The 71,292-nt window shown below is 43.9% G+C and overlaps 6 long non-coding RNA genes across 29 annotated transcripts; 3 read left to right on the forward strand and 3 right to left on the reverse strand.

The window, feature by feature from the left end:
- Nucleotides 1-1,134: 1,134 nt before the first annotated feature.
- On the reverse strand, nt 1,135-30,344 carry LOC139041618 (uncharacterized). 8 transcript variants are annotated; one of them, XR_011497144.1, is made up of 5 exons: nt 30,071-30,344; nt 9,206-9,397; nt 8,468-8,596; nt 3,737-4,035; nt 1,135-2,822 (listed from the first exon to the last, which is right to left on the reverse strand). It is a non-coding gene; the product is annotated as an uncharacterized lncRNA (long non-coding RNA). The 8 variants fall into 8 exon arrangements; XR_011497124.1 differs by lacking the exon at nt 8,468-8,596 and having other exon boundaries at nt 1,137-2,822; nt 3,737-4,031; nt 30,071-30,341; XR_011497095.1 differs by lacking the exons at nt 3,737-4,035; nt 8,468-8,596 and adding an exon at nt 28,601-28,739 and having other exon boundaries at nt 1,142-2,822; nt 30,071-30,339.
- Nucleotides 9,354-19,784, forward strand: LOC139039786 (uncharacterized). Of its 6 annotated transcripts, XR_011497250.1 has the most exons (4): nt 9,354-9,490; nt 9,675-9,865; nt 13,098-13,150; nt 14,154-19,784. It is a non-coding gene; the product is annotated as an uncharacterized lncRNA (long non-coding RNA). The 6 variants fall into 6 exon arrangements; XR_011497256.1 differs by having other exon boundaries at nt 9,675-17,733; nt 19,524-19,784; XR_011497241.1 differs by having other exon boundaries at nt 9,675-14,309; nt 17,654-19,784.
- On the reverse strand, nt 23,321-28,594 carry LOC139041675 (uncharacterized). Its single transcript, XR_011497289.1, has 2 exons — nt 24,801-28,594; nt 23,321-23,991 (listed from the first exon to the last, which is right to left on the reverse strand). It is a non-coding gene; the product is annotated as an uncharacterized lncRNA (long non-coding RNA).
- LOC139041653 (uncharacterized) lies at nt 28,738-57,276 on the forward strand. Of its 6 annotated transcripts, none has more exons than XR_011497187.1 (3): nt 28,738-29,910; nt 49,015-49,206; nt 55,587-57,271. It is a non-coding gene; the product is annotated as an uncharacterized lncRNA (long non-coding RNA). The 6 variants fall into 6 exon arrangements; XR_011497202.1 differs by lacking the exon at nt 28,738-29,910 and adding an exon at nt 30,431-30,523; XR_011497223.1 differs by lacking the exon at nt 28,738-29,910 and adding an exon at nt 54,378-54,672 and having other exon boundaries at nt 48,962-49,206; nt 55,587-57,276.
- LOC139041668 (uncharacterized) lies at nt 33,500-35,091 on the forward strand. The gene is made up of 2 exons (XR_011497274.1): nt 33,500-33,611; nt 34,421-35,091. It is a non-coding gene; the product is annotated as an uncharacterized lncRNA (long non-coding RNA).
- On the reverse strand, nt 35,240-49,058 carry LOC139041637 (uncharacterized). 7 transcript variants are annotated; one of them, XR_011497174.1, is made up of 4 exons: nt 48,922-49,058; nt 48,547-48,737; nt 45,262-45,314; nt 38,628-44,258 (listed from the first exon to the last, which is right to left on the reverse strand). It is a non-coding gene; the product is annotated as an uncharacterized lncRNA (long non-coding RNA). The 7 variants fall into 7 exon arrangements; XR_011497178.1 differs by adding an exon at nt 35,240-36,904 and having other exon boundaries at nt 40,679-48,737; XR_011497157.1 differs by having other exon boundaries at nt 38,628-45,314.
- Nucleotides 57,277-71,292: the final 14,016 nt, after the last annotated feature.

Genomic DNA, 71,292 nt, shown 5'->3' on the forward strand with positions numbered 1-71,292 from the left:
GTGACAAGCATCTGGAACACGGTCAATGTTGTGTAACAATGAAGATTTCCATCTGATTTATCAGTCAGATGACCTGGGGAAGGGTATATTAGCTAAGGTGTAGGTTAAGCTGTTCTAACAAAGAGACCCCAAAATACAGTGACCTAGATAAAACCACACTAACATTTTGGGAAAAAACACTGGGAACTTCTGGTCCTGTTGCCTGTGTTAACTAGGCCAAGAGGCCCATGGTGGGTAAGGAGGTCCTGTGGACCCACTGAGTGGGGCCTCAGAGAAGGGGCTTAGGGGGTCACTTACTGGGCTTCTGCGTTTCCTGTCTATAGTGCAGGAATTAGAGCTGCCCACTGTGATGTTTCCTCCTTTTAATACTATGGCTGGGGCTGTTCTTCTATGAGGCATGACCAAAGTGTAGACCCCTCAGCCAGGAGTTCTCCACTGTGAGGGTTCCAGCAGCCCGACCAGATGGAGGGGATGGAGGGAAAGGTGGCTTTGAAAATGCAAGTTCCACCTACCCGGGTCCCAGTATTTCCATTTTAGCCACTGAGCTTTTATCAGCCAGGGAGCTTTTGCTGGGTTTCAAGCTGCCTCAGGAGCCCTCAGGAGCCGGCCTCAGGCGCCATTAATTAAACCCGCTTTAGCCCGGCAGCATGGCTGCAGGGTCAGAGTGTGGAGGATGCCGGGAGGAAGGGGAGGGTCGTGAAGAAGGAAGGGGAGGGCCGTGAAGGAGCACAGAGCGTGGTGGGCGTGGGGAGGGGTGTGGGAAGGGGTGTGAGGGGAGGGGCTTGAAGGAGCGCAGAGCGTGATATGCGTGGTGACGGGCATGATGGAGGAAAGGGTGGATACATCGGTGCTTTCCTAAGAGCTGTAAGCAGCAGTGACTGTGACTCCTTTCAGCCCTCAGGCCATGGAGCAGTGGGCCTTTTGCTGCAATTTGCGCTTGCCCTGAATCTTTGGGGTGGGGCCTTCAGCCTGGGTGAGGCGTGAAGGGGGCGTTCCTGACGCCACAGGCGTCCAAGTCTTATGGCAGGCACCACTGTCACGCTCAGACTTCTCAGACTTGGTCTCAGGCTCACCTGCTGTCTCTATGGGGCGGCTGTGGACTCTTCAGGTGGGTCGGACTCACTTTGGGGGGCTCAGAGCTGGGGTGGGGTGAGCACAGCTCAGCAGGCAGGGGATGAGGGGCAGGGTGGGGGATGGGGTGGAGGGTTCTGTGGCCATTTGGGGTCTCCTGGAGTGACCATATACAATTGAGAGGCTGCTGTTACCTGTTATCAGATGCATAGGACTAAACTAAATGATAGCGGATGCTTGGAGGTCCCAGAGAAAATTCACAATGGAAGCCTCACTGCAGGTGGGGCAGGCTAGGGCCATCCTTCTGTATAGAAGTATCAGGGAACCTTGGGTTGTGTTTCTGGACCATCTGTCCTTCTACCTTGTAGTGAACACAGGGAATGTGTACAGATAAGAGACAGAGGCTGTACCTGCCGATCCGGGTTCTCTAAGTCTGTTCCATTCTGCAGAATGGTCAGCATGGCTTCATTCAAATAACATACTTATTACTTATATGTATTGAGTGTTTGATGCAAAAGAAGTGCTTTGCAAATTAGCTCATTGGGTTGGTCAACATTTGTAAGAGGTTGTTAAACCATTTCACAAAGGAGAAAGGTAAGGTTCCTATAGGGGAAATGTTTACACATAATCACAGTTATATGTCACAGGCAATTGATATTGCCTGCTGTGTGATGAGTCTGTGATTCACTTTAAATTGGTGAGGAGAATCTAGTTATGTATTCTTAAGTTGACAACCAATAAACTGTATTAAGCGTGCCAGTCTGTAAATGAGATTTACCATATTATTGCACATCATGTGATATTCCTTAATAATGAAGCTAGTATGTATTAAGGCTGTGTACAGACTGTATATACGTTTGCGGTTATGCAAGAATAACACATGCCAGATCAGCACAGGGAAGCGTTTGGCTAGAACCCCAAAGAGGACTTCAGCTTTATATACCTACAGCCTCATTTCCCCAACTCTATCATGTCAACTTTCTGCCCCTGGACTCTGGTAGAGATGTCCCTGTCTGAACCAGAATGTCCACAATGTTTTAGGAATCAGCGACCTTCATGGATGTGGTTCTGGGCTTCACCCAGGAAGAATAGGCCTTGGTGGGCGCATCCTGGCAAAAGCTACACAGAGATGTGATGCTGGAGAACATCATTCATCTTCTCTCTGTTGTTGAGTCTGTCAATAAGGATTTATTTACTCAACAAGTATCCAGAGAAGTTTCCACATATCATGCTCCCCTCAGCTCTCATTTTTATTCTTTCATAACACAACTACGAGAAGGTAACTCTGTTTATTGATTTAATGACATGTAGTTTGCCCCTTCACTAGAATATAGTCTTCTTGACCACAATTTTATGTCTTTGTTGCTGCTCTATTGCCAGCACCCAGAACAGTGCTGAAAACTCAATGGATTTTTTTTAATAACTAAAAAATAAGATTAAACAGTTCCTAAGTAATTATTCTGTTCTAAGCAGTAAGCCCAAAGTTTGAGGCCACAGTAGAAAAAACCACCAGGCAACATAAATTTAGGTTATTCTGGATTAACTAGAAACATTTAATTCCTCATTTGTTGAAAACACTGGGAATCTTTACTCTGTGAGCTTGCTCATGCACATCCACGAGTTCCTCAATGCTTTTGGCTTGGTGTCATGGTGTTCCTCCTGCTCTGCTCAAGGACTTACAAGGTTTTCTTCAATGCTCACTTAGTCGTTCATTGAGATCCTGTCCTTTACTTGAGGAATATGTATGGTTCCTAAAAGACAATTCAAAATTCAAGTGGCTTTTCCCCATGAACAGGGTGGCAGGTCTGCAAATAAGACAGAATTTCCCATTGGAGCAAGGAGAGGAGTTGTGGAGGGAAGAAAGGGGATTCCCACAAGGCCTGAGGCTGGGTAAGCTCCAGGCATGTGTGTTCACTATGAGGAAAAGCCTAGTCAGTGAGGGATCAGGACCTTGGTAATGCCAACTGCAGATTTCCTTAAGTCCATGGTCTTTTCAGGAAAGTATGGGAATCCAGTGGGGAAAAATTCTCAATGTTGTCATTATTCCTAGCATTTATCAATGTCTTTTATTCATAGTTTATGTCCTCTTTGGATTGAAAGTTTCATATTGTGAACTTTGCCCTCATCCCTTCCCCTTGATGATTTCTTCTCTCATAACCTTACCAAAATCCGTCTTAGTTTTCTCTTCAATCTTGAGAACATTTTGTAATTGACAGTGCCCTAAAACATGTTTCTAGACACTAGTGCATTGCTCCATTTCACATTCTTGCCCTGTGTAAGGGTCAATATTTGCCTTGCATGCTGTACAACACTTTGGTTCCCTAATGCCTCTTGAGAAATTTATTTTTTAATTGACTTTAGGCAGGAGAAGTAACCTTTAAAACCAAGAAATGGTACCTATACCAGATATCTGCAGGAAGGATCCATCTAACTGCACAGTGATGGTAAGTTTCTTGGGTTGAACCCTGGTCCCCTACGTTAGAGGCCTGGGAATGGGATGATTACTAGTAAAGCACAATAACGGGACTATAATTTGAGTTGGGAGTAAGTGCCATCCCAGCAGAAAGTTTTGCATAATTTTAATTTAGGAAAGATATTGACCTGAGCTCAGAGCTACAACCTGAGTTCTTATAAAAGGAAAATTGTATAAACACGGCTCAAATACCTAGTCTATGAAACACAATGATGTTACAAAATTAACCAACTGTACAGTTGAGGTGTTATAAAGAGGAAATCTCTGGGCTGGTCCAGTGGCACAACAGTTGAGTTCACACGTTCCACTTCAGTGGCCCAGGCTTCACGAGTTTGGATCCCCAGTGCAGACATGGGACCACTTGGCAGGCCATTCTATGGCAGACGTCCCACATATAAAGTAGAGGAAGATGGACACAGATGTTAGCTCAAGGCCAGTCTTCCTTAGCAAAAAGAGGATTGGCAGCAGATGTTAGCTCAGGGCTAATCTTCCTCAAAAAAAACAAAACAAAACAAAAGAAGAAGAAATCTCAATGCATGCAAGAGAGTAACACACCGTGCATATGTAACTTACATAGGGAAGGTTTTTAACCAGGAACTATGACTGACTGATTAGCCTAGAATTCATACATAGAGAAAAGAACAAATGAACGTCTGTGGGCAGTCTTTTAAGTGCCTCTTATCTCCTCCAATAAGCAGAAATCTCACGTTGGGGAAGAACCCATTGAACAGAACTAGTGTGAGATGTTTTCACTCACAGGTTCACAGTGACTTAACATATGTGAAGTCACGTGGGCCCAGGAGGCCCACCTCTGTAAGCTGTTGGACCAACTGAGGCAGCAAAGCCATGAGGAAACACTGAAGTTTCACCTGGAAAATACCCAAGATATTCTCCAGAACATGAAATACTGGTAGGCAGACCAGATTCAAAAAGACAGAAGGGGATGGCCTGAAATCCATAATTAACGTCAGATGAAGCCTGCTTAGGAGCCCAGGGGTGTGCCCAGGAAGTTCAAGATGAAAATCTTGCCTCTAACTTTGGAGAATGTTGTGGACTTTGCTGCTCTGTTCTCAGCCAACTCAGGAGGTTCCAGGGAGAATTTTGATCTGAATAACTTATGGAGGGAGGTTTCAAGGTCATGTAATTTAAACAAGTGCAGTCAAAGAGATGGCTGTAAGTGAGGAAAGCAGGGCTCCTGGAGTGGTGAGAGTCACTAGGCCAGATGGGAGAGATGGGGGGCTGGGGAGGGTGTGGGTACACCAACGATGCACTCCTCGGGTCCCCAAGATGCCAGATGTCTGGGAAGCAGCTGCCACCATGGCCTTTACTGCTGCAGCCACCGCCAGTGCCATTTTCCCAACCACCAAGAACACCACCACAGTAGGCTGGACAGGGAAGTAAGAAGTAGGTTCCAAATTCACCACTGTGGTCTCAAATCTGGACGTGGGAATGTTGGGATTGGGTCTGATAGGAGTCGTTGGGCAAGAGGAATTATCCTGAGGCAGGGGCATGAAGATCCCTGAGCTCCTCTCCAAGTGTCATTTGTTGTATTTGCCTCTGTTGAGCTGAGGTGGATCCCTGCCCCAGAGGTGACCAGAGTCAGCCCACTCCACATGCCACACCACAGGGGGCGCCACCCCACCCAATGCATCCCAGGAGGCTGTGGGACACCACCCCCGCTGCTGGTGCCCTTGCACCGGCTGCTGCCAAGTTCATCATCCTCCCTCAGGAGCCCGGCCTGGGCTGGAAGGAGCCAGAATGTGGAGGGGCTGAGACACAGTTTGGGCACACTAGCTGCCTGGCAGCCTCCTGCTCCAACCAGGCTGATGACAACTGCCAGGGTACTTTCAGGTCTCAGGGCCCTTTTCCCCATCGTAGACCCCAGACAGAGACTCATCCCAGGAAGCTGGAATGGCTGGCCTCCTTAAGACAAAGCAGGCTCCTCCAGAGGATACACCTCTCCCCGTGCCCTGCCACAGTGCACCCAGGGAGATGGCCAGGGGAAGGCCTGCCTTGGCCCTTAGTCATGGATTTCTCTCAAGAGTAGAGCTCTGGGCAGCAGGAGGGCATGGCTTTAGTGACTCCAGAGTGAAGGGAGGTGCCTGCCCCTGGAAGGGCAGGCCTGCCAATTTCCCCACTATTTCCGCAGGGGGCGTGGCATGCCTAGTGTGGCCAAACTCCTTTGGCTAGCATTGTGAGCCCTGTTGACTTGTCAAACATTTACTGCTCCCTGTGTTGAAAAGTTCCTTCCTGATGGGAGGCCTTGTTCTGTCAAACAATAAAGGAGGCCCCGGATGATCAGCATGCAGGAGGGATAGCCTTGCCCTGCCCCCTGGCTCCTGATGGGCAAAGAGGGGCAGAAAGCTATTTTCAAAGGATGGGAGTGGGACCTGAGCAGAAGGGGAGAAGGGGATGTGAGACACAGTTGTAGAAGTTGGGAATCCCAGTTCACCAGCAGCTGCACCCAGCCACCACCAGTGGGCTCCCCCACACTTTCAGTGCCACAAGGACCTGTCCCTCAGCAAGCCCAAGGGCCTTTCTGAGGCCAGTCACCTTTGCTGTGCATGCGTAGATAGAAAGGAGGGTTTTCCCTCCATGGAGTGGCGCTTCCAGAGTGCTAACAGTCAATAAGACCCATGGGATTTGTCAGTCAGTTGGGGAGGGGCGGGTGCACCCACCATCCTCTCTTCATTTTCCTGAGATCCTAGATCTGGTGAGAGTCACTTGAGGTTTCCATGAAATTAGTGGAGTTCTCACTGTGTTGTAGGGGATCTTGTTGAGGTAATGGCTGGCCTCTGTGATATCAGGTCTTGGTGAGGTCAGAGGGGGGGTCTCTATAATGTCACTAGAGGTTTCTTGGAGGTCATGGGAGTTCTTTGTGTGTTCAGGGAGTTCTCTGTGAAATCAGGAGACCTCACTTTGAGGGAAGAGGGGTTCACTATGAGGTCAGTGGAGGTCTCTGGGTGGTCAGACAAGTCTCTGTGTGGGCATGGGATGTCTCTGTGTGGTCAAGGGGAGTGTCTAAAGTGTCAGGGGATGACTCTGTTAGGTCAGCTGAGATCTCTGTCTGTCAGTGAGGGCAGAAGGGGTCTCTATGAGGTCAGAGGTGGTCTCTGTGAGGTCACGGTGTTACCAAAATCAAAGTGGGTTGAATCCTTGCGAGTTAAGTTGGCATGAGCACACTAAAGCTATTTGGGGACATAAACCTTCCCTCGTTTGTTTGTCTTCCAGCCCTTGACTATTGGGGGCAACTGAGAATGCTGTGTAGTAGCTTCCCTCACTTCATCTGTAGTAAGTTCACAGAAGGTGTCAGTTCACACAAGGGCAGTGTGGAAATTAATGGTAACTAGAGAAGCTCTCCTGATGGAGCGGCCATTTTTGCAGCTGCAGCTGCCACGTTATGTCCTTTGAAGGGCTTTACCATGGATCCCAGCTACTTTCTGGGGGACCTGTACCACTTCTAACAGTTTAAGCATCTCTGGCCCATGTTTAACGTCCATGATTCACTCTGGAGACCTCTGTGGCTGGAGGTCACTTCTGGGCAAGCATGGCTTAAAGACCCATTGGAATCAAGGAAAAGGGCAGCAGAGTTTAAGATATGACAGGATATTAAAGAAATCTGAAGGGTCTCTGGCATCATATCTTGATACTGAAGTATTCTATTTTGGGATAGCCAGAGGCCTCATCAGTCACTGGTAGACTAGAGAATTGATGTAGGAGTCCAAACCCTCATAGGTAGGTCCATAGCCAATTTTTTTGCTTTCTTGATTAACAGGCAGATGGCAGCTACTGCTCTGAAGCTTGGGGGCTACACTTTAACCACGGTGTCCAGCTTGCCCCACTCAAAAGCGTCCGTTTATGGTCGCCGTAGTTTATCAGAGAAGCTGATAGCCCTGCATCCAATGTAAAGAATCCAAGGAAGAAAAAACAGAGCCATCCCTTTAGACACATCATATCCCTTACAGGTCAAGAAGCTGAACATACTTAGCTCACATCTGACTCTATCCTCCTGGGGATAGAATCACACCCTGCAGGATTACCCTTCTCCCCGCCCCCATTTTCGATGCCAATTGCAAGTTCGGGTCGTGACCTGTGCTCCTGACAAAGCGGCCGCGAGACCGCAGGTTCCCACCACCCCCTCCCTGGGTTTGAGGGCTCTGATAGAGCGGCTCACACAACTCGGGAGAACCTCTCCCTTCTGAACAGCCACAGGGAAGAGGTGCATAGAGCAAAACATGTGTGGCAGGGAGGAGGAGCTCCCGGGGCCTCTCTGGGTGTGCCACTCTCCCCGAACCTCCACGTGTTCGCCAACGCGGCAGCTGTCTGAGCACCGTCCTTTCGCAGTCTGACGGAGACTCCATCGCCTGGGCATAGTCGATTACGGTCATTGGCCGTTGGCTACTCAGCGTGACCTTCAGCCCCTCTTGCCCCCGCCCCCACCCCAGGGCTGGGGGTGGGGATGGGGACGGGGACAGGCCTGAAACTTCCAAGGCCCGAATCGAATCGCACAGTTGGTTTCCCCGGCACCCAGCCCCCACCCTTAGGGCTTCTCCAACACTCACCTCGTTAACACCAGTTCAGGTGGCGTTGAAAGGGGCTTGTTAGGAATAACACCAGACAAACCACTTCGCCTTTCTGGCTCTGGACTCGTTTCAGGAACTGAGCCCTAAAGTAATTCTCCTAACCAAAGATGCGCCATGTGGCTCTCGTGTGGGCAATCACAGGACTTTTAGGCACTCGGTGCCAGAAACCAAGGGAAGACATTTACTGTTATAGCCCCAGGAGCGCACAGCATTGAGAGCACTAAGGTCACGGGCAAAGCTAGATTCCCCTGTTCTGAAAACTTACTGATTCCGGGAAAGCTTCCTCTTTATGGCTTCTGGCTTCAAGGGGCATATGTTTTACCCGGGGCCAGCCACCTACCTGCTTCCGTTTTACCTTTCCTGGCGTGGCACCAGCTGCTCACTCCACCTGTCCTTGGGCCCATAGTTCCGAGTTAGCCCTGCTTGAATCATGTAGGGGAATCTCTCGCTTCTCAGGGGCTGCTGTATCCTGCAAGAGGGCCATCAGCTCACCTCCCCCACTTTTTGGCGCTTGGAGCTCGGTTTTCTCCTGTTCCCGGCCTGTGGAGGCCCCTAACTCACAGCGCATGTCCCTCCCTAGAAGGGGGTGGGGAACGGGGCATTCTGGTACACACAGTGAGGAATCCTTCAGCAGTCTGGACCCTGTTTCACAGGTCCAGGGCTCCAGACGTCTCCCGGTCTCTCCCTTTCCTGAGACCTCCTTCAGTTCACACTTTCCTTCAGAAAGGTTTCCCTTGTGGGCATTCCACACCAAGAACACGGCTCCACTAGGGAGCAAAGATTCAGCCTGCTCTCCTCCTTCCTGCCGAGGTCACCGGGGCCTCCCGGAGCCAACCGGGGGAGGGGGCTGTCCCTCAGCCCCATCACGTCTCATCTGTGGTCAAGGGAAACTGCCACGGCTCGGTCTTCTTCGATCCCTTCCCTCCCTGGGGACGGTTCGGACAATCCTGCCACCAACGCCCTTCCTCTTGGCAGTCCGCACACCGATTAGCCCCCGACATTGTGGGTGGCCTCCTGGCCCCTCGGTGGGGGCCGGGGTTACTCACCCATGGCATATGCCCCCTCTCCCTCAGGATACCTTGAGGAGACTGGCGGGCCACAGCGAGCAGGGCGGCCTGCCTTTTCATCATCTTGTCTTCCTTTGCATCCTCAGCTTCAAGTCGGTTATGGAGCACCCTCCGTGCAGCCACTCGTAGCTGTGCGGGACTGGTAGCAGGACGGATCGCCAACTTTTGGAGTTTCCCACGGGTGTCTGGAGCACTTCTGAGATCTGAAACACGGATTCGGGATCACTGTACTGCCCCGGGCCTCCAGGTCCCAGTTTGTGTATCGCCTGAGGCAGTCCTGCGGCCTCTGGAACAAAGTGTGTGGGTGTGGTGGGGTGGGGGTGGGGGGGGTGGGCGCGGGGCGGGGAGGGGCGGCTCGGCTTTCCCCAGGGCCCTATTGGACCTGTCTGAATTTAGGCCATTTAATGGGTGGCCGGCTTACTCTTTTCATGGCTTTCAGAAGCAGACCCCGACAATATCCTCCCTTTCCTCCATCCCCAGGATCATTGGGATTCCACCCTGCCTCGCTCTCTGGCACAGCCTGTCCACCAGGCCTGCGGATGTCCGATCCTGGGTCATCTGCCTTACCCGCTTGTTCCCTGGCTTCGAACGGAACGGATGACTTTGCCTCAGGCATGCTAACCTTCTCCTCCAGAAGCCCACAATTCGTATGGGGTGAGAATTCATATGGAGTAAGTATAATAATATTGCTCATAATGTTATTTTTATTATTAATAGCTAACAATTATATAGTGCTTCCTATATTCCAAGCAATATTCTAAGTGCTTTCTCAATGTTAACTCTTTGAATCCTTGCAATTCCCCCATGAGGTAGGTATTATTTCTTTCAAATGAGGAAACTGAGGCACCAGAGAGAGGCTAAAACCAATATGTAACTGATAAATGAAGTCCTCGATAAGGCTGAGTAAATGCAGGCTCTTTGTGTTCGGAGTCTTGGCTCTTGATACTCTATACCTGTTCTCCTGCAAGTCCTATGAAACTCAGAAGCTTGTACCGTGGTGGTGAGGCACAGGGGCTTTAAGCACACTGCTGAGTTCCAGAGCTGACTCCACCCTTGGCTTGGTAGTGAAAACAGTCCTGGATTTGAGAAGCTCAGTATCTACTGCCCTCTCCTCTAGGACCCAGTAGAGGTGGGGGATACAGATGCAAATGTTGGGAGACTTTTAAGTTCTAGGGGCAGGTTGTATCCAAAGAAGCTGAGGGCCTGCAGGTAACTTCTCCTCGCCAGTTTAGCACCTCCCCTACCCCTTCAGCCCCCATCCATGCAGAAAGGCAGCATGAGCCTGGAATCACTCAGGCCTAGATGGAAATCCTGGCTCTGAAATGCACTGGCTTTGGGTAACAACTTAGGCTTCATGATCAAGAAGGTAAAATCAGAGGAAGATGGTGCTGTTGAGTGAGCATCCCAGCAGCTGAGTTAAACGGTAACCAAAATGACTGCCTGACTCAGGGGCATAAGGCTTTAATGCACACACACTTCACATGTCCCAGGCACAGGCTAGACATTCTACACGGCTCCTCCCTTTTCATACTCCCAATAGCCCCAGGAGTTGTGTTGTTCTATACCCACTTCACAGATGAATAAGCTGAGGTTCAGAGACCTTAAGTAAGTTGTACCAAAAGTTGGGCTTCTTTGAATCCTTGTTACCATTATGGGCTTAACTGTATCCTCCCAAAATTCATATGTTGAAGACCTAACACTTAGCACCTCGGAAGGTGATTGTATTTGGAGACAAGGACTTTAAAGTGGTGATTAAGTTACATGAGGCCATTAAGGTGGAGCCCTAATCCTGTCTGACTGGGGTTCTTGTAAGAGGAGGAAATTTGGAATCACAGGGAGACATCAGGAATGCGCTCACACAGAGGGAAGAACATGTTAGCACAGTGAGAAAGTGGCCATCCACAGGTCCCCTACTATCAGCACATAATCAGGAAGGGCAAAGAGGTTTTCTGGTGCCATTTTGTCCCGAGGCTTTATCTCATATTTCGTAACTCCTAGCAGCTCTGAAAAATAAATGTTATGAATGTGGAAATATCAATGGATCTGGGACTTTGTTCTTGCATTATTGTCATTTCTCAGAGGATCAGAAGATGTCATAGGCATAAGCCTGTCTCTCCTAAGAAGGCCTGGAAAGAAATTACAGAAAGTGTAGAAGGCAGGAGCTACTTCTACTATAGCTCATTTCCAGATTCGGGCTAATATCAGATCTTCATTGGATTATTAATGTTTCTTGAGAGTGCAGCTTCATCAAATTTCTCTTCCCTGCCTGGGCCTTCAGCAGCTGATACGGTCATCAGCTGTCTAGCTTGTGGCCCTGCATACCTATGCCTTACCTATTCATATGTCCAAAGTGACATGAAGCTCAGGACGCCATATTTTCTGATTTATGGTATCATTTTTGGAAAAGTTTTATGAGGTATAAACAAAGCAAACTAGTTAAAAATCGAACAATCCTTTTTATTTGAAGAGAATAAGATTATATGCCATTAGAACTCCTCTGCAAAACCCAGGACATATATCTCACAACTTGCTTGACATTTTTTTTTAAAGATTTAATTTTTTCCTTTTTCTCCCCAAAGCCCCCCGGTACATAGTTGTATATTCTTAGTTGTGGGTCCTTCCAGTTGTGGCATGTGGGATGCTGACTCAATGTGGCTGGATAAGCGGCGCCATGTCCGCACCCAGGATCCAAACTGATGAAACACTGGGCCACTTGCAGCAGAGCACGCTAACCTAACCACTCAGCCACGGGGCTGGCCCCCTTGCTTGACTTTTGATAGGTAAGAAGGAGATAGAAATTCTTACCAGTGGCTATCTGGTTGCTAGAAACAGAAACTGCCTTTTGTTAACATAAGCAAAAGAAATATCTTTAAAGGCTATGGAATGACATATAAAATTGAGGGAAAATAGAACTTCAGGAAGAACCAGAACCAAAAAATAATGAGAGATACAGAGACAGAGATAGAGAGTGGGGGGGAAGGGAAGAAGGGAGGGAAGGATGGGTGGAGAAAGTGATAGAGTTAATTGAACAAGGTGGCCACAGCATAGGCTAAGGGAGGGGATGGGAGATTGACAGTAGTCCGTGATCCCAGAGAAGAATGTATTTATATACAAATGGAGGAAGGATACTGGACAAGCAAGTATAAGTGATTTTCACTAACAAAGCATTCCTAAATTACTCATAAGCATTACGTGACTCCCTGATTGTCACATGCACAAGTATTGCTCCATGAAATTCCTGCTTGGGGACTTCACCAAATGTCATCTATTTACACTCAACACCCATTTCCATCTCCTTGTACATTCTTTCTTGTGTTGCAGTACTTCCCATACTTGAGAGGGCTAAAAAGAACGTTTCCAAAACTCCCTTGATGCCACGGTTCCAGAATTGATTTAAGTTCCATCAATGTAATGCAGTTGCATGAGATTTGAAAGGCAGAAGGGGTAGTGAAGGGCAGCAGGGACATTTCGTATATTTATTTTCCGGCATTAGTAGGAACTCCAGGCCCTGGCAGGCATCAGTTTTTCCAGTGGCCAAAAGGCACTTTGCACTGCCTAGTCACCAACCTCATGGTCAGGGGCACGGAGACATCAGCCAGAATTTCCTGCAGTTCCCCCATCTCTGGACTACATCTGCTGAGGCCTGACCCTGAGCCTGAGCCTAGCAGCAGACACCAAACTCCATTCTACTAGCCCTTGCAATAATTCTGTGGATGTCTAATTTCCTATAGTAAAGCCCTTTCTAGTGGAGATACTTAAAGTAGTTTCTGTTTCCTGCATGCACCCTGAATGATACAAGTATCAAAAAGCTCCTTCAGTATCAATTTAATTTCCAGCTTTATTGCACCTTCTTTCAGTGCAATGATATGGTTCACCCATCTTATGGCTCCTTTCCTTGCACAGATGACAGAGTTTTCTTGAGTAATTGAGCAGAGCTTCCTCTGACTTTCCTACAGGTGAGTTGAGTTATTTTGTTCCTTGAGATCACTCCCATTTCCCAGAACTATTGTTGACTATGCTGCTTAGCTTCAGTGGTTCCTTTGTTGTGTTTCATCTCATTACTCCCAGAAATGTAGATGCCTCACCAGTGAAGAAAGACTAGGAGTGATGATTGCCTTGATGGCTGTTCTTTTAGGCCAGTTGGATCATAAAAGGCATACTTCTCCAAATATTATTATATCATGAAGCATTCTCTGGTGATAGCCCTTTGATAGGTACACTTATGGAAGAAGTTAGAGTTGGTATTATGCATTAGAATTTCAGTCACATAGTCCCTTGGATCTAGGAATCCCAAAGCTAGGGACTTATGTTACTGATATCTCACAAAAAATCCTCTCAGATTTACATATAAGTTTAGTGCAGGAATTTTTTTTGGTAAGTGTTTTTAAAAATGAAAACAGCAAAACGATCATTCAGGGACCATTTAATTGAATTACAGTATATTCAATTGATAAAAGTATTCAGCTGTAAAATAACATGGTTGGCCCAATACAGGAACATTTCCAAGATGTAATTTTAAGTGAAATGATAAGGATGAATTGCACAAAATATTTAGCATTTAGCAAGTTTTAAGTATGACAGGTGAAAAAATATGCATTGGTGTCAACTACACATCAACTGTTCACTAATTCCCCTTGGGATCAAAATTCTAGGTTCTGAGGGTTTAGAGTGGGGGGGTGGTATATCATTTTGTGTTTCAGTGGAGAAAGAGAAACATTACCAGGTATTTCAAACAGAGGGAATTTACAACAGGGGATTGTGGGTTGGTTATGCCAGGATTGGACGACTGAGAATGAGGGTATTCATTTCCTAAGGCTGCTGTAGCAAATTACCACAAACTTGGAGACTTAAAATAATAAGCATGAATGAAAAAAGAGAATGAAATATACAAAAAGAAGTGTATATGAGACATATAGGAAATGCTGACAATACTCAGTACACATGTAATCAACGTTTCAGAAGGACAGGAGGAAGAGAACGGAGCTAAAGCAATATCTGAAACAATTATGGCTGAGAAATTTCCAAAAGTGATAGAAGACTTCAAGCCACAGATCCAAGAAATGCTATGGATTCCCATGAAGACAAATACAAAACATTTAGAGCCCACCAAACATGGTATGGTCTAAGGTCTAAAGGGGTATTTCACAATAAGGAAGTGTGGGCCCAACTTTGCATCTCTTCATTGTGGGGCCTGTGAGTGAGGGAGAGGAAGAAGCAGCAATCATGGAGCAGGGCTATAGCATGGCTGCTGATGGGGGATAATTAGGAGGGAATGAAGGTAGCCTCAGAGGCTCATTGATCCCCTCAAACATTGCTTGAAGACCTGTAACTCAAGATTTGACAGAAAAATGGCTAAGAGTTTGCCTTCCCTTTTATCAAGGAAAAAAAATAGCTATAGTAATTCTTACTTACAACTACTTATACAAAGGGACAGAAAACCCAACTCAGTGGGTATAGACCATGAAGAGTTTTTCTTTTATGTAAGTGCAAAGTCTGGCAGCAGCAAGCCTTACAGGTGTGGGTTGATCTAACCATTCAGGTGTCAAAATCAAGGATCTGCTTTCATTCTGGCTCTCTGTTCTGCTTTACTTGGTGTTGGCATAATCTCTAGGCTCTACGTGGTAGTCCTCCAACTTCTCCAGGTGGGCACTCCTCTGCAATAGCAAAATAGCCATGGCAGCTATGTCATCATATCTGTACAGCTCCCTCTTTTGGTAGGTCCTTCTAGGAAGGAGAGAACATTACTAGCTAAGAAATTATAGCAGATATCTCCTCTCACCTCTGAGGCTCAGATTGAGTCTTATGCCCATCTTTGAACCAAGATCGTGATTGAGATACCACGTTAGTCTTCAACTAAGCAGAGACCAGGTTTAGAGTTGGAATTGGGGGTTAATACTACCAAACCACAGCACTGGGATGGGGGAGGAGTGGTCTCCACAAAGCAAAATATAGTTGCTAACAGTAGAAGTGGGTAATCACCAGAGGAGGAACAAATGCTGAAAGCCAAAAAAAAAAAAAAAAAAATTAACTCAAATCACATGGCATGACACTTGACCCACTTCTCTTCCCTTTTCCTCCTGGGTTAGCTCGGCTCTGTTCTCAACTGTTGCTTGAATGCACCAAACACCACGCCCTTGAGGCCTTTGCTCTCCCCAGAGCTTTATCCTGGAATGCTCTTTCCTCAGACATTTGCTTGGCTTTCTCCCTTGTTTTTCTATTCACGGCTCTATTTAAATGTCACTTCAGAGAGGCCTTTGGTGAATTCCCTATCAAAAATCGCAACTGCATTTCTATCTACCCCCATAATTGGCTTTGGTTGTGTTTATAGCATTTATCACTATTTGACATTATTTTATGTCTCTCTTTGTCCTCACCACTGGAACGCACTCTCCCTGAGAAGATTCTCTCTTGCTCATTGTTGTATCGTGGTGCCTAAAACAGTGCCCAGCATGTAGTAAACATTAAACAAATGTTTGTTGAATGAATGAATGCGTTAGAATCCAAGACCTAACCCCACTTCTGTAATCTTAAGCAGGGAACTGAAGCCTTTATTGCCTCTGTTACCTTATCTGTCAAATGGAGATGCTTTCTACCACAGAGCATTATTCTTCAAGTAAGAAAATGTGTGGGAAATGTCTGGCATGTACAGATCTTTGATATATATTATTCTCACAAACATATATATTGATGTATATATATATATATATATATATATTCATTCTCACAAAGCTTCATTCAGTGGACCCAATGAGGCCAGAATCCTTTATTTAAATCAGTTGTTATCGACCCTGGTGTCACTTTAGGATTACCGAGGGAATTCTTCACAGGTGCTGAGCTTGGTTCTCACCCTGAGTCTCTTATTTAATTGGCCTGGTGTGACGCCCAATCATTGGCAATTTTTAAAGCTCCCCAGCGGGGTCTAATATGCAGCCAGTGCTCAAGACCACTAGTTTCTAGTCATTGGTGGGCTGATGGCAGGGCTGGATGTGTAACCATCAGACTCATGGAAGCATTGTAAAACCTGGCCCTTCCAACACCTGGAAATCTCTAGAAGCCAGCTTGGCTTATTTTCTCCAGTACAAACCTTCAACTGGCAGACTACACAGATGATCCTTCCCACTGTGTTAGAAAGAAAAAACATCAGCCCTGCCTCAGATTTCTCAAATGATTTTTACATGTGCAAACCATGACCTGTTTCCACGCTTGTAGATGTTAGGGGGGAGAAAGGGAAGCTTAAAGGAGACCAGGGAGACTAGTGTGTATTTTCTTCTAAAGAAACTTTTAAAAGTGCAGAGAAACTGGCGTGGGACAGGGTCTAGGATCTAGATCTTATACTAACAGGGATGATGCATGTGAACAGTGCCCAGGACAATTCCTGGCCCATCGTAATTAGTGTTCAATTAAGCAAACTAGACTTGCCTAAGGTGTTATGATAATAATGACACAACAAACAATGAATCCTTTTTTTGAGCATCTTCCCTGTGTTAAGTATTTTAGGTAGGTAATTTTTTATCTCTACAACATTACGGTAAATCACTGGTTTTCTCCCCTTTCACAACTGGCAAAATTAGGATCTGAAAGCTTGCAGCTGGGAGAGGGAAGACTCAAGATTAGCATTCAGGGCTGACACCAAAGTTCATCTTCCTGCCTGTATACTCTATACTGTTTCTAGAATCCCCTTAACTCTCAAACTCTATGACTCGGAGCAACTTGGACCTTTTTCACCTGCAGTAAACAGAAAGCTTTTCCTTCACTTAAAATAATGTAAATAGTGATAAATGCTAGGAATACAACCGAAGCCAATTGTGGGGGTACTGGGTTAGAGATGCTGTTCAAACCTCATCCCATTCAGACCCTCTGACTATTGATAGGAGAGGGAAAGTGGAAGAGAGAGGTTTTGCCTGATCTTTGAGGCATACACCTGTGTGGAGAGAGGGGGCAGAAATGCCTGGTTTTCTGTTAAGAGGTAGGGCCATGGGAGGAAGCTGCTGCCCACTCCTCAAACTGTGCAAGTCCTCCTGATTCAGGGCAGTTCTACAGGCTCTTGTCTCTGCTTATCTGGAACTCTCTGCTCCTTGTGAACACCCACCATCACCTTTGCCTAGAAATTCCTATTCACCCTTTGGATCCACAGTTTAAGTGTCACTTCCTCCAAGAAGCCTCCTCTGGTTCTCCACCACTCCCACCCCTACCCTAAAACAAAATATTTTCACATCTTCTTTTGTTGTGTTTATGGTAGTTTGTAATTAAATAATAATTTTGAGTAATTGTTTAGCGCCTACTTCCCCTTTGTCAGCTCCATCAGGGCAGGAACCAGATCTTTCTGATCTACCTCCATATCCCCATCGCCTAACACAGTGCCAAACACATAGAAGGGCCTCAACATTTTATTTGCCTGGCTGTAAGTGTTACAATGAAGAGACCAAACTTAACCCTTCCATTTTTTCTATCTTTCTCAGGAAACAGAGGAAAGGGAACCTCTGCCACTCCAGTGCAGCCTGACATTCCTGAGATGACTCAAGACACAACTAAACAAATGGTATGCACCTGGGTATGTGGAGCTTGAGGAAGAGCTTCACTCATCTTTCACCTTCTATTCTCTGATGCTGGGTAGGGTCCTCCTTTCTGGTTTTTTTTTTTTTTTGGTGTTGTTCATTTATTTTTTTAATGATTGGCCCTGAGCTAATATCTGTTACCAATTTTTTGTTCTTCTTCTCTCAAAATTCCCCTAGTACATGGTTTTATATTCTAGTTGTAGGTCCTTCTGCTTCTGCTATGTGGATGCTGCTTCAGCATGGCTTGTTGAGATCCATTCCCAGGATCTGAACTGGTGAAGCCCTGGGCTGCTGAAGCAGAGCATGTGAACTTAACCATTCGGCCACGGGGCTAACCCCCCCTTCTTGGTTTTTGGTTTCCACCCACCACCGTGATGTCAGACTCTCTTTGACTTTGAGAATCTCCTCTGGCAGAGAAGGGAGGTAGAAACCTCTTCAAGTGTGGGGTGGTTCCTGCCTTAGCTGATATCGCTGCAGAAACCTCTCTCCACAACCTGGTCATGGGCTTGGCACCTGCCGCAAGAAATTGGACCTGTAGCATGTGCAATGGTTCTGAAGCCTGTGACCAATCCTCCCACTGCCATCAAAATAAAGGGTGGTTCTGAGACCTATTTCAACATTTTTTTTTAAAGATTTTATTTTTTTCCTTTTTCTCCCCAAAGCCCCCCGGTACATAGTTGTATATTTTACTTGTGAGTCCTTCTAGATGTGGCATGTGGGATGCTGCCTCAGCAAGGTTTGATGAGCAGTGCCATGTCCGCACCCAGGATTCAAACCAACGAAACACTGGGCCACCTGCAGTGGAGCGCACGAACTTAACCACTTGGCCACAGGGCCAGCCCCCTATTTCAACATCTTAAATTCAGCTTCCAGAGACTGAGGGTGACCTTTTCCCCAGACACCACATTTTAAAATGTAATGGGCTCTTTGATTTTGCAAACAAAATCTTGCAAGCAGTTAAATTACATTTTTAATATTCCCGGCACTTAGCCAGGAAAAGATGCAGACAGAATTGAAAAGCATCCTGAGGTTTTCTGTCGTTGTTTTTATTTAAATGCCCAGATTAGACCATAATTCATCTCAAAATGGCAGGAGGCCTCTTCATGCACTTCACACTTCAAAATGTCTTAGAAAATCATGTCAATTTTGGCAAGCCTCTTGCCATGCCAGAAACAACAGCAGATGCTTTTCTCCTTGAGTATCATCTATTGTGAATCAGATTATTAAAAAATACACCTTGCTCTTTATTTTTGCCTCTGTTTTGAGGATTTTATGGCATCTCTGCAGTAATTGATTTGTGTCACATTCCTGCATAAGTAGCATTCATTGTCCCACTTTTTAGAAGGGGGAATTGAAGCAGAGGTGTGGTAAACCAACTTTCTTATGATCCCGGAGAAACTCACTCATTCATTCACTTGTTCATTCAGTAACCATGTCTTGAGAACCAGCTATGCCCTGGTCACTAACCAGACCTTGAGGATACATAAACGACTATCTCACAGGCCAGTCTCCAGATCTCTGGTAGAAGAGAGAGTCAATAAATGATTACAACATTCCACGATAAGTGCTGAGGTGGATAAAGGGGCCACAAAGAATCGCCCCTCAGCCAGCTTGTCTGTAAGAGAAGGCTTCCCACAAGAAGTGAAATATGAGTCAAATCTTGAAGGATGAGTAGGACCCCAACCATCCAAGGCCTGAGTGGCAAGAAGGGCTTTTACAGCAGAGGGAGCAGCATGCACAAGGCACAAAACAGCTTCGTGTTTTCTGGTTTTAGGTGGTTGGAGAAAAAGATGTATATGTGGGATTGAAAGAAGATAGGCAAGAACGAGAACGAGAACAGTCTTACATGCCAATCACGGGACGTGGACTTCCTCCTGACACAGTGGGACGAAAACAGTATAGAGTGTGTTAGTTAGTACTCACTCACTTACTTAGTTCAGCCTAATTCAGGTTCATACAAATTCCCCCTTTCCCTGTCTTTAGTGGTCAAAGAGAGTGTTGATCTATCTGAAGAAATATAAAATTATTAAAATCACTTTTTCAGATCCAAGGACCTCTTTGAACTGTCTAAAGTCATCCTGCATGCAAATGTGCATTTGCCTGGGTAGATTATCTAAAGCCTTCGTTGGATTTCTCAAGTGATCTAAAGCTCTAAAAAGTATAAGAATCACTACTCTGTTTATTTTATGAAAACTTTCAGCCCTTCCCAAAGTTGATTTTATCCAAGTAGAATTCTTTTATATCAATCTCTTAAAATTTACTGGTTGCTTGTTATCCATGTGGGTACCATATCATGTACCATTCTATTATTTCAAACAAAACAATTCTTCACATTTCCCAGCAGCAGGTTAATCCATGTTTGTTAACCAACTAAAACTGGACTTCTAATCTCAATTACTATTCTTTAGACCTATGGGATTTTCATACTTTCTATGTGAGAAGTTTGAGACAAAGGTACTATATTGGAGAAATACAGGTATTTGAATGTTGGGGGAAGCACAGATGATTTTCAAAAGTTAGAGTCATAATTCTATGGTGAGTTAGTTAAGATTATTTGGATTGAAATTAAGAGAAGAAACTCTACTAAATTTATTGGAAGGAGAGAGAAGCGTATTATGCTACCTAAGGTTAGAAATGTAACAAGTAACAGTGAAGTAAAATCAGGGACTTGAACTTCATCATGACGTCCTATATCTTTTCTCTTCTCTCTGCTGTTAGCTTCATTCTCCCTCTCTCTCTCTCTGTCCGTCTCTATCTTTCTGGACAGATCAGCCTTTTCTCATTTCCAGTACACAGTGTGTAAAACCTGTGAGAGTTCCTACCTCTCACACAGAATGATCTCTGTTTGTATATCCCTCTGTCTTCATCTCTCACAAATCGTTCCAAAATCACTGAACAATGAGTGCATTGGTCCCTTTGCATTAGATACCCAGTCCTGCACTGTACACTTAGATATGGCTGTTCTCTCCCTAACCATATGGCTCGGCAGGAGAGAAAATTCCTGGAAAAATGAAGTTGTGAAGATCAAACAATGGATGCCACTCTGTACATGGTAGGTGACAGAATGCCTGTCATGGCTGCCGGGACTAGGTTGTCCATTATTCTAAAAACATCTCTATTTTGCAGTAGACATGAGATTAGGATGCCAAACTGAGCTAGACATAACCTCTACATCTCCTTATAGTTCTGTGTCTACCATTCACTGCCTGATCTCAGTAAGTCACTTCCACTCTCTGGGCCTCGTCTTCCTTAGTTAAATTAACAGGACAGACAGAACTAGAAGTTCTTTATGGTCCATTACAAGGAGCCCATGAGCCTAAGACAATGTCACTATTCTTTCAGTCATACTTTGTCAAGAACCTCAGGCTCATTGTCCAGAGGTTATTCCGTGGAGAAGTTATAAGCAATTCCTGAAGACCCTCCTCCATGAATCCCACTAGTATAGAACGTCAAGAAAAATCTCAACCAGTTACAAAAACCTTTTCTTTGTGAAAATCAGAAATGCAAACTGATTAAAGTCATGATTTCACCCTTCTCTTAAAAACATAGAAAACATTCAACACAGTAATTTACATCCTGGAAGGCTTCACAGATGTAGTCCTATAGCACTCAGGACTTGAAACCCATCCTCCAAGCTTTACAAAGCCAGACATTACAGTAAATCTCGCTAGCTGTACGGCCTCATCTTTGGCCAAGAGACTGGAGAAGATCTAGGTGGTGAATGTGTTGCCAGTGAGATAGTTGTGTTGTTTTGGTAGAAAACTCTAGAAGAGGATCTGCAGCCAGAAAACCCTACTGCTGAGACTTCAGCCTCCAAAGATCCTCCAAGCTCTTTGAAAATCAGGCCAGTCTCACAGCCTTTCCTGAACCCAGTGATGAAGAACGAGTCTGAAGAATCGGAGACATGGATCAAAAGGTTCAGGAAGCTAGAAGATGCCCTATACTTGTGTGATCTGAATAATGCAGGTGAAGTGCGAAGCTTAAAGCTAATAAACTTCTGTTTGTGTTTTAGTCTGAAAGTGGTGATCTCATTTTCTTTCACTTGTTAACAAACACAATTTGTATATAACCCACGTGCCTGGCACTGTGCTGGGCGCAGTCAGGGAATACAAAGATGGATCAGATGTGTAACCTCCACCAGGTTGCTTAAAGTTTCTCTGTGTCTCTGGAGGAATCCACTTCACCACCTGGGTCTAACCCACAGTCCAATCTTGCAATTCCCTTGATTGACATTTTCAGCATGCTTGCTAACAGACTGAACTCCAAACTTCTTAGCAAAGCAAAACCTGATCCTTGTCTACCTGACCAGTGTCTTCTCCTTCAGTTGCTATTCTCTCAGCATACCCTATCCTGTCAGAGTCAACAACGTGCCTTCCTCAAATGTGATTTCTCCTGTGGCCATGCCCTCCATCTGTGCTGTCTGCCTCTCCTTTACCTACCTCACCCCCTCCCAACTCCCCGTCTTGTCCAACTGGCTAATTAATGCCTAAACATATTTTACGTTGGAACTCCACTCCACTCCTCTGAGACTCCACAGACAGATCTAGGCCAACCTTTATCTGATCACTTAGAGTTCATTAACATCCAGTATCATATTTGATATATTGTATTTTTTCAATCGAGGGCTTGTTACTATCTCACCAGTAGACTATATTCCCTTTTTATCCCCAGCATCTTGTGCAATTCTGTTCAACACTTTTTTTGAGGCAATAAGTAAATAAATAAATGTACATAAATAACTAAATCCAAGATGGGAGGTGATAAATGCCATTAGGGTGTGCTACGTGGGCATTCAGAGAAAGGAGGTTCCTTCCCATAAGGTGATCAGGAAGTCTCTGGTAATATGGGACTGATCATTAGAGATCAAGCGCAGTTTGTATACAAAGGGATGAAATGGAGCGCCCTCTCTGGCAAAGGTGCAGGTTAGCCAAGCAAAGTTATGTATGAAGCTCAAGGCAAGGAGTTTGCTTTGTAAAAAATGTAAGGACTATTAAGAAGAATATCAAACGGTAGAAGATGGGACCAGATCCAGGAGGATCTTAGATGCCAGACCTGGAGATGAAGATTTCATTCAAAGATAGTGAGTAGTAGTGAGGGTTTCTAAGCAGGGGAGTGGTATGATCAAGTTGTACTCCAGAAAGTTGGTGTTTCTGTGCAGAATGAAGGAGAAATTGAAAGCAGGAAAAGGAGGAAGGAGGCTATCGGAGTGTCCAACTGAGAGAGAATGTAATCCAGAACCAGGTCAGAGGCCTGCAGAAGGGAGGAGCACATACAAAAGCACATGGGCTGAAATTGTTGTACTTAATCACACGCTGTGGCTCGTGAAGACTTAGTGTCCCCTATGTGGCTCTGGAAACATGAAACTTGTAGAAACAGAGATAAGAGTGGTTGTTTTCAGGGGACAGGGGGAGATGTTTAAAGGGTACAAACTTTCAGTTTTCAGATGAATAAGTTCTGAGGATCTAGTGTACAGCATGGTGAGGCTAGTTAATGTAGGGGAGGAAGACATTTCCTCTTCCCAAATGTGGGTTCGTCTGGCCGGAGAATGAATTAAATTCACCTGAGACAGAATAGCAAGAGAAAATTAAACAAAGCTTTATGAGGAACCATGGCCCGGGGCCTTTCTTCCCGAAGGAAGAAAGGGCACCAAAGAAGTGGGGTGCACAGAGTGGTTATATATCCCCAAACAGGGTGTTTCACGTATGATTGAAATGTCCCTTTTACAACAGTCACGAGCCTGCTCTGTCAGCACAGCCCTTGATGGAGGCAGATAGGTCTGCTGTCTCAGTGAACGCTGCGGGGTGGCAGGTGTGTTGCCTCGGGGCTGGGGGATCACAGATGAGCGCAGCAATCAGTTCCTTGACTACAGAGAGGGAGGCACCTTTACAGATAGAGATTTACCTTACAGATGTAAATGTGTCCTAACAAAGGGCAAGTTCCACTCCTCAGAGCCTCCTTCCCTGTCCCACTTTATCAAAAGCAATCAGCCTCAAATAATCCTGATGCCAAAGAGACATATCTTGGGGTGGCCAATTTCAGGTCCCTACAGTCCCGCCTTTGAAACTAAAAGTTTCACAATCCAGAAGCTGAGTGGTAGATTGTTTCATCTCACTGAACACATTTCTTAGTCCTGGTAATAGATCAGTCCAGTTAAATTCATTTTAGAAGGTGGCGACGCAGGTGGGCTCCCAAAGTTAGGCCTTTATTTTGGAAGCAAGCAATCAGGTGTTTAAGAAGTATTTCTATGGAAATAAAAAGAAAAACAAGGTTAATGGTTGGAGCAAATTATAAACTAGTTCCTGAGTCCAGGAGGCAGCCAGTCAAGAAGACTTCTGGATGTCGGAGTGAAGCATCTTTAGCAGCTTGAAATGTCTCTGATGATGTCATCAGGCATTCAGATATCTTTCTGAGTGGCTTACAGCTTACACAGCAGCAGACAGGAATCTCTCAAGTTTTTATCAAGTCATTCAGCTTTAGTTTGCAAGGCTTCAGGAAAAAGAGCAGGTTCAAATCTCAATGATTCCAAATGAAAATGAGGAAAAGATTGAAAACATTAGTTTGGAGATTTGTAACCAGATATTTCAGCAGAAGAATTCAGGATCCAGTCCAGTTCACAGGTGGAAAAAAAACCCTCAAAGACAGTTAACAAAGCTAGGATCTAACATCCACAAATGTGTCTTATAGCTTTTCACTGAAACGTAGTTCTTCTCTCTAAAATCACCCTCATTTTTACCAAAGATAGCCAAATTAAGACTAATTCGTTTGCAAAATAAGTTTAGTTTCAAGAAACTTGGCCCAATTATTTACATAAGTGCAGCAAGAATAGCAGTTGATCATATAGGCTCTTACATCTGCTTTGCTGAAATTTTTTATGAGGAATCTCAGATTGAACTTTAAAGACCTCTCGAGGCCAGGAAAGCCACGCCAAGGACTTGCTGTCAGATTTTGCCTACAGTACCTACAGATTTGGGTGGACTCCTCTCTTCTTGAGTTCCCCCAAAATATTCCAAGTTTCCTTACATCTGCCAGATAAGCAAGCTTCCTTACTTACCGGGTAAGATTGCCATAATCTCTATACACAAGGTACCAGGCCCATGTTTCCAAGTGGCTTTATTTCCAGAAAGTCAACCTTATTCCTCAAAGGCAGTATTGTCATATCTGAGTCTGTACGTTTCTCTCAAATATGACATTCCAGTCAAAGCCTTGGTAATACAACCAATGTCCTGTTATAAGGAGGACAGATTCTTATTGAACTTATGCAAATAACAATATTGCCATGAAACAACCATACTCACTCACTTACTAGGTTTCCAAATTCTGGAGGGATCAGGTAGGGAGAAAAAGATAAATGTTTCAGTTTTGCTCACAAAGGTATAATTTCACCAAATTGGTAAGTCATAGTTAGCATAAGAGAAAAAGTGAGAAAGATCTCCTTGAATCTGAGAAAACAAAGCAACACATCAAAAACAATATTTCAAACAAAAGTCATAAAAAAATTATAATCATCCTCAGTTCATTCAGTCCCATATAATCAGTTCTTGATCTTAATCTTCTGTTAACAGTTTTATGGGGTCTTCAGTTTCTCCACTAGATTTCTGTATTTTCTTACCCAGTTCAGTTCTATGATCTGAAAGTTTGTCAGAAACCTGTATTCCAGAGTAAGTGTCAGAGTCCTTTTTATGAATCCCTCTGAAGATGAGACATATTTGCAAAAGCAAAAAGCATCAGAGTAAAACAACTGACTGTAAATAACAAAAGACTTAAAAATGACAATTGACAGAGAAACTTGGTTATTTCTGTGATATACAACACCTTAAAATGATAGTTAGAATTATGGCTGATAGCCAGGACAGATCAGAATTTTAGGAATGTTATATAATTTTCAAAACACTTATATCAATAACATTTACCCACATAATACCAGCTAAGAAAGATTATCATCACTTATATGACAATGCTTCCAATGTAATTTAACAGACCAATAAGCCTAATTAGTTTAGAATCTTCCACCTTATAGGAAGAGAGAGCAAATTTCTCTGTGAAATCCCAGTGGCCCTCTGAAAATCCCCAGAGAAATCCTCTTCCTTCATCCAGGTCAAAGGAAAGCCTTTATTTCAGGACTTGAATATTTTTGAGGAAGAAGCTTGTCAAAAATATCAAAGGTTTTAAAACATTTGTGAAACAATGCTCAGGTATCAACAGCAAAAAAAAGAAAAACCTTAATAGAGAGACCTCTGTCTTTTTGCATAGGAGATTATCTTAACCAAACATAGATCTTCTTCTGGAAACTTACTCAGAAGGAAAAACCTTTTATAATTTCTTTATCAAGAGCAGACGAAGAGTTTAAGAAAATTATCATTTTTAGAGAGAAAGCCAAATTCTAATTCTTGTACCAGTTTACTTTTTCATATTAAAACCCATTTACCTAATTAGATTCATTTCAATCTTAACCAACTTGACCAGGTACAAAACTCTTTTCAGAATTTCTATAACTTTGTTTTACATTCAGAATTTGTCCCATGCTTTCTTTTTTACTTTCTAGTACTTTAGGACAAATTTATCTTTCTTAATCCAACAAAATATTTCCATTCTTTATACCGTCTTTACTAAAAACACACATTTTACTTTCCTTGAATACAGAGCATTTTCCTTATTAATTTCCAGTAGCTTTAATTACATGTGTTAATTAGACTTTTAACCCTTACAGACCATAGTAAAAAACTAAAAACTAAGCAATTAAGAATTATCTTTTATATCAGCATTCTAAACACTTCATAATTTCTAGAAACATTCCACTTCACAATAAAACACAAGGCATACTTTCTAATAGACCCAAATGTTTTTAGCCTCTTTGCAATAAGAAGCCAAAAGTAGATAAACTTACATTTAATAATTAATGTCTAATATCTTATTTGGAAATGATCTAGTTACTCAACGAATTTTATCATTTAAATTAACCTAGCAAAACTTCAAAATTTCAAGTTACCAAAGATTTTGGAAGTTATTTTAAATACACATACCGTAAACTACAATTATTGCTAAAAAAAGTTATCTATAAACTCTTATTTCATTTATATCTAAACCATTTGTTCCCAATAATTATGTTTAGATTACCCACAAAAACTTTGAGACATTAGACAAACAGCTATCATTTAAAGTTATTATGCTGACAAATTTCTAACAGAAAACATGAACTTTTTTGACTAGTGAACCCAGGCTGCATGTTTGCATCACATCCAAATACTGACAGCTCTTTAGGACATGCCTTTTCAATCAAACAAACAAAGTTAAACTTTCATTAACCAAAGATTAATCCATATCATCTTAACTTAAAAGACATTGGGTTAATTTCCATTGCATTTAGAATTTATGTAAGCGCTGACTTTAATCCAATTAAACAGAGCTCTTAGTTTGGGCCATATCACCCGGGGTAAAAATATCACACACACATAGACACACACAGACACAGCACTTCCACAGCAATTGTTTTAAAAATCACTCCATGAATCTGGTACAATACAAAACTCCCTAGTTATGAATCCAAATTTTGTTCTGAGCCTTTTTACTAATATTTCTGGAGAAGACACTCAAGACGCTAGATTTTTTTTCTCAGCAAGGGCACACTTATGACCTTTCCCCTCTTTTTTTTTTCCTTCAGTCTTAGGATTAGTGATGGTCTAGATAGTAGTTCCTGGAGAGGGGAGATGATAATCCTTTTGAGATAAAGGAACTGGGTGGAATCTGAACTGCCTCTAGAGCTGTATGTCCAGTCTTGCAAGGATTTTCCAAGGACAGTTGGAAGTTACTGGGTTTAACTTAATGACATTCTAGATTGACCTGCCTGTCCAACTACATCACAAAGGGACAGAGAAACTCCTCAAGTTTTCTCCAAGCTGGAGTTTCTGGGGCATAAGCCATCCAACTGAAAGCGTTTCCAACTTTAAAATGCACCCAGGGGGTGAGTCTCTTAGGATGCTTGAGGCATTCCTCATGGTGGTAAAGCTGGTGTCCAATTGACAAGGCCAGAGAAAGGGTGCAAAGGTGCCTGACCGCAGGCATCAACATAGTTATAAGATCTAGTCAAATCCCACTTAGCCCAGGGCACTTAGTCCCTGAGCCAGCACAGGTGAGCCAGGCAGGGAAGCAGGAGGCAAAGGCCTGGAGAACAATGGAAAAGAGATCAGGCCTCACCCTCATGGCCTCTTCCCCAAGGGTTATCGAGATAGAGGTCACACAGCAGTTCCCGTGCAGGGGCACACAACACCATCAGGACAGTTCACAGAATAAACCACAGGTCTCCTATTGTCATAACCAATTCAGTAGGCACCTAAAATGCTTAACAAGTCGATCGCCAAGAGAGGGCACCCCACGTGGTTGCTGGGGTGATCAGGCCCAGAAACCAGAGTGGGGGCTCCCAGAGGTCGAGCCTTTCACACTTTAAAGATTTCTTTGTTTCTCAATTGCAAAGCTCAAAAAGAGCCCAAAAATGGTCACTATCACTTTAAGAGAGAGGAAAGAAAAGGGTCCATTACCTTGAAAATCTCCCGAACCTAGGGCAGCATCCTACTTGCTCTGCCTGTGGGGTTCCTATAGCAAGGGATGATGGGGCGCATCCCTCTGCATTGCATCTCTTGTACGCCTTCCCTATTATGCCTGGCAGTCGTTAAGTGCCAGGTGAGTTGTCCCAAAGATCAAAGAACAGAGAAAAACCGTGAAGAATTTTTCCTCCGGTCTGGGGGACATTCTACCCAATTGCATCCTGGAGCCATTCTCCCAAGAAGGGGTTCCCATACTCAACCAAAGGTTAGAGTTTGGTACTTGCCTTGAACCGGAGTCCTGATTGGGACTTACCCACAGTTCAGAGAGTGATCAGGTGCCAGAGGAAGGGATCCCAATCCAGCCTTAGGAAAAGAAACCTTCCACAGGAGTCTTGGAGATTGGCGACCATCCTAATGACTTAAGTGGCTGACCCGTGCCCATGTAAATTTGTCTATTACAGATAGAGTCAGGAAGGAATGGATTAATTCATTTTCCATCACCCTCAGGCTTAAGGTACTGATTCTATTCAGGCTGAATGCCACGATTTGCCCCATAGAGTAGCCATGGGCAAGCAAACATGGATTCATACAGCTGTCTGAGAAGGTTCCCGATGGAGCAGTTAATTTAGATCCATCCTTGAAAAAGAGAAAGGCACAAGGAAAACTAGAACTTCGGCTCCCAAGCTGGTGAAGCAAGCTGGCTCAGCAGCCAAGGAGTCAAAAGAAAGACTTCCTGGGCTCAAGGCCTGGAAATAGCGTTCCTCTATTCAAATAGCGTGGGTACAGGGCCTATGGGCAGTGAAGAGCTGCAGCATGGCAGCAGGACCCATGGCCAGGACTTAACAGGTCTTAGTCTTATAATATTGCATAAGGAAGCATTCCCAGAAAGACGCTTTAAAACATACTCAAGCAAAGTTGATATAACCTCTTCAGAAAAAGAAAATCAGCTCAAGCATTCCAACCTTTACAATCTTAACACATAGACCTTTATATTTCACCAGTTCAATTATAACCTGAGTCAGGGTTTAAACCTAGTTACCATTTTCTTGTGTTTCCTTTTCAATTTGGCTTTTTTTCATAGATACCAATAAAAATTATGATGAGAGCTCTCACAATTTTTTTCCCCAATTTAGAAGTTTTCCGAATTTAAATGATCCATCGTCTGGCTGATTTGACGAGTAGGATCTTAACAGCGACTCAACCAAAGCTTAACCAAGGACAAAGAGGCGTCCCCAAAAGAGATCCAGAAAGTTCACTCCCAAAAATAGCCTAAGAAAGTAAAGGCAAGCAACAAATGTTGAGACGACAAAGGCCCCTTATGAAAGCAGTTGGGACCTCTTATGACAAACTTCCCCGAGAGCTTACACAGCCAGACAAAGAGAGCCAAGCTCTCAAGACAAACTTTCCCAGAGCCCCAGTCTATGTGACTGGCTGCCAAGATGCGTGCCGGTACATGCATCCTCCAATGGCGGAGACCAGAAAGGTCACAAAGCCATCTCTCAAGACATAGAACAAGACAAAAAGCCCAGACAACAGGCTTATAGAGATGCCTGTGTTGTATGACAAACAAAAAGACAGAGACAAGGAAAAGTCTATCTCTGGGAGGAAAAGGATCTACAACCAGTGAGTACTCAAATCCTAGAGTCGCTGAATCCGAGAAGCTAGCCCCACCAACATTTTCTCCTGCTAATCTAAATTTAGAAGAGCAAAAACCTCACCACTCTTGCTTCCTTTGGACTCTGCAGGCAGAGATCCGGGAGACTGATGTGGTAAGAACTCTTACCTCTTGCCGGCTCTCGTCAGGGGTCCAGGATCTCTCAGCCGCAGCAGTCTAGGAGCAAGCAGTGTCCAGCCAGGGAAATTTCAGCCTGCCAACTACGCCAAAACTGTAGGGGAGGAGGACATTTCCTCTCCCCAAATAGGGGTTCGTCTGGCTGGAGAACGAATTAAATTCACATGAGACAGAATAGCAAGAGAAAATTAAACAAAGCTTTATGAGGTACCATGGCCCGGGGCCTTTCTTCCAGAAGGAAGAAAGGGCACCCAAGAAGTGGGGTGCCAGAGTGGTTATATACCCCCAAACGGGGTGTTTCACATGTGATTGAAATGTCCCTCCCACAATAGTCACAAGATTGCCCTGTCGGCACAGTGCTTGATGGACACAGCAGGTAGTGGTCTGCTGTCTCAGAGGGCGTAGCTGGAGGCAAGTCGATTGTCTGGAGCTGGGCGGTCACAGGTGAGCTCAGCAATCAGTTCCTAGCCTAAGGAAAGATGCTTAATCATTAAGAAATGCCAGCGTTGGGAGGGGGAGGGAAGTTAGTTCCAGGAGGTTACCAGAGTAGCACAATAAAATGCAGATTTTAAGTCCTTGTCTTTGGTATTGATTAAGAGTTTTTAGAGAGAAGGTCATCTCCTTTCTTCTTCCTGGTACAGAGAGGGAGGCAACTTTACAGATAGAGATTTACCTTAAAAATGTAAATGTGTCCTAACAAAGGGCAAGTTCCACTCCTCAGAGCCTCCTTCCCTGTCCCACTTTATCAAAAGCAATCAGCCTCAAATAATCCTGATGCCAAAGAGACATATCTTGGGGTGGCCAATTCCAGGTCCCCACAATAACAAAAGAAAATCAAAAGAGACACGGGAAATTGAGCTTCTGAAAAGGCCCGAATCAGTTCCCGAATTTGCAGCCTTTCCTCCAGACTCTGGTTGGCTTCGTGCTGTGATTGCAATTGCTTAACAAAGGGGGTATCCCAAGCCAGATTGCTAAGGCGAAAAGAAAGAAAGAAAGAGAGAAAGGAAAAAAAAAAAACTGGGAAAACAAGTTTTTTCACCGTGGTCTGCTATGACAACACCTAAATCAAATCTAAGGAAAATCTTTGTTCTATATGTCTGTCTGTATCTATATATGTTACAAATGTGTGATACTTTACCTCCAGATGGTACAATTTCTAAAGAGCTCTATTCCTTTGACTTAAAGTAAACACTTACAAAAAAGTTTCTCTAAGAAGTATTAACCCAAATGTCTTTCAAGTTAACATGACATAGATTAATCTTTGCTTAATGAAAGTTTAAGTTGTTGGTTTGATTGAAAATGCATGCCCTCAAGAGTTGTAGGTATTTGCATATGATGCAGGCATGCAAGCCTGTGTTTACTAGTCAAATAAGCTCAGGTTGTCTGTTAGAAATTCGTCAGCAAAATAACAGCTATAAATGATCAGTTTTGTCTGATGTCTCATAAGGTTTCCGTAGGTAATCTGAATATAATTGTTGGGAACAAATGATTTAAATAGATAAAAGTGGATACAATAACTGTTTTATGGTTTGTATACTTGGGGAAAAAAAACAGCTTCGAAATTCTTTTTGGTAACAATCTTCAGTTTTGCCAAGTTAAGTTAAATGATAAAAAATCTGAGTATCTGGGTCATTTTTGGATTGGATAGAACACTGAAACATTATTGCTAAACGTATCTAAGTTTATCTACTTTTGCCTTCTTATTGCAGAGAGGCTAAAAGTCTTTGGGTCTTTTACTGTAAAGTGTGGGGTGTTTCTAGAAATTATGAAAAGTGTTTAGAAGGCTGATATAAAAGACAATTCATAATTGCTTACCATTTTCGTGTTTCCTACGGTTTGTTAAAGGTTAAAGAGTTCTAATATATGTGATTAAAGCTGCTAGAAATTAATAAGAAAAACAGCTCTGTATTTAAGGAAAGTAAGGTGTAAATTTTTAGTAAAGAAGGTATGAAGAATGGAATATTTTTGTTTGATGGGTTAAGAAAAGATAAACTTGTCCTAAAGTACTAGGTGGAAAAAAAAAAAAGAAAGACTTTGGGACAAATTCTGAAGGCAAAAAGAAAGTTGTAGAAGGTCTGTGAAGGAGAAATTCTGAAAGGAGTTTTATGCCTGGTGAAGTTGGCTAAGATTGAAATGAATCTAATTAAGTAAATGGGTTTTAATATGAAAAAGTAAAGTGGTACAGAAATTAAAATTTGGTTTTCTCTCAAAGGATAATTGTCTTGAACTTTTGGTCTGCTCTTGATAAAGAGGTTATAAAAGGTGTTCCTTTGAGTAAGTCTACCTAAAAGACAAATCCGTTTTGTTAGTATAATGACTGAGGTCACTCAAGACTTTTGATTGTTTCTGTTGTCACTTTAAATGGACACCTGAGCATTGTCTGACAGTGAGCGTTGTTTGAACAAGTGTTTTCAAATCTTTTGATATTTTTGACAAGCTTCTCCCTCAAGAATATTCAAGTCCCGAATGAAGGCTGTCTTTTAACCTGGTAGAAGGGGGAGGATTTCTCTGTGGATTTTCAGACGGCCCCTGGGACTTCGGAGAGACATTTGTTCTCCCTTCCTGTAAGGTGGAAGATTCTAAACTAATTAGGCTTCCTTGGTAGCTTAATTTACATTGGAAGCATTATCAGATAAGCGATGATAATCTTTCCTAAGTGGTATTATGTGGGTAAATATTACTGATATAAGTGTTTTGAAAATTAGATAACATTCCTAAAATTCTGATCTGTCCTGGCTATCAGCCATAATTCTAACTATCATTTTAAGGTGTTGTATATCAGAAATAATAAGTTTCTCTGTCAATTGTCATTTTTAAGTCTTTTGTTGCCTACAGTCGGTTGTTTTACTCTGATGCTCTTTGCTTTTGCAAATACACTCATCTTCAGAGACATTCATGGAAAAGACTCTGACACTTACTCTGGATTACAGTTTTCTGATAAACTTTCAGATCACAGAACTGGACTGGGTAAGAAATTACAAAAATCTAATGGAGAAACGGATAACCTCATAGATCCTCCTAACAGGAGCTTAAGCACAGTAATCAATTATACAGGACTGTGTGAACTGATGAGGATGATTATGACTTTTTATGACTTTTATTTGAAATATTGTTGATTCTTTTGATGTTTGGTTTTGTTTTGTTTCCTCAGATTTAAGGAAATCTTTTCTCTTAGGCTGACTATGACTTACAGCAATTTACTGATAGTATATCATTATGAGCAAAACTGAAACATTTATCTTTTTCTCCCTACCTGATCCCTCCAGAATTTGGAAACCTAGTAAGTGAGTGAGTATGGTTGTTTCATGGCAATATTGTTATTTGCATAAGTTCAATAAGAATCTGTCCTCCTTATAACAGGACATTGGTTGTATTACCAAGGCTTTGACTGGAATGTCATATTTGAGAGAAACGTACAGACTCAGATATGACAATACTGCCTTTGAGGAATAAGGTTGACTTTCTGGAAATAAAGCCACTTGGAAACATGGGCCTGGTACCTTGTGTATAGAGATTATGGCAATCTTACCCGGTAAGTAAGGAAGCTTGCTTATCTGGCAGATGTAAGGAAACTTGGAATATTTTGGGGGAACTCAAGAAGAGAGGAGTCCACCCAAATCTGTAGGTACTGTAGGCAAAATCTGACAGCAAGTCCTTGGCGTGGCTTTCCTGGCCTCGAGAGGTCTTTAAAGTTCAATCTGAGATTCCTCATAAAAAATTTCAGCAAAGCAGATGTAAGAGCCTATATGATCAACTGCTATTCTTGCTGCACTTATGTAAATAATTGGGCCAAGTTTCTTGAAACTAAACTTATTTTGCAAACGAATTAGTCTTAATTTGGCTATCTTTGGTAAAAATGAGGGTGATTTTAGAGAGAAGAACTACGTTTCAGTGAAAAGCTATAAGACACATTTGTGGATGTTAGATCCTAGCTTTGTTAACTGTCTTTGAGGGTTTTTTTTCCACCTGTGAACTGGACTGGATCCTGAATTCTTCTGCTGAAATATCTGGTTACAAATCTCCAAACTAATGTTTTCAATCTTTTCCTCATTTTCATTTGGAATCATTGAGATTTGAACCTGCTCTTTTTCCTGAAGCCTTGCAAACTAAAGCTGAATGACTTGATAAAAACTTGAGAGATTCCTGTCTGCTGCTGTGTAAGCTGTAAGCCACTCAGAAAGATATCTGAATGCCTGATGACATCATCAGAGACATTTCAAGCTGCTAAAGATGCTTCACTCCGACATCCAGAAGTCTTCTTGACTGGCTGCCTCCTGGACTCAGGAACTAGTTTATAATTTGCTCCAACCATTAACCTTGTTTTTCTTTTTATTTCCATAGAAATACTTCTTAAACACCTGATTGCTTGCTTCCAAAATAAAGGCCTAACTTTGGGAGCCCACCTGCGTCGCCACCTTCTAAAATGAATTTAACTGGACTGATCTATTACCAGGACTAAGAAATGTGTTCAGTGAGATGAAACAATCTACCACTCAGCTTCTGGATTGTGAAACTTTTAGTTTCAAAGGCGGGACTGTAGGGACCTGAAATTGGCCACCCCAAGATATGTCTCTTTGGCATCAGGATTATTTGAGGCTGATTGCTTTTGATAAAGTGGGACAGGGAAGGAGGCTCTGAGGAGTGGAACTTGCCCTTTGTTAGGACACATTTACATCTGTAAGGTAAATCTCTATCTGTAAAGGTGCCTCCCTCTCTGTAGTCAAGGAACTGATTGCTGCGCTCATCTGTGATCCCCCAGCCCCGAGGCAACACACCTGCCACCCCGCAGCGTTCACTGAGACAGCAGACCTATCTGCCTCCATCAAGGGCTGTGCTGACAGAGCAGGCTCGTGACTGTTGTAAAAGGGACATTTCAATCATACGTGAAACACCCTGTTTGGGGATATATAACCACTCTGTGCACCCCACTTCTTTGGTGCCCTTTCTTCCTTCGGGAAGAAAGGCCCCGGGCCATGGTTCCTCATAAAGCTTTGTTTAATTTTCTCTTGCTATTCTGTCTCAGGTGAATTTAATTCATTCTCCGGCCAGACGAACCCACATTTGGGAAGAGGAAATGTCTTCCTCCCCTACATTAACTAGCCTCACCATGCTGTACACTAGATCCTCAGAACTTATTCATCTGAAAACTGAAAGTTTGTACCCTTTAAACATCTCCCCCTGTCCCCTGAAAACAACCACTCTTATCTCTGTTTCTACAAGTTTCATGTTTCCAGAGCCACATAGGGGACACTAAGTCTTCACGAGCCACAGCGTGTGATTAAGTACAACAATTTCAGCCCATGTGCTTTTGTATGTGCTCCTCCCTTCTGCAGGCCTCTGACCTGGTTCTGGATTACATTCTCTCTCAGTTGGACACTCCGATAGCCTCCTTCCTCCTTTTCCTGCTTTCAATTTCTCCTTCATTCTGCACAGAAACACCAACTTTCTGGAGTACAACTTGATCATACCACTCCCCTGCTTAGAAACCCTCACTACTACTCACTATCTTTGAATGAAATCTTCATCTCCAGGTCTGGCATCTAAGATCCTCCTGGATCTGGTCCCATCTTCTACCGTTTGATATTCTTCTTAATAGTCCTTACATTTTTTACAAAGCAAACTCCTTGCCTTGAGCTTCATACATAACTTTGCTTGGCTAACCTGCACCTTTGCCAGAGAGGGCGCTCCATTTCATCCCTTTGTATACAAACTGCGCTTGATCTCTAATGATCAGTCCCATATTACCAGAGACTTCCTGATCACCTTATGGGAAGGAACCTCCTTTCTCTGAATGCCCACGTAGCACACCCTAATGGCATTTATCACCTCCCATCTTGGATTTAGTTATTTATGTACATTTATTTATTTACTTATTGCCTCAAAAAAAGTGTTGAACAGAATTGCACAAGATGCTGGGGATAAAAAGGGAATATAGTCTACTGGTGAGATAGTAACAAGCCCTCGATTGAAAAAATACAATATATCAAATATGATACTGGATGTTAATGAACTCTAAGTGATCAGATAAAGGTTGGCCTAGATCTGTCTGTGGAGTCTCAGAGGAGTGGAGTGGAGTTCCAACGTAAAATATGTTTAGGCATTAATTAGCCAGTTGGACAAGACGGGGAGTTGGGAGGGGGTGAGGTAGGTAAAGGAGAGGCAGACAGCACAGATGGAGGGCATGGCCACAGGAGAAATCACATTTGAGGAAGGCACGTTGTTGACTCTGACAGGATAGGGTATGCTGAGAGAATAGCAACTGAAGGAGAAGACACTGGTCAGGTAGACAAGGATCAGGTTTTGCTTTGCTAAGAAGTTTGGAGTTCAGTCTGTTAGCAAGCATGCTGAAAATGTCAATCAAGGGAATTGCAAGATTGGACTGTGGGTTAGACCCAGGTGGTGAAGTGGATTCCTCCAGAGACACAGAGAAACTTTAAGCAACCTGGTGGAGGTTACACATCTGATCCATCTTTGTATTCCCTGACTGCGCCCAGCACAGTGCCAGGCACGTGGGTTATATACAAATTGTGTTTGTTAACAAGTGAAAGAAAATGAGATCACCACTTTCAGACTAAAACACAAACAGAAGTTTATTAGCTTTAAGCTTCGCACTTCACCTGCATTATTCAGATCACACAAGTATAGGGCATCTTCTAGCTTCCTGAACCTTTTGATCCATGTCTCCGATTCTTCAGACTCGTTCTTCATCACTGGGTTCAGGAAAGGCTGTGAGACTGGCCTGATTTTCAAAGAGCTTGGGGGATCTTTGGAGGCTGAAGTCTCAGCAGTAGGGTTTTCTGGCTGCAGATCCTCTTCTAGAGTTTTCTACCAAAACAACACAACTATCTCACTGGCAACACATTCACCACCTAGATCTTCTCCAGTCTCTTGGCCAAAGATGAGGCCATACAGCTAGCGAGATTTACTGTAATGTCTGGCTTTGTAAAGCTTGGAGGATGGGTTTCAAGTCCTGAGTGCTATAGGACTACATCTGTGAAGCCTTCCAGGATGTAAATTACTGTGTTGAATGTTTTCTATGTTTTTAAGAGAAGGGTGAAATCATGACTTTAATCAGTTTGCATTTCTGATTTTCACAAAGAAAAGGTTTTTGTAACTGGTTGAGATTTTTCTTGACGTTCTATACTAGTGGGATTCATGGAGGAGGGTCTTCAGGAATTGCTTATAACTTCTCCACGGAATAACCTCTGGACAATGAGCCTGAGGTTCTTGACAAAGTATGACTGAAAGAATAGTGACATTGTCTTAGGCTCATGGGCTCCTTGTAATGGACCATAAAGAACTTCTAGTTCTGTCTGTCCTGTTAATTTAACTAAGGAAGACGAGGCCCAGAGAGTGGAAGTGACTTACTGAGATCAGGCAGTGAATGGTAGACACAGAACTATAAGGAGATGTAGAGGTTATGTCTAGCTCAGTTTGGCATCCTAATCTCATGTCTACTGCAAAATAGAGATGTTTTTAGAATAATGGACAACCTAGTCCCGGCAGCCATGACAGGCATTCTGTCACCTACCATGTACAGAGTGACATCCATTGTTTGATCTTCACAACTTCATTTTTCCAGGAATTTTCTCTCCTGCCGAGCCATATGGTTAGGGAGAGAACAGCCATATCTAAGTGTACAGTGCAGGACTGGGTATCTAATGCAAAGGGACCAATGCACTCATTGTTCAGTGATTTTGGAACGATTTGTGAGAGATGAAGACAGAGGGATATACAAACAGAGATCATTCTGTGTGAGAGGTAGGAACTCTCACAGGTTTTACACACTGTGTACTGGAAATGAGAAAAGGCTGATCTGTCCAGAAAGATAGAGATGGACAGAGAGAGAGAGAGGGAGAATGAAGCTAACAGCAGAGAGAAGAGAAAAGATATAGGACGTCATGATGAAGTTCAAGTCCCTGATTTTACTTCACTGTTACTTGTTACATTTCTAACCTTAGGTAGCATAATACGCTTCTCTCTCCTTCCAATAAATTTAGTAGAGTTTCTTCTCTTAATTTCAATCCAAATAATCTTAACTAACTCACCATAGAATTATGACTCTAACTTTTGAAAATCATCTGTGCTTCCCCCAACATTCAAATACCTGTATTTCTCCAATATAGTACCTTTGTCTCAAACTTCTCACATAGAAAGTATGAAAATCCCATAGGTCTAAAGAATAGTAATTGAGATTAGAAGTCCAGTTTTAGTTGGTTAACAAACATGGATTAACCTGCTGCTGGGAAATGTGAAGAATTGTTTTGTTTGAAATAATAGAATGGTACATGATATGGTACCCACATGGATAACAAGCAACCAGTAAATTTTAAGAGATTGATATAAAAGAATTCTACTTGGATAAAATCAACTTTGGGAAGGGCTGAAAGTTTTCATAAAATAAACAGAGTAGTGATTCTTATACTTTTTAGAGCTTTAGATCACTTGAGAAATCCAACGAAGGCTTTAGATAATCTACCCAGGCAAATGCACATTTGCATGCAGGATGACTTTAGACAGTTCAAAGAGGTCCTTGGATCTGAAAAAGTGATTTTAATAATTTTATATTTCTTCAGATAGATCAACACTCTCTTTGACCACTAAAGACAGGGAAAGGGGGAATTTGTATGAACCTGAATTAGGCTGAACTAAGTAAGTGAGTGAGTACTAACTAACACACTCTATACTGTTTTCGTCCCACTGTGTCAGGAGGAAGTCCACGTCCCGTGATTGGCATGTAAGACTGTTCTCGTTCTCGTTCTTGCCTATCTTCTTTCAATCCCACATATACATCTTTTTCTCCAACCACCTAAAACCAGAAAACACGAAGCTGTTTTGTGCCTTGTGCATGCTGCTCCCTCTGCTGTAAAAGCCCTTCTTGCCACTCAGGCCTTGGATGGTTGGGGTCCTACTCATCCTTCAAGATTTGACTCATATTTCACTTCTTGTGGGAAGCCTTCTCTTACAGACAAGCTGGCTGAGGGGCGATTCTTTGTGGCCCCTTTATCCACCTCAGCACTTATCGTGGAATGTTGTAATCATTTATTGACTCTCTCTTCTACCAGAGATCTGGAGACTGGCCTGTGAGATAGTCGTTTATGTATCCTCAAGGTCTGGTTAGTGACCAGGGCATAGCTGGTTCTCAAGACATGGTTACTGAATGAACAAGTGAATGAATGAGTGAGTTTCTCCGGGATCATAAGAAAGTTGGTTTACCACACCTCTGCTTCAATTCCCCCTTCTAAAAAGTGGGACAATGAATGCTACTTATGCAGGAATGTGACACAAATCAATTACTGCAGAGATGCCATAAAATCCTCAAAACAGAGGCAAAAATAAAGAGCAAGGTGTATTTTTTAATAATCTGATTCACAATAGATGATACTCAAGGAGAAAAGCATCTGCTGTTGTTTCTGGCATGGCAAGAGGCTTGCCAAAATTGACATGATTTTCTAAGACATTTTGAAGTGTGAAGTGCATGAAGAGGCCTCCTGCCATTTTGAGATGAATTATGGTCTAATCTGGGCATTTAAATAAAAACAACGACAGAAAACCTCAGGATGCTTTTCAATTCTGTCTGCATCTTTTCCTGGCTAAGTGCCGGGAATATTAAAAATGTAATTTAACTGCTTGCAAGATTTTGTTTGCAAAATCAAAGAGCCCATTACATTTTAAAATGTGGTGTCTGGGGAAAAGGTCACCCTCAGTCTCTGGAAGCTGAATTTAAGATGTTGAAATAGGGGGCTGGCCCTGTGGCCAAGTGGTTAAGTTCGTGCGCTCCACTGCAGGTGGCCCAGTGTTTCGTTGGTTTGAATCCTGGGTGCGGACATGGCACTGCTCATCAAACCTTGCTGAGGCAGCATCCCACATGCCACATCTAGAAGGACTCACAAGTAAAATATACAACTATGTACCGGGGGGCTTTGGGGAGAAAAAGGAAAAAAATAAAATCTTTAAAAAAAAATGTTGAAATAGGTCTCAGAACCACCCTTTATTTTGATGGCAGTGGGAGGATTGGTCACAGGCTTCAGAACCATTGCACATGCTACAGGTCCAATTTCTTGCGGCAGGTGCCAAGCCCATGACCAGGTTGTGGAGAGAGGTTTCTGCAGCGATATCAGCTAAGGCAGGAACCACCCCACACTTGAAGAGGTTTCTACCTCCCTTCTCTGCCAGAGGAGATTCTCAAAGTCAAAGAGAGTCTGACATCACGGTGGTGGGTGGAAACCAAAAACCAAGAAGGGGGGGTTAGCCCCGTGGCCGAATGGTTAAGTTCACATGCTCTGCTTCAGCAGCCCAGGGCTTCACCAGTTCAGATCCTGGGAATGGATCTCAACAAGCCATGCTGAAGCAGCATCCACATAGCAGAAGCAGAAGGACCTACAACTAGAATATAAAACCATGTACTAGGGGAATTTTGAGAGAAGAAGAACAAAAAATTGGTAACAGATATTAGCTCAGGGCCAATCATTAAAAAAATAAATGAACAACACCAAAAAAAAAAAAAAACCAGAAAGGAGGACCCTACCCAGCATCAGAGAATAGAAGGTGAAAGATGAGTGAAGCTCTTCCTCAAGCTCCACATACCCAGGTGCATACCATTTGTTTAGTTGTGTCTTGAGTCATCTCAGGAATGTCAGGCTGCACTGGAGTGGCAGAGGTTCCCTTTCCTCTGTTTCCTGAGAAAGATAGAAAAAATGGAAGGGTTAAGTTTGGTCTCTTCATTGTAACACTTACAGCCAGGCAAATAAAATGTTGAGGCCCTTCTATGTGTTTGGCACTGTGTTAGGCGATGGGGATATGGAGGTAGATCAGAAAGATCTGGTTCCTGCCCTGATGGAGCTGACAAAGGGGAAGTAGGCGCTAAACAATTACTCAAAATTATTATTTAATTACAAACTACCATAAACACAACAAAAGAAGATGTGAAAATATTTTGTTTTAGGGTAGGGGTGGGAGTGGTGGAGAACCAGAGGAGGCTTCTTGGAGGAAGTGACACTTAAACTGTGGATCCAAAGGGTGAATAGGAATTTCTAGGCAAAGGTGATGGTGGGTGTTCACAAGGAGCAGAGAGTTCCAGATAAGCAGAGACAAGAGCCTGTAGAACTGCCCTGAATCAGGAGGACTTGCACAGTTTGAGGAGTGGGCAGCAGCTTCCTCCCATGGCCCTACCTCTTAACAGAAAACCAGGCATTTCTGCCCCCTCTCTCCACACAGGTGTATGCCTCAAAGATCAGGCAAAACCTCTCTCTTCCACTTTCCCTCTCCTATCAATAGTCAGAGGGTCTGAATGGGATGAGGTTTGAACAGCATCTCTAACCCAGTACCCCCACAATTGGCTTCGGTTGTATTCCTAGCATTTATCACTATTTACATTATTTTAAGTGAAGGAAAAGCTTTCTGTTTACTGCAGGTGAAAAAGGTCCAAGTTGCTCCGAGTCATAGAGTTTGAGAGTTAAGGGGATTCTAGAAACAGTATAGAGTATACAGGCAGGAAGATGAACTTTGGTGTCAGCCCTGAATGCTAATCTTGAGTCTTCCCTCTCCCAGCTGCAAGCTTTCAGATCCTAATTTTGCCAGTTGTGAAAGGGGAGAAAACCAGTGATTTACCGTAATGTTGTAGAGATAAAAAATTACCTACCTAAAATACTTAACACAGGGAAGATGCTCAAAAAAAGGATTCATTGTTTGTTGTGTCATTATTATCATAACACCTTAGGCAAGTCTAGTTTGCTTAATTGAACACTAATTACGATGGGCCAGGAATTGTCCTGGGCACTGTTCACATGCATCATCCCTGTTAGTATAAGATCTAGATCCTAGACCCTGTCCCACGCCAGTTTCTCTGCACTTTTAAAAGTTTCTTTAGAAGAAAATACACACTAGTCTCCCTGGTCTCCTTTAAGCTTCCCTTTCTCCCCCCTAACATCTACAAGCGTGGAAACAGGTCATGGTTTGCACATGTAAAAATCATTTGAGAAATCTGAGGCAGGGCTGATGTTTTTTCTTTCTAACACAGTGGGAAGGATCATCTGTGTAGTCTGCCAGTTGAAGGTTTGTACTGGAGAAAATAAGCCAAGCTGGCTTCTAGAGATTTCCAGGTGTTGGAAGGGCCAGGTTTTACAATGCTTCCATGAGTCTGATGGTTACACATCCAGCCCTGCCATCAGCCCACCAATGACTAGAAACTAGTGGTCTTGAGCACTGGCTGCATATTAGACCCCGCTGGGGAGCTTTAAAAATTGCCAATGATTGGGCGTCACACCAGGCCAATTAAATAAGAGACTCAGGGTGAGAACCAAGCTCAGCACCTGTGAAGAATTCCCTCGGTAATCCTAAAGTGACACCAGGGTCGATAACAACTGATTTAAATAAAGGATTCTGGCCTCATTGGGTCCACTGAATGAAGCTTTGTGAGAATGAATATATATATATATATATATATATACATCAATATATATGTTTGTGAGAATAATATATATCAAAGATCTGTACATGCCAGACATTTCCCACACATTTTCTTACTTGAAGAATAATGCTCTGTGGTAGAAAGCATCTCCATTTGACAGATAAGGTAACAGAGGCAATAAAGGCTTCAGTTCCCTGCTTAAGATTACAGAAGTGGGGTTAGGTCTTGGATTCTAACGCATTCATTCATTCAACAAACATTTGTTTAATGTTTACTACATGCTGGGCACTGTTTTAGGCACCACGATACAACAATGAGCAAGAGAGAATCTTCTCAGGGAGAGTGCGTTCCAGTGGTGAGGACAAAGAGAGACATAAAATAATGTCAAATAGTGATAAATGCTATAAACACAACCAAAGCCAATTATGGGGGTAGATAGAAATGCAGTTGCGATTTTTGATAGGGAATTCACCAAAGGCCTCTCTGAAGTGACATTTAAATAGAGCCGTGAATAGAAAAACAAGGGAGAAAGCCAAGCAAATGTCTGAGGAAAGAGCATTCCAGGATAAAGCTCTGGGGAGAGCAAAGGCCTCAAGGGCGTGGTGTTTGGTGCATTCAAGCAACAGTTGAGAACAGAGCCGAGCTAACCCAGGAGGAAAAGGGAAGAGAAGTGGGTCAAGTGTCATGCCATGTGATTTGAGTTAATTTTTTTTTTTTTTTTTTTGGCTTTCAGCATTTGTTCCTCCTCTGGTGATTACCCACTTCTACTGTTAGCAACTATATTTTGCTTTGTGGAGACCACTCCTCCCCCATCCCAGTGCTGTGGTTTGGTAGTATTAACCCCCAATTCCAACTCTAAACCTGGTCTCTGCTTAGTTGAAGACTAACGTGGTATCTCAATCACGATCTTGGTTCAAAGATGGGCATAAGACTCAATCTGAGCCTCAGAGGTGAGAGGAGATATCTGCTATAATTTCTTAGCTAGTAATGTTCTCTCCTTCCTAGAAGGACCTACCAAAAGAGGGAGCTGTACAGATATGATGACATAGCTGCCATGGCTATTTTGCTATTGCAGAGGAGTGCCCACCTGGAGAAGTTGGAGGACTACCACGTAGAGCCTAGAGATTATGCCAACACCAAGTAAAGCAGAACAGAGAGCCAGAATGAAAGCAGATCCTTGATTTTGACACCTGAATGGTTAGATCAACCCACACCTGTAAGGCTTGCTGCTGCCAGACTTTGCACTTACATAAAAGAAAAACTCTTCATGGTCTATACCCACTGAGTTGGGTTTTCTGTCCCTTTGTATAAGTAGTTGTAAGTAAGAATTACTATAGCTATTTTTTTTCCTTGATAAAAGGGAAGGCAAACTCTTAGCCATTTTTCTGTCAAATCTTGAGTTACAGGTCTTCAAGCAATGTTTGAGGGGATCAATGAGCCTCTGAGGCTACCTTCATTCCCTCCTAATTATCCCCCATCAGCAGCCATGCTATAGCCCTGCTCCATGATTGCTGCTTCTTCCTCTCCCTCACTCACAGGCCCCACAATGAAGAGATGCAAAGTTGGGCCCACACTTCCTTATTGTGAAATACCCCTTTAGACCTTAGACCATACCATGTTTGGTGGGCTCTAAATGTTTTGTATTTGTCTTCATGGGAATCCATAGCATTTCTTGGATCTGTGGCTTGAAGTCTTCTATCACTTTTGGAAATTTCTCAGCCATAATTGTTTCAGATATTGCTTTAGCTCCGTTCTCTTCCTCCTGTCCTTCTGAAACGTTGATTACATGTGTACTGAGTATTGTCAGCATTTCCTATATGTCTCATATACACTTCTTTTTGTATATTTCATTCTCTTTTTTCATTCATGCTTATTATTTTAAGTCTCCAAGTTTGTGGTAATTTGCTACAGCAGCCTTAGGAAATGAATACCCTCATTCTCAGTCGTCCAATCCTGGCATAACCAACCCACAATCCCCTGTTGTAAATTCCCTCTGTTTGAAATACCTGGTAATGTTTCTCTTTCTCCACTGAAACACAAAATGATATACCACCCCCCCACTCTAAACCCTCAGAACCTAGAATTTTGATCCCAAGGGGAATTAGTGAACAGTTGATGTGTAGTTGACACCAATGCATATTTTTTCACCTGTCATACTTAAAACTTGCTAAATGCTAAATATTTTGTGCAATTCATCCTTATCATTTCACTTAAAATTACATCTTGGAAATGTTCCTGTATTGGGCCAACCATGTTATTTTACAGCTGAATACTTTTATCAATTGAATATACTGTAATTCAATTAAATGGTCCCTGAATGATCGTTTTGCTGTTTTCATTTTTAAAAACACTTACCAAAAAAAATTCCTGCACTAAACTTATATGTAAATCTGAGAGGATTTTTTGTGAGATATCAGTAACATAAGTCCCTAGCTTTGGGATTCCTAGATCCAAGGGACTATGTGACTGAAATTCTAATGCATAATACCAACTCTAACTTCTTCCATAAGTGTACCTATCAAAGGGCTATCACCAGAGAATGCTTCATGATATAATAATATTTGGAGAAGTATGCCTTTTATGATCCAACTGGCCTAAAAGAACAGCCATCAAGGCAATCATCACTCCTAGTCTTTCTTCACTGGTGAGGCATCTACATTTCTGGGAGTAATGAGATGAAACACAACAAAGGAACCACTGAAGCTAAGCAGCATAGTCAACAATAGTTCTGGGAAATGGGAGTGATCTCAAGGAACAAAATAACTCAACTCACCTGTAGGAAAGTCAGAGGAAGCTCTGCTCAATTACTCAAGAAAACTCTGTCATCTGTGCAAGGAAAGGAGCCATAAGATGGGTGAACCATATCATTGCACTGAAAGAAGGTGCAATAAAGCTGGAAATTAAATTGATACTGAAGGAGCTTTTTGATACTTGTATCATTCAGGGTGCATGCAGGAAACAGAAACTACTTTAAGTATCTCCACTAGAAAGGGCTTTACTATAGGAAATTAGACATCCACAGAATTATTGCAAGGGCTAGTAGAATGGAGTTTGGTGTCTGCTGCTAGGCTCAGGCTCAGGGTCAGGCCTCAGCAGATGTAGTCCAGAGATGGGGGAACTGCAGGAAATTCTGGCTGATGTCTCCGTGCCCCTGACCATGAGGTTGGTGACTAGGCAGTGCAAAGTGCCTTTTGGCCACTGGAAAAACTGATGCCTGCCAGGGCCTGGAGTTCCTACTAATGCCGGAAAATAAATATACGAAATGTCCCTGCTGCCCTTCACTACCCCTTCTGCCTTTCAAATCTCATGCAACTGCATTACATTGATGGAACTTAAATCAATTCTGGAACCGTGGCATCAAGGGAGTTTTGGAAACGTTCTTTTTAGCCCTCTCAAGTATGGGAAGTACTGCAACACAAGAAAGAATGTACAAGGAGATGGAAATGGGTGTTGAGTGTAAATAGATGACATTTGGTGAAGTCCCCAAGCAGGAATTTCATGGAGCAATACTTGTGCATGTGACAATCAGGGAGTCACGTAATGCTTATGAGTAATTTAGGAATGCTTTGTTAGTGAAAATCACTTATACTTGCTTGTCCAGTATCCTTCCTCCATTTGTATATAAATACATTCTTCTCTGGGATCACGGACTACTGTCAATCTCCCATCCCCTCCCTTAGCCTATGCTGTGGCCACCTTGTTCAATTAACTCTATCACTTTCTCCACCCATCCTTCCCTCCCTTCTTCCCTTCCCCCCCACTCTCTATCTCTGTCTCTGTATCTCTCATTATTTTTTGGTTCTGGTTCTTCCTGAAGTTCTATTTTCCCTCAATTTTATATGTCATTCCATAGCCTTTAAAGATATTTCTTTTGCTTATGTTAACAAAAGGCAGTTTCTGTTTCTAGCAACCAGATAGCCACTGGTAAGAATTTCTATCTCCTTCTTACCTATCAAAAGTCAAGCAAGGGGGCCAGCCCCGTGGCTGAGTGGTTAGGTTAGCGTGCTCTGCTGCAAGTGGCCCAGTGTTTCATCAGTTTGGATCCTGGGTGCGGACATGGCGCCGCTTATCCAGCCACATTGAGTCAGCATCCCACATGCCACAACTGGAAGGACCCACAACTAAGAATATACAACTATGTACCGGGGGGCTTTGGGGAGAAAAAGGAAAAAATTAAATCTTTAAAAAAAAATGTCAAGCAAGTTGTGAGATATATGTCCTGGGTTTTGCAGAGGAGTTCTAATGGCATATAATCTTATTCTCTTCAAATAAAAAGGATTGTTCGATTTTTAACTAGTTTGCTTTGTTTATACCTCATAAAACTTTTCCAAAAATGATACCATAAATCAGAAAATATGGCGTCCTGAGCTTCATGTCACTTTGGACATATGAATAGGTAAGGCATAGGTATGCAGGGCCACAAGCTAGACAGCTGATGACCGTATCAGCTGCTGAAGGCCCAGGCAGGGAAGAGAAATTTGATGAAGCTGCACTCTCAAGAAACATTAATAATCCAATGAAGATCTGATATTAGCCCGAATCTGGAAATGAGCTATAGTAGAAGTAGCTCCTGCCTTCTACACTTTCTGTAATTTCTTTCCAGGCCTTCTTAGGAGAGACAGGCTTATGCCTATGACATCTTCTGATCCTCTGAGAAATGACAATAATGCAAGAACAAAGTCCCAGATCCATTGATATTTCCACATTCATAACATTTATTTTTCAGAGCTGCTAGGAGTTACGAAATATGAGATAAAGCCTCGGGACAAAATGGCACCAGAAAACCTCTTTGCCCTTCCTGATTATGTGCTGATAGTAGGGGACCTGTGGATGGCCACTTTCTCACTGTGCTAACATGTTCTTCCCTCTGTGTGAGCGCATTCCTGATGTCTCCCTGTGATTCCAAATTTCCTCCTCTTACAAGAACCCCAGTCAGACAGGATTAGGGCTCCACCTTAATGGCCTCATGTAACTTAATCACCACTTTAAAGTCCTTGTCTCCAAATACAATCACCTTCCGAGGTGCTAAGTGTTAGGTCTTCAACATATGAATTTTGGGAGGATACAGTTAAGCCCATAATGGTAACAAGGATTCAAAGAAGCCCAACTTTTGGTACAACTTACTTAAGGTCTCTGAACCTCAGCTTATTCATCTGTGAAGTGGGTATAGAACAACACAACTCCTGGGGCTATTGGGAGTATGAAAAGGGAGGAGCCGTGTAGAATGTCTAGCCTGTGCCTGGGACATGTGAAGTGTGTGTGCATTAAAGCCTTATGCCCCTGAGTCAGGCAGTCATTTTGGTTACCGTTTAACTCAGCTGCTGGGATGCTCACTCAACAGCACCATCTTCCTCTGATTTTACCTTCTTGATCATGAAGCCTAAGTTGTTACCCAAAGCCAGTGCATTTCAGAGCCAGGATTTCCATCTAGGCCTGAGTGATTCCAGGCTCATGCTGCCTTTCTGCATGGATGGGGGCTGAAGGGGTAGGGGAGGTGCTAAACTGGCGAGGAGAAGTTACCTGCAGGCCCTCAGCTTCTTTGGATACAACCTGCCCCTAGAACTTAAAAGTCTCCCAACATTTGCATCTGTATCCCCCACCTCTACTGGGTCCTAGAGGAGAGGGCAGTAGATACTGAGCTTCTCAAATCCAGGACTGTTTTCACTACCAAGCCAAGGGTGGAGTCAGCTCTGGAACTCAGCAGTGTGCTTAAAGCCCCTGTGCCTCACCACCACGGTACAAGCTTCTGAGTTTCATAGGACTTGCAGGAGAACAGGTATAGAGTATCAAGAGCCAAGACTCCGAACACAAAGAGCCTGCATTTACTCAGCCTTATCGAGGACTTCATTTATCAGTTACATATTGGTTTTAGCCTCTCTCTGGTGCCTCAGTTTCCTCATTTGAAAGAAATAATACCTACCTCATGGGGGAATTGCAAGGATTCAAAGAGTTAACATTGAGAAAGCACTTAGAATATTGCTTGGAATATAGGAAGCACTATATAATTGTTAGCTATTAATAATAAAAATAACATTATGAGCAATATTATTATACTTACTCCATATGAATTCTCACCCCATACGAATTGTGGGCTTCTGGAGGAGAAGGTTAGCATGCCTGAGGCAAAGTCATCCGTTCCGTTCGAAGCCAGGGAACAAGCGGGTAAGGCAGATGACCCAGGATCGGACATCCGCAGGCCTGGTGGACAGGCTGTGCCAGAGAGCGAGGCAGGGTGGAATCCCAATGATCCTGGGGATGGAGGAAAGGGAGGATATTGTCGGGGTCTGCTTCTGAAAGCCATGAAAAGAGTAAGCCGGCCACCCATTAAATGGCCTAAATTCAGACAGGTCCAATAGGGCCCTGGGGAAAGCCGAGCCGCCCCTCCCCGCCCCGCGCCCACCCCCCCCACCCCCACCCCACCACACCCACACACTTTGTTCCAGAGGCCGCAGGACTGCCTCAGGCGATACACAAACTGGGACCTGGAGGCCCGGGGCAGTACAGTGATCCCGAATCCGTGTTTCAGATCTCAGAAGTGCTCCAGACACCCGTGGGAAACTCCAAAAGTTGGCGATCCGTCCTGCTACCAGTCCCGCACAGCTACGAGTGGCTGCACGGAGGGTGCTCCATAACCGACTTGAAGCTGAGGATGCAAAGGAAGACAAGATGATGAAAAGGCAGGCCGCCCTGCTCGCTGTGGCCCGCCAGTCTCCTCAAGGTATCCTGAGGGAGAGGGGGCATATGCCATGGGTGAGTAACCCCGGCCCCCACCGAGGGGCCAGGAGGCCACCCACAATGTCGGGGGCTAATCGGTGTGCGGACTGCCAAGAGGAAGGGCGTTGGTGGCAGGATTGTCCGAACCGTCCCCAGGGAGGGAAGGGATCGAAGAAGACCGAGCCGTGGCAGTTTCCCTTGACCACAGATGAGACGTGATGGGGCTGAGGGACAGCCCCCTCCCCCGGTTGGCTCCGGGAGGCCCCGGTGACCTCGGCAGGAAGGAGGAGAGCAGGCTGAATCTTTGCTCCCTAGTGGAGCCGTGTTCTTGGTGTGGAATGCCCACAAGGGAAACCTTTCTGAAGGAAAGTGTGAACTGAAGGAGGTCTCAGGAAAGGGAGAGACCGGGAGACGTCTGGAGCCCTGGACCTGTGAAACAGGGTCCAGACTGCTGAAGGATTCCTCACTGTGTGTACCAGAATGCCCCGTTCCCCACCCCCTTCTAGGGAGGGACATGCGCTGTGAGTTAGGGGCCTCCACAGGCCGGGAACAGGAGAAAACCGAGCTCCAAGCGCCAAAAAGTGGGGGAGGTGAGCTGATGGCCCTCTTGCAGGATACAGCAGCCCCTGAGAAGCGAGAGATTCCCCTACATGATTCAAGCAGGGCTAACTCGGAACTATGGGCCCAAGGACAGGTGGAGTGAGCAGCTGGTGCCACGCCAGGAAAGGTAAAACGGAAGCAGGTAGGTGGCTGGCCCCGGGTAAAACATATGCCCCTTGAAGCCAGAAGCCATAAAGAGGAAGCTTTCCCGGAATCAGTAAGTTTTCAGAACAGGGGAATCTAGCTTTGCCCGTGACCTTAGTGCTCTCAATGCTGTGCGCTCCTGGGGCTATAACAGTAAATGTCTTCCCTTGGTTTCTGGCACCGAGTGCCTAAAAGTCCTGTGATTGCCCACACGAGAGCCACATGGCGCATCTTTGGTTAGGAGAATTACTTTAGGGCTCAGTTCCTGAAACGAGTCCAGAGCCAGAAAGGCGAAGTGGTTTGTCTGGTGTTATTCCTAACAAGCCCCTTTCAACGCCACCTGAACTGGTGTTAACGAGGTGAGTGTTGGAGAAGCCCTAAGGGTGGGGGCTGGGTGCCGGGGAAACCAACTGTGCGATTCGATTCGGGCCTTGGAAGTTTCAGGCCTGTCCCCGTCCCCATCCCCACCCCCAGCCCTGGGGTGGGGGCGGGGGCAAGAGGGGCTGAAGGTCACGCTGAGTAGCCAACGGCCAATGACCGTAATCGACTATGCCCAGGCGATGGAGTCTCCGTCAGACTGCGAAAGGACGGTGCTCAGACAGCTGCCGCGTTGGCGAACACGTGGAGGTTCGGGGAGAGTGGCACACCCAGAGAGGCCCCGGGAGCTCCTCCTCCCTGCCACACATGTTTTGCTCTATGCACCTCTTCCCTGTGGCTGTTCAGAAGGGAGAGGTTCTCCCGAGTTGTGTGAGCCGCTCTATCAGAGCCCTCAAACCCAGGGAGGGGGTGGTGGGAACCTGCGGTCTCGCGGCCGCTTTGTCAGGAGCACAGGTCACGACCCGAACTTGCAATTGGCATCGAAAATGGGGGCGGGGAGAAGGGTAATCCTGCAGGGTGTGATTCTATCCCCAGGAGGATAGAGTCAGATGTGAGCTAAGTATGTTCAGCTTCTTGACCTGTAAGGGATATGATGTGTCTAAAGGGATGGCTCTGTTTTTTCTTCCTTGGATTCTTTACATTGGATGCAGGGCTATCAGCTTCTCTGATAAACTACGGCGACCATAAACGGACGCTTTTGAGTGGGGCAAGCTGGACACCGTGGTTAAAGTGTAGCCCCCAAGCTTCAGAGCAGTAGCTGCCATCTGCCTGTTAATCAAGAAAGCAAAAAAATTGGCTATGGACCTACCTATGAGGGTTTGGACTCCTACATCAATTCTCTAGTCTACCAGTGACTGATGAGGCCTCTGGCTATCCCAAAATAGAATACTTCAGTATCAAGATATGATGCCAGAGACCCTTCAGATTTCTTTAATATCCTGTCATATCTTAAACTCTGCTGCCCTTTTCCTTGATTCCAATGGGTCTTTAAGCCATGCTTGCCCAGAAGTGACCTCCAGCCACAGAGGTCTCCAGAGTGAATCATGGACGTTAAACATGGGCCAGAGATGCTTAAACTGTTAGAAGTGGTACAGGTCCCCCAGAAAGTAGCTGGGATCCATGGTAAAGCCCTTCAAAGGACATAACGTGGCAGCTGCAGCTGCAAAAATGGCCGCTCCATCAGGAGAGCTTCTCTAGTTACCATTAATTTCCACACTGCCCTTGTGTGAACTGACACCTTCTGTGAACTTACTACAGATGAAGTGAGGGAAGCTACTACACAGCATTCTCAGTTGCCCCCAATAGTCAAGGGCTGGAAGACAAACAAACGAGGGAAGGTTTATGTCCCCAAATAGCTTTAGTGTGCTCATGCCAACTTAACTCGCAAGGATTCAACCCACTTTGATTTTGGTAACACCGTGACCTCACAGAGACCACCTCTGACCTCATAGAGACCCCTTCTGCCCTCACTGACAGACAGAGATCTCAGCTGACCTAACAGAGTCATCCCCTGACACTTTAGACACTCCCCTTGACCACACAGAGACATCCCATGCCCACACAGAGACTTGTCTGACCACCCAGAGACCTCCACTGACCTCATAGTGAACCCCTCTTCCCTCAAAGTGAGGTCTCCTGATTTCACAGAGAACTCCCTGAACACACAAAGAACTCCCATGACCTCCAAGAAACCTCTAGTGACATTATAGAGACCCCCCCTCTGACCTCACCAAGACCTGATATCACAGAGGCCAGCCATTACCTCAACAAGATCCCCTACAACACAGTGAGAACTCCACTAATTTCATGGAAACCTCAAGTGACTCTCACCAGATCTAGGATCTCAGGAAAATGAAGAGAGGATGGTGGGTGCACCCGCCCCTCCCCAACTGACTGACAAATCCCATGGGTCTTATTGACTGTTAGCACTCTGGAAGCGCCACTCCATGGAGGGAAAACCCTCCTTTCTATCTACGCATGCACAGCAAAGGTGACTGGCCTCAGAAAGGCCCTTGGGCTTGCTGAGGGACAGGTCCTTGTGGCACTGAAAGTGTGGGGGAGCCCACTGGTGGTGGCTGGGTGCAGCTGCTGGTGAACTGGGATTCCCAACTTCTACAACTGTGTCTCACATCCCCTTCTCCCCTTCTGCTCAGGTCCCACTCCCATCCTTTGAAAATAGCTTTCTGCCCCTCTTTGCCCATCAGGAGCCAGGGGGCAGGGCAAGGCTATCCCTCCTGCATGCTGATCATCCGGGGCCTCCTTTATTGTTTGACAGAACAAGGCCTCCCATCAGGAAGGAACTTTTCAACACAGGGAGCAGTAAATGTTTGACAAGTCAACAGGGCTCACAATGCTAGCCAAAGGAGTTTGGCCACACTAGGCATGCCACGCCCCCTGCGGAAATAGTGGGGAAATTGGCAGGCCTGCCCTTCCAGGGGCAGGCACCTCCCTTCACTCTGGAGTCACTAAAGCCATGCCCTCCTGCTGCCCAGAGCTCTACTCTTGAGAGAAATCCATGACTAAGGGCCAAGGCAGGCCTTCCCCTGGCCATCTCCCTGGGTGCACTGTGGCAGGGCACGGGGAGAGGTGTATCCTCTGGAGGAGCCTGCTTTGTCTTAAGGAGGCCAGCCATTCCAGCTTCCTGGGATGAGTCTCTGTCTGGGGTCTACGATGGGGAAAAGGGCCCTGAGACCTGAAAGTACCCTGGCAGTTGTCATCAGCCTGGTTGGAGCAGGAGGCTGCCAGGCAGCTAGTGTGCCCAAACTGTGTCTCAGCCCCTCCACATTCTGGCTCCTTCCAGCCCAGGCCGGGCTCCTGAGGGAGGATGATGAACTTGGCAGCAGCCGGTGCAAGGGCACCAGCAGCGGGGGTGGTGTCCCACAGCCTCCTGGGATGCATTGGGTGGGGTGGCGCCCCCTGTGGTGTGGCATGTGGAGTGGGCTGACTCTGGTCACCTCTGGGGCAGGGATCCACCTCAGCTCAACAGAGGCAAATACAACAAATGACACTTGGAGAGGAGCTCAGGGATCTTCATGCCCCTGCCTCAGGATAATTCCTCTTGCCCAACGACTCCTATCAGACCCAATCCCAACATTCCCACGTCCAGATTTGAGACCACAGTGGTGAATTTGGAACCTACTTCTTACTTCCCTGTCCAGCCTACTGTGGTGGTGTTCTTGGTGGTTGGGAAAATGGCACTGGCGGTGGCTGCAGCAGTAAAGGCCATGGTGGCAGCTGCTTCCCAGACATCTGGCATCTTGGGGACCCGAGGAGTGCATCGTTGGTGTACCCACACCCTCCCCAGCCCCCCATCTCTCCCATCTGGCCTAGTGACTCTCACCACTCCAGGAGCCCTGCTTTCCTCACTTACAGCCATCTCTTTGACTGCACTTGTTTAAATTACATGACCTTGAAACCTCCCTCCATAAGTTATTCAGATCAAAATTCTCCCTGGAACCTCCTGAGTTGGCTGAGAACAGAGCAGCAAAGTCCACAACATTCTCCAAAGTTAGAGGCAAGATTTTCATCTTGAACTTCCTGGGCACACCCCTGGGCTCCTAAGCAGGCTTCATCTGACGTTAATTATGGATTTCAGGCCATCCCCTTCTGTCTTTTTGAATCTGGTCTGCCTACCAGTATTTCATGTTCTGGAGAATATCTTGGGTATTTTCCAGGTGAAACTTCAGTGTTTCCTCATGGCTTTGCTGCCTCAGTTGGTCCAACAGCTTACAGAGGTGGGCCTCCTGGGCCCACGTGACTTCACATATGTTAAGTCACTGTGAACCTGTGAGTGAAAACATCTCACACTAGTTCTGTTCAATGGGTTCTTCCCCAACGTGAGATTTCTGCTTATTGGAGGAGATAAGAGGCACTTAAAAGACTGCCCACAGACGTTCATTTGTTCTTTTCTCTATGTATGAATTCTAGGCTAATCAGTCAGTCATAGTTCCTGGTTAAAAACCTTCCCTATGTAAGTTACATATGCACGGTGTGTTACTCTCTTGCATGCATTATTTCTTCTTCTTTTGTTTTGTTTTGTTTTTTTTGAGGAAGATTAGCCCTGAGCTAACATCTGCTGCCAATCCTCTTTTTGCTAAGGAAGACTGGCCTTGAGCTAACATCTGTGTCCATCTTCCTCTACTTTATATGTGGGACGTCTGCCATAGAATGGCCTGCCAAGTGGTCCCATGTCTGCACTGGGGATCCAAACTCGTGAAGCCTGGGCCACTGAAGTGGAACGTGTGAACTCAACTGTTGTGCCACTGGACCAGCCCAGAGATTTCCTCTTTATAACACCTCAACTGTACAGTTGGTTAATTTTGTAACATCATTGTGTTTCATAGACTAGGTATTTGAGCCGTGTTTATACAATTTTCCTTTTATAAGAACTCAGGTTGTAGCTCTGAGCTCAGGTCAATATCTTTCCTAAATTAAAATTATGCAAAACTTTCTGCTGGGATGGCACTTACTCCCAACTCAAATTATAGTCCCGTTATTGTGCTTTACTAGTAATCATCCCATTCCCAGGCCTCTAACGTAGGGGACCAGGGTTCAACCCAAGAAACTTACCATCACTGTGCAGTTAGATGGATCCTTCCTGCAGATATCTGGTATAGGTACCATTTCTTGGTTTTAAAGGTTACTTCTCCTGCCTAAAGTCAATTAAAAAATAAATTTCTCAAGAGGCATTAGGGAACCAAAGTGTTGTACAGCATGCAAGGCAAATATTGACCCTTACACAGGGCAAGAATGTGAAATGGAGCAATGCACTAGTGTCTAGAAACATGTTTTAGGGCACTGTCAATTACAAAATGTTCTCAAGATTGAAGAGAAAACTAAGACGGATTTTGGTAAGGTTATGAGAGAAGAAATCATCAAGGGGAAGGGATGAGGGCAAAGTTCACAATATGAAACTTTCAATCCAAAGAGGACATAAACTATGAATAAAAGACATTGATAAATGCTAGGAATAATGACAACATTGAGAATTTTTCCCCACTGGATTCCCATACTTTCCTGAAAAGACCATGGACTTAAGGAAATCTGCAGTTGGCATTACCAAGGTCCTGATCCCTCACTGACTAGGCTTTTCCTCATAGTGAACACACATGCCTGGAGCTTACCCAGCCTCAGGCCTTGTGGGAATCCCCTTTCTTCCCTCCACAACTCCTCTCCTTGCTCCAATGGGAAATTCTGTCTTATTTGCAGACCTGCCACCCTGTTCATGGGGAAAAGCCACTTGAATTTTGAATTGTCTTTTAGGAACCATACATATTCCTCAAGTAAAGGACAGGATCTCAATGAACGACTAAGTGAGCATTGAAGAAAACCTTGTAAGTCCTTGAGCAGAGCAGGAGGAACACCATGACACCAAGCCAAAAGCATTGAGGAACTCGTGGATGTGCATGAGCAAGCTCACAGAGTAAAGATTCCCAGTGTTTTCAACAAATGAGGAATTAAATGTTTCTAGTTAATCCAGAATAACCTAAATTTATGTTGCCTGGTGGTTTTTTCTACTGTGGCCTCAAACTTTGGGCTTACTGCTTAGAACAGAATAATTACTTAGGAACTGTTTAATCTTATTTTTTAGTTATTAAAAAAAATCCATTGAGTTTTCAGCACTGTTCTGGGTGCTGGCAATAGAGCAGCAACAAAGACATAAAATTGTGGTCAAGAAGACTATATTCTAGTGAAGGGGCAAACTACATGTCATTAAATCAATAAACAGAGTTACCTTCTCGTAGTTGTGTTATGAAAGAATAAAAATGAGAGCTGAGGGGAGCATGATATGTGGAAACTTCTCTGGATACTTGTTGAGTAAATAAATCCTTATTGACAGACTCAACAACAGAGAGAAGATGAATGATGTTCTCCAGCATCACATCTCTGTGTAGCTTTTGCCAGGATGCGCCCACCAAGGCCTATTCTTCCTGGGTGAAGCCCAGAACCACATCCATGAAGGTCGCTGATTCCTAAAACATTGTGGACATTCTGGTTCAGACAGGGACATCTCTACCAGAGTCCAGGGGCAGAAAGTTGACATGATAGAGTTGGGGAAATGAGGCTGTAGGTATATAAAGCTGAAGTCCTCTTTGGGGTTCTAGCCAAACGCTTCCCTGTGCTGATCTGGCATGTGTTATTCTTGCATAACCGCAAACGTATATACAGTCTGTACACAGCCTTAATACATACTAGCTTCATTATTAAGGAATATCACATGATGTGCAATAATATGGTAAATCTCATTTACAGACTGGCACGCTTAATACAGTTTATTGGTTGTCAACTTAAGAATACATAACTAGATTCTCCTCACCAATTTAAAGTGAATCACAGACTCATCACACAGCAGGCAATATCAATTGCCTGTGACATATAACTGTGATTATGTGTAAACATTTCCCCTATAGGAACCTTACCTTTCTCCTTTGTGAAATGGTTTAACAACCTCTTACAAATGTTGACCAACCCAATGAGCTAATTTGCAAAGCACTTCTTTTGCATCAAACACTCAATACATATAAGTAATAAGTATGTTATTTGAATGAAGCCATGCTGACCATTCTGCAGAATGGAACAGACTTAGAGAACCCGGATCGGCAGGTACAGCCTCTGTCTCTTATCTGTACACATTCCCTGTGTTCACTACAAGGTAGAAGGACAGATGGTCCAGAAACACAACCCAAGGTTCCCTGATACTTCTATACAGAAGGATGGCCCTAGCCTGCCCCACCTGCAGTGAGGCTTCCATTGTGAATTTTCTCTGGGACCTCCAAGCATCCGCTATCATTTAGTTTAGTCCTATGCATCTGATAACAGGTAACAGCAGCCTCTCAATTGTATATGGTCACTCCAGGAGACCCCAAATGGCCACAGAACCCTCCACCCCATCCCCCACCCTGCCCCTCATCCCCTGCCTGCTGAGCTGTGCTCACCCCACCCCAGCTCTGAGCCCCCCAAAGTGAGTCCGACCCACCTGAAGAGTCCACAGCCGCCCCATAGAGACAGCAGGTGAGCCTGAGACCAAGTCTGAGAAGTCTGAGCGTGACAGTGGTGCCTGCCATAAGACTTGGACGCCTGTGGCGTCAGGAACGCCCCCTTCACGCCTCACCCAGGCTGAAGGCCCCACCCCAAAGATTCAGGGCAAGCGCAAATTGCAGCAAAAGGCCCACTGCTCCATGGCCTGAGGGCTGAAAGGAGTCACAGTCACTGCTGCTTACAGCTCTTAGGAAAGCACCGATGTATCCACCCTTTCCTCCATCATGCCCGTCACCACGCATATCACGCTCTGCGCTCCTTCAAGCCCCTCCCCTCACACCCCTTCCCACACCCCTCCCCACGCCCACCACGCTCTGTGCTCCTTCACGGCCCTCCCCTTCCTTCTTCACGACCCTCCCCTTCCTCCCGGCATCCTCCACACTCTGACCCTGCAGCCATGCTGCCGGGCTAAAGCGGGTTTAATTAATGGCGCCTGAGGCCGGCTCCTGAGGGCTCCTGAGGCAGCTTGAAACCCAGCAAAAGCTCCCTGGCTGATAAAAGCTCAGTGGCTAAAATGGAAATACTGGGACCCGGGTAGGTGGAACTTGCATTTTCAAAGCCACCTTTCCCTCCATCCCCTCCATCTGGTCGGGCTGCTGGAACCCTCACAGTGGAGAACTCCTGGCTGAGGGGTCTACACTTTGGTCATGCCTCATAGAAGAACAGCCCCAGCCATAGTATTAAAAGGAGGAAACATCACAGTGGGCAGCTCTAATTCCTGCACTATAGACAGGAAACGCAGAAGCCCAGTAAGTGACCCCCTAAGCCCCTTCTCTGAGGCCCCACTCAGTGGGTCCACAGGACCTCCTTACCCACCATGGGCCTCTTGGCCTAGTTAACACAGGCAACAGGACCAGAAGTTCCCAGTGTTTTTTCCCAAAATGTTAGTGTGGTTTTATCTAGGTCACTGTATTTTGGGGTCTCTTTGTTAGAACAGCTTAACCTACACCTTAGCTAATATACCCTTCCCCAGGTCATCTGACTGATAAATCAGATGGAAATCTTCATTGTTACACAACATTGACCGTGTTCCAGATGCTTGTCACATTCAATTTCACTGTTAGGTAGTACTTATTAGAAGTTTTTGGGTGAAAAGTAAAATTCACAGAGCCCAGCGTATGAAGAGTGTGCTGTTAAATGATTCCTCCAGAATCTCCAGGTGTTCTTTTTGGATTAAGACAGGCCATCAGAGAATTGCACACCTGGGCTGTCTTGATCTGATTCCTTGGAGAATTGCTCTGTGGATCTGAGCCTTGGCCCCGCGCCATTGGCCCACACTGAGGAGTGCCGCAAACAACCCCGTGAGCCCCACTGCTTCCTTGCCTGGAGGATGTGATTGAGGATGTGGTTTTCTGCCCTTTGTGTGGACCCAAGAAAGAAGTTTCTTTCAGACCTTGTACCAGGAATAATCGTGCTTCTCCTGAGCAACTGGCTTGTTTTGTTTTTGTGAACACTCTAAATTGTGTAACTGTCTGTGTCTTTCAAAGCCATCGAAAATCCTTTGGGAACAAGACAGGGTATAAAATAAAGCTATTCAGAGTTTAGACCAAGCTCCCTATTTAATGCATTATATTCCTTTTGGAAAAGTCGCTTCATTTGGCTGACTTTCTTTGCTCGTAAGTTAGAGATAATGAGTTCTTCCTGTGAACAGAGTGTAAATTAGTGTTTTTAAAGCACTCAGAGTTCCCTCAATGCAAGTTATTATGGAAACTAACACTAATATTTAATTTATTTAAATCTCTGCTATTTTGTAATTCCCTCTCTTTTTATGTCATTCCTGAACTTTGCTTGCTCATTCATTTACTTGGCACGTTTGAGGATGTAACAGTGCACCAAACACCCTGGAAGGATACAGATTAAAAAGTCTGGATTGTGCTTTCCAGTAGCATGAAGAGTTGACGGTGTGTTTTCCACTAAATTAGAGATTTAAATAACAAGAAAACAATAAATGAATAAGTCAATAAATATCTTAATTATAAAATTCTGTGGTTGCAGTGAAGAAAAGAAATAGGGAACAGTGGGAAAGGATGACAGTTCTAGAGGTGGAGATGGAAGGTGCCTGTAAGAAGGCAACTTTCAAGCAAAGCCCTGGAGAATAAAAAGGAACAACTGTGCTAAGAGCTCAGGAAATAAGTCTTAAGGCATGAGACGGTTTGGCAGGGTGATGGATCTGAAAACAGACAGTGGCATCACAGTAAGCAAGGACAAAGGAGGAGTTTGGAGAGAAGGTCAGGGACCAGGCCATTTAGGGCCTTAAAGGTCAGAGCATGGGACCTGTATCTTCTCTTACCTTCCATAGGATGCCTCTTGAAGCACTTTATGGGCCAGAGTGATGTGGTATGAGTGAGGTTTTAAGGAGATAATTTTGTTTGTATCTCTAGTGTGAGATAATCTCACGTAATAAGGGAAATGTTGAGGCAAGGTAAGCACTGAGGGTAGGATAGGGGAACACAGAGGAGGTGTCCTCTGGGAGTTCTCAATTCGGTTGTTGAGCAAGACTTCCTGAAGTATATGGTGGCTGAGCTGAGATGTGGAGAAATGAGTAAGAGTTCGCCAAGGGAAGGGAAGTAAGGGTGAACTAGACAGTGAACTTCATGACTGAATGTACAGTGATATGTGACAGCACGGTAAGGATGCTGCTGTATTGAAGCATCAAGTAAAACAGAGTATGAGGGGAGATGAAGCTGGAGAGGAGGCTAAAGATTGGACCATGGAGAAGCTTGAGTGTCTAATACTTTCTTCCCCTTTCCATGGCTGGCAGGTGGGAGGGAGCTGGGTCCCATCTCCTAACATTTTTATGAGAATTATTTGCGAAAATAATTGCTGCAACCTCTTAAATAAAAGCTTACTTCCCCCCATACTTTCTTTGAAATAAGACCCCTTGGAGTACAGGTGGCCATGAGCAACTCTTCTGCAACCTGAGATGGAGCAGTTGGGAGAAGGTTACTCATCTTCACCTTTGCCTGTACCTTGTCACCTCCTATCACCACCTCCTCCTTTCCCTGGCTCTTGTCATCTCCAGACCTCTGCAGGGGGAGTTGCTGGTGGGTGCCCATCCCACTTCCTAATGAATGTAGGTGTGCTTAGTAAAATGCTGACAGATATGACGTGTTATGATAAGTGCTAATGGCACTAGATTTAGAGTCAGGGGCTGGTCCTAGGCCTTCTGCTTAGTAGGTGAGTGACCTGAGCAGGTCACTTGATTCCTGGGAGCTATTTCCTCACATATATATAAAGGGGGATGTATCTACCTCCCTGAGTTGTTGTGAGGATTAAATGAAAAATTGAATATATGCAAAGTGCTTACACAGTGCCTGCTTAGTAAACTATAGGTGTTATTGTTATCCATAGTAGGGAAATACTAATCAAAAGGGAAAGCAGACTCAAAGTTCTTTTCTGAACACTGATCATGGAAGACTAGGAAATGAAGAAGCTACTGAACAAAAATAAGGTAATGGACCGTGGCTAAATCACTTAACTCGTTTCCTCATCCAAACTGTGGGGGTTACAATTTCCATTTTGTGTAATGTATTGGATATTTATAAGGAATAGATGTTATTATAGATGCAAAAATTTTTTGAAAACTGAGTATTTTCTTGTTTTGCTTAAAGAAAATCTGGCTCCTCCAAGAGATGACAAGGATTTTGGCAGGGAAATATTTCAGAGAGAAATTGTGGTAGAAGTTAGAGAAGCTGTCAGGGCTCTCACACTGTAATAGAGGTCTGACTTGAGGAAAGGGGGGACAACCTTGAACCAAAGTCAACCAATAGAGGAACCCTGCAGCTCACATCTTTCAGGAAGAGGGCAGCCAAGCTATCCCTGCTGAGCTCAGTAATGGGCTGGGAAGAGCTTGTGGGAGGCGTGGCCTCAGCACAAAGAAGTGATGGATTTCAGAGCAGCGGCTGGGGCCATTGGTCAGTTCTGCTCCCTGTAGCTGGTATGATCTTGTGGCCACCACATTTACTATGATGAAGAATCTATTTTCTTACCAGGAGAATATATCGTTTTGCAACTAAGACTATTTATTCTGATCCCCCTTCATATGTAAGAGAACTCATCCCGGCAAGTCCACTGCAGCCATTCTTCCAGTGAAGGTCAACAAATAGTGTGCAGTGCTCTGATAATGAGCTAAAGGAACTTGTGGGCATGGGCACTGCTTTTATCTTAAACGCGTTCTTGAAAGAGCTAACAGGGAAGGTGTTCGTGTTATCTCTTAGAGCTGGTACTTTTTCTTTCTTGATACAAAATAGCATTTATTAATAATTTCCTCTGTATCCACTGACTTTTCTATCCAATGAGCCACCCTATGCCTTTCGATTGGAGCATTTAGTCCATTGACATTTAAAGTGGCTATTGATAAGAAGGTACTTATTGCCATTTCGTTGCTTTTTTTCTGGGTATTTTAGTAATTCTTCTCAGTTCCTTTCTTCTCTTGCTGTCTTCCCTTATAGTTTGATGGCTTTCTTTAGTATTATGTTTGGGTTCCGTTCTATTAATTATTCGTGTATTATAGGTGTCTGGTCTGTCATTAGCACGAGGTTCATATATTATAGTCTACATGTATCATGGTCAATATTGAGTTGCTGGTCTCTTTAGTTTGACCTCTTACTGAAAGCTCTACTCTTTTGTGTGTGTGTGTGTGAGAAAGATTAGCCCTGAGCTAACATCTGCCATCAATCCTCCTCTCTTTTTCTGAGGAAGTCTGGCCCTGAGCTAACATCCATACCCATCTTCCTCTACTTTATATGTGGGACGCCGCCACAACATGGCTTGACAAGCTGTGCATTGGTCCACACTTGGGATCTGAATTGGCAAATCCCGGGCCACTGAAGCAGAACATGTGAACTTAACCACTGCACCACTGGGCTGGCCCTAAAAGCTCTACTCTTTTACTCCCTTCATCCCACATTTTCTGTTTTTGATATCATATCTAACCTCTTTTTTTCTGCATGTGTATCCATTACCCTCTTATCATGGAAATAGATAATTTTAATACTTTTGTCTTTTGACCTTCATATCAGCTGCTACATTTATTGTATATTTGCCTTTACCAGTGATTTTATTGGTTTTTAAAAAGTAATTTTCTTATTCCTATTTGTGGTCTTATCTTTTCCATTCAATCAAGTCCCTTTAGCATTTCTTGTAAAGCTAGTTTCTTGCTGATAAACTCCTTTAGTTTTTGCTTGTCTGGGAAACTATCTTTCCTTCCATTCTGAGTGATAAACTTGCTGGGTAGAGTATTATGGCTGTAGGATTTTCCTTTCAGCACTTTAAATATATCGCGCCACTCCCTTCTAGCCTGTAAAGTTTCTGCTGAGAAGTCAGCAGATTGCATTATGGGGTTTCCTCTGTATGTAACTTGTTGCTCTTCTCTTGTGGCTTTTAGGATTCTCGCTCATCTTTAATTCTTGACCTTTCAATTATAATGTGTCTTGGTGTGGGCCTCCTTGGGTTTCTCTTATTTGGTGCTCTCTGTGCTTCCTGTACTTGGATGTCTGTTTCCTTCCTTAGGTTAGGAAAGTTTTCAGCTATGATTTCTTCAAATAGATTCTCTGCACCTTTGTCTCTCTCTTCTCCTCCTGGGACACCTATAACACAGATATTAGTATGCTAGATGTTGTCCCAAAGGTCCCTTAGACTGCCCTCACTCTTTTTAAATTTTTTTCTTTTATCTGTTCAGCTTGTGTGATTTCCTCTGGTCTTTCATCCATCTTGCTGATCCATTCTTCTGTATCTAGTCTGCTATTGAGTCCCTCTAGTGAAGGTTTCATTTCTAGTATTGTATTCTTCATTTCAGATTGATTCTTTTTTAAATTAAATTATTTTTTTAAAAGATTTTTTTTTCCTTTTTCTCCCCAAAGCCCCCTGATACATAGTTGCATATCCTTCAATGTGGATCCTTCTAGTTGTGGCATGGGGGACGCTGCCTCAGCGTGGTTTGATGAGCAGTGCCATGTCCGCACCCAGGATTTGAACCAACGAAACACTGGGCCGCCTGCAGTGGAGCATGCGAACTTAACCACTCGGCCACGGGGCCAGCCCCCGATTGGTTCTTTTTTATATTTTCCAATTCTTTGTTGATGTTTTCACTGAGTTCTTCTCCCAAGATCAACAAGCATCCTTATGACTCTTTGTTCAAACTGTTTGTCACATAGGTAGTTTACTTCTGTTTCATTTAGTACTTTTTCTGAGGTTTTATCCTGTTTCCTTACTTGGAATGTATTCCTTTATCTCCTCATTTTGCCTCTTTCTCTGTGCTTATATCTATGTATCATGTATGCCAGCTACATCTCCTGATCTTGGAGAGGTGGGCTTATATAAGAGATGCCTTATGAGGTCCAGCAGTTTGCTTCCCTCTCATCACCAGTTCCAAATGTTCCAGGAGTATCGCCTGTGTGCGCTATATGTGCCCTTCTGTTTGTGTTGCTCTTGCTGCAGGTGCCTGGGGAGGCTAGGCTTAAGGTTACTCCCAGCTGGCCGTGAAGCATCTCTGCTAGAAGGTGGTCTTTTTCTCTCCAGAAAGGAGTTTCTGCCTCTTCCACCTCAGTCAGCCCTGTCCCATTTTGTGGGGGTTCTTTTAACCCAGTTTTCAGTTCTCTCTTAGGGTTAATTTTTCCAAGGGTAGTTGTAGATTTGTTGTGTCCACGGGAGGAGGTGAGTTCAGAGTCTGCCTACACCACCATCTTGACCTAAAGTGGTAACTTTGAGTAAAATTGGGCTGGGAAGTCCTTTCAGGCTGCATCTCAGAGTGCTGTAGTCCTGTATCTGGGTTGATTCCTTGCCAACATCCATGTACAAACATGCCCTAATGTGTGTTAAACAGGCAGACCTCCTTTGACCCAAGATTCCTCTCCATTTCCCATTCTGTTTCTCTGCTCAAATTCAAACTGCCTCTCCTCAGGTTCTCTCCTGAACCAATTCAGGAGTTTTCTCCACATCACTTCACTGAAATGTCTTTTTCCAGGTCACCGATGATTTCCATTTTGCTAAATTCAAGGTTAAGTTTTTGCTCTCATCTCACTCAACCTTTCAGCTGCATTTGACACCGATTATACAATTGAACACTCCTCCTTCTTGAAACACTTTCCTCTGGATTTCCAGACACCCCTTCTCTCCTGAATTCCCTCCCCCATCTCTCCCTCCTCCTGCTCCTTCTCCTCCACCACATCTCTAGTAATACTCCCTTCTCGTTCCTGTGTGCTCTCTCTTCTCAGAGGAGTAAATATTTTTCCTATTATCTTAGTGGCTACCCTACTTTATCAAGGTCTAACATTAATTAGTATGTATACCTTCTTCCCACAGAGTGCAAGAATCCCATTTACCTCTTTCTGACTTCTAGATTATTATTGTTGTGTGCTTAAATTATCATATAACTATAAAACTATAAATGTAATATATGAAAATATATATTTGAAGCCTATCACATTTTATCTTTGTTTTATAGATTATTTATTTTGAGCTACCCACATATTTATTAATTTTGCTCTTCTTACGTTGTTCCTACTTCTCCATCATGAGATTTCCTCCCTTTCTCTCAAAAATTATCCTTCACTATTATCCTTCAGTTTGATATTTTAGGGGAGCAAGAAATTTTCCTCTTTCCTCTTGGTTCTTCTGGCTGGTCTAAGGATTAAATTGACATGAGAAAGAATAACAGGAGAAAATCAAAGAAAGTTAAGAACATGTATACATGGGAGAAACACAGGAAAACTGAGTAATTCCCCAAAATGGCTGGAGCCACCACCTGAAATACCTTAAATACTTCAGCTGAAGACAAAAGAGGGTTTTGAGGGTAGTGGCTTGAGACTTCAAAGAGGAGGGAGGCAATTCACTAAGAGAAGGAAAAGTAAGTGTTTGGTCAACAAATGTTTGTCATGTTTGGCAGAGAGTGTGGGACATGAGGAGAGTTTTGATCAAATGGGCCTTGCTAGGCTCCTCCCTGTCTGCCACACCTACTACATATTACACTATAGTTATCTATGGTGAGAGCTCCTTCCTGGAACAGGCCTTCTATCTTAAAATCCTTTAGGAAGTTAGGAGGAAAGTCAACGGATCTTCTTGGTCTTTTGTTCCCAAAAATAATCAAACCAAGGGGCTGGCCCCGTGGCCAAGTGGTTAAGTTTGCACGCTCCACTGCAGGCGGCTCAGTGTTTCATTGGTTCGAATCCTGGGCGCGGACATGGCACTGGTCATCAAGCCACGCTGAGGCAGCATCCCACATGCCACAACTAGAAGGACCCACAATGAAGAATATACAACTATGTACTGGGGGCTTTGGGGAGAAAAAGGAAAAAATTTTAAAAATCTTAAAAAAAAATAATCAAGCCAAAAATGCACATTTTGGGGTAGCAAATTCTGCTCTGTGACAACACATTAATGATAAATTTCAGTTTTTGTTTTTCTAGAAATGTTTTCGTTTTCTGTTATTTTCCAAAAGATATTTTTGTTTTCTTTACAGTTCTTGAGTTTGTCATTCTATTGTTTCAGCACATTAAAGCTATTTTTTTCCCACTGTGATCCAGCTTCCATTTTTGCTGTTGAAAAAAGAGATATCTGTTGAATTTGTTCTTTCTCTCTTTCCTTATTTCCTCCTCTCCTTCCTGTTTTTGCCCCCTCCTGACTGCTTTCAGGTTTTCTCTTTGTCTTTTCATTCCTCTCTTTTTTGTGATTTTATTATAATCACTGTAGATGTGGAATTTGTTTTTTGTGTTGTGCTTGTGATCCACTGAGCTTATTGTCTCTATGGAGTAGTCACTCATCAGTTTAAAAATGCTTAGTCATTTTCAGTTCAATATTGTTGCTGCCCATGTGTCCCTTTAACCTGTGGTAATAGCTGAATGCATTTTAGAATTATTTCTATTTCATTCTCATGGTCTCTCTCTCTCTTCTTCAAAATTTTGCCTCTTTGGACTTTATTTTGGATTTCTTTCCAACCATTTATCCTGCTTATTAATTTTTCCTTAGCTGTTTCTAAGATGTATACTTTCAAACACATCAGTTGAGTTCTTAATATTATTTTACTTGTCAGTTTTAGAATTTTTATTTTCCTTTCTCCAAATTTACTTTGTCTTTTTGAAAGTTTATCTTCCACTTCTCCACCAGAATTTTTTTTAAGATTTTATTTTTTTCCTTTTTCTCCCCAAAGCCCCTCGGTACATAGTCGTATATTATTTGTTGTGAGGCCTTCTGGTTGTGGCATGTGGGATGCTGCCTCAGCATGGTTTGATGACCAGTGCCATGTCTGCACCCAGGATTACAAACCAACGAAACACTGGGCCACCTGCAGCAGAGCACGTGAACTTAACCACTCGGTCAAGGGGCCAGCCCCTCCAACAGAATATTTAAACTTGTCTTTTATCCTCCTGAATCTTGTAACACAATTATATAAAGATAGTGTCAGGAGATCAGCTGGGCTGAGAGAGAGACAGCTGAACTGCCAGGTGTCAGAGTGACTGATTAAAATACAAACCCAAAATGAAGGAGTTAAGCCTTTAATCACTTACTGTGATGGTATAAGCAAGAAACTAGAACTGGAATTTTAGTCTCCTCCTATTTAATTTTCTCCCATGGAATGGCTTACTGGTTGAGAGTCATGTGGATCAGCACAGATATGTGGGTCATCTCACTGTTTGGAGAGCCCCAGACAAAAGGCTTCATTTTTTTCTCTGGATGCTGGGGGCTAGGAGGGATGAGATAGGAGTGGAGAAGTGTGGATTACTGAGTCAGAGAGGGAAAAAGTGTCTTCAGGTTTTTCCTCTTCCCTTCATAGGAAATGTGTAGCAGAGGTGCCTGAGGAAGAACTCTGTTGGTGGCCTCAGAGAAAGAGACCTGGGAATGGAGGTACCAGGGCTAAGAATGCAAATATGGGAAGTTCTGTGTGTTCATGAAGCACCGTGTTGAGTGCTCCCCTAGCACTTTGCTGAGTGCTCCACAGGCAGGTAGTCTGCTGAATGCTGACCAGGTACTTTGCTGAGTGCTCATCTGACAGGCAATATCCTGAGTCCTCACCAGATAGGAACTGTGCTGACTGCTCACCAGCCTCTTTGCACAATGCTCACAGTGTAGGTACTATGCTGAGTACTCACCTGGCTGTCACTGTGCTGAATGCTCACCAGGCAGACACTGTGCTTATCACTCACTTGGCGTGAGCTTTGTGAATGTTCACCAGGCAATGTGCTGAGAGCTCACCATGCAGGCCTTGTGCTGAGTGCTCACCAGGAAGGCACTAGGCTGAGTGAGCACCATGCACAGTGTTGAGTTCTCACAGGTGTCAATGAAAATAATCCATAACCAATCTATAAGTGAAAATTTGGGTGAGCTTATTCTGAGCTAAAATGTGAGGACCATGGCCTGGGCCCTTTCTTCCCAAAGGAAGAAAGGGCACCAAAGAAGTGGGGTGCACAGAGTGGTTATATACCCCCAAAAAGGATGTTTCACACAGGATTGAAATGTCCTTTTACAACAGTCGTGAGACTGCTGTGTCGGCATGATGATTGATGGAAGCAGCAGGTAGGTCTGCTGTCTCAGTGAACACAGCAGGGTGGCAGGTCTGCTGTCTCGAGCTGGGTGGTCACAGGTGAGCTGGGTGGTCAAGGGTGAGCACAGCAATCAGTTCCTAGACTAAGGAAAGATGCTTATCCCTAAGGAAATGCCAATGTGGGGGGAAGTTGCACCTTTATCTTAATTAAGGCCATTTGTTCTTGCCATAGTAAATGTTTTAAAGCAGATATATAATGCATGCTCAATGGCTGTGCTCAGTCCCTTTTGGAAAAAACAAAGTCAGGCCAAATTAGGTTTACACCAAGTGGCTTCCTCATATTCTCCAATATATCCTATTGCTTGCCATTTCTATTTGTCACAGGAAGGCACAGTGCTGAGTGCTCATCATGCAGGCGTTATGCTGAGTGCTCACCAACCACTGTGCTGAATGCTCAAATGGACAGCACTCTGCTGAGTGCTAAACAGGCAGACATTGTGTTGTGCTCGCAAGGCATTGTGCTGAGGCATTGAGCCTTCTGGGCTCTGACTGCTCATCCTCCTTGCTCATGTCATCTCCATAACTGTACACAAATATCCATCACAACCCTGCCCACAGATCCTTGGGGATGAAGCCAGGGCTCCAGCTTTGAGGAGGCAGAACTGAATTCAGACCTCTTTTTTTCTACCAGTCCTGTGTCCTGGAAAAACCATTGTGCCTCTCAGGGCTTCCCTACTCTCCCAACCTGCACAATGGTGATGATGCTCAAAACTACTACCTAGGCATATGGTCAGGTGTATATGAGATGACATCTACAACACCTGTGGGCTAGCGTCACATGTGTCTAATGCACAAACTTACAGATGAAATAATTACAAGAAAGCGTGGGATATACCATGGACTATCTCTCAATGCTGGCCTGGGTTTCAGCTGTGTGATCTTGGGAAATTCACTGCCCCACCAGGCCTCATATTCAGGCCTGCATCTTTAAAGGGTTGAAAGTAAATGAAATTCAGATATTCATCTAATGTCATCCACTGGCATTAAATCTTCCAGGGTCTCCTGTTTTATGGACCCAAGTGCCTCATGTTGGCCTATGGGTTCTTCACAATGGCTCCCAATACTCCCTGCCTCCTGGTGTGCATATCCTCATGTAACCATGATGTGGTTAGTTACTGGATTCTGAACAACTTAATACAGCCAAGGTGATGGGATCATGTCTAAGTTTTTTGTTTTTTTAAGATTGGCACCTGAGCTAACATCTGTTGCCAATCTTTTTTTTGCTTATTCTCCAAAAGTCCCCTGGTACATAGTAAATGTTTTTGGGTGTGTATGTGCAATAGTTTCTATGCAGGTATTATATTTTTCAAACAGATAAGATAGGCTATTGAATACACCAAGAAAATGGATAAGTTGATCAAATTTTTTCAATGTGTGAAGTCTTTAGAGAGCAAATATCATTATTAGGAGCATAGAAAATGGAGCAAACATCTCATGCTCAAATTCTAGCACAGTCACTTACTAGATATGTGTATTGGGCAAATTACTATGTCGTTGGTGCCTCAGTTTCTTCATCTGTCAATAATGTCATCTTGCAATAATGATAAGTGTAGCCACTTTGTAAAGTCATGGAGAGTATTAAAGGCGTTAATGTCTGTAAAATGCTTGGAACACCTAGCATATCATAAGCACTGTATCTATGCATTATAAATAAAATTAAAAAAATCTTCTGACCCTGTTCATAAGCTCCAGAGGGTGAGGCTAGTGCCCGGATGTATGTAGAAAGCACTCCATGACATACAATGAATAAAAGAATGAACAACACTGTTGAATGCTTTACCACTGTCACATATGTCATCCTACAGGCATTCCCAAGCAGAATCACACCCAAACCTATGTGTTCTATCCTTAAGTGTCTTCTTTGATTCTATCCAGGAATCACTGGGGCTTCTTGGACCCTAGTGAAGATTCCCTCTAAAAGTTCTCTTCTCTCTGTCACAAACCCCAGTCCTTGTCCTAATTGCTGCAGCTCACAGGGTCTGCACTCTGATCCTTTTCTTCACACTAAGGAGAAGTGTCATCCCCAGATCTGGGCATGCACAGAACATGAGCCTTGTAGAAACGTTTCCTGGCCTGTGGCAGGTAGAAGCATGCAGTGACAGGGTGGGATTTGTGTAAAACTCTCCAGGTGTTGTCAGAGGGGTGGAGTCAGGGGAGTTGTCAGCAACGACCGGTCTTGCTGGTGGGCCTTGATAGTTAAACTGTGTGTGGGGTGGGGATGGCTGTTTCATAGGTCCTAGCATAATACCTGCAATATGATGGTTCATGAAGTCAGAATCATCCCAATGAGGTCCAAATTAATCCAATGTCATCTGTTCCCTGACCAATTCGCTAATCCAGTAGTGATTTATAGTAGTGATGTTTGTATTCTATCATCTCCTTTTCATTGATTGGCTAGTGTAATTCAATTATTCTTTACATATCTTGTATACATTTACATAGTAAAGAAAAAGTGAGTTTTAAAAGAACTCTCCTTCAAAGAGTCTCCCTAGCATATTGAATTAATAACAGAAGCCATTGATGGAAAATTCACACAAAAAATTTTGACCCTTAGTCTCTGGTTTTAGATCTTCCTGATTGGTAAATTATCTTGATTTCTGATTACTTTCTTGAGATTAGTCTATTTAGGACTATGTAGGAGTGCAACTTCATGCCACTTGAGAAGTAGTGGTGGGACCCTAGGATGACATTTGTTTCATTTTGTGTGTCTGTGTGTGTGAATGAGAGTGTTTACTGCCTCTTGCAGTGTGGGGCAGAGTACACTCCTTTTCTTGGGAAAAATGTTCCCTAACCACTTTTTTTTTTAGGAAGATTAGCCCTGAGCTAACTACTGCCAATCCTCCTCTTCTCACTGAGGAAGAGTGGCCCTGAGCTAACATCCATGCCCATCTACCTCTACTTTATAGGTGGGATGACTACCGCAGCATGGCTTTTGCAGATCATTGCCATGTACACACCCGGGTTCCGAACCGGTGAACCCCAGGCTGCCAAGAAGCGGAACATGTGAACTTAACCGCTGCACCACCCAGCGGGCCCCCCTAACCACTTTCTCTGTGCTTTATTTTCACTCCTGCCTTGACCGGTGCTGTGCAATAGTAGCATTAACACTCTATAACATGAAATCAAAACTTTCTAGTGGCACATTTAAGAAAATAAAAACAAACAGCTGAACCTAATTATAATAGTATATTTTAACCCATTATAACCATGATATTATTCGTGATGCAATCTATATAAAAATTAATAATGAGAGAGTTTACATTCTGGGGGGTTTTATTGGTTCCACAAATCCAGTTTGTACCCTTCAGCTGTAGCATAATCTCCATTCGTAACTTGAATTTTTTCGTATATACATTATATTATAACGTTGACAGTTGTAACAAGATTCACATC

This window comes from Equus asinus, chromosome 1, assembly GCF_041296235.1.
Source record: "Equus asinus isolate D_3611 breed Donkey chromosome 1, EquAss-T2T_v2, whole genome shotgun sequence".
Taxonomy (NCBI): Eukaryota; Metazoa; Chordata; class Mammalia; order Perissodactyla; family Equidae; genus Equus; species Equus asinus.